We start from the raw sequence: 60,948 nt of genomic DNA, 5'->3' as shown, positions 1-60,948 counted from the left end.
TATCTTTTCAGGGGGATGAAATTGAAATTGTAGCCAGCTCTGCAAGGCTTGTTTGAAAAAGAGAGATATTTTGAAAAAAGTATCATTTTCAATTAATCGAAAATGAGACATGGCCATTTTTAAACAATGGATGAGCTTTTCTTAGTAATCTACTTGAGAACCATTTAGGGTTCAAATAAAACTTTTGAATGAGTGAAGCTTTTAGAGAGAGGTTTAGTGCTTTTATATTTAATAATCTCAACCCACCCAATTCATATTCATCATATAGATAGGCACGTTCTTTTTTGTCTGGTTTAGCGTCCCAGATAAAGCGAAATATTTTTTGCTCATATGATTTGATAAACGAATCATCAGGAGTAGGCCGCGCCGTGAGTAAACTGAGATATGACTAAGGAGTTAATCAGGGCAATTTTCCATAAATAGACAGGTATTTACCTCTCCATGGTTGCAGGATCTTGTCCATTTTTACAAGTTTTCTATTGAAATTCATTGTGGACAGCTTATTTATATATTTTGTGATATCCTTTGCTCGTGTTTCTTGGCCGAAGCAAGTCTCTTCTTCTTATTGGTGTCCTTTAGTAGTGGTTTCTTTGCAGCAATTCGACCATGAAGGCCTGATTCACACGGTCTCCTCTGAACAGTTGATGTTGAAATGTGCCTGTTACTTGAACTCTGTGAAGCATTTATTTAGGCCGCAATTTCTGAGGCTGGTAACTCTAATGAACTTATCCTCAGCAGCAGAGGTAACTCTGGTTCTTCCATTCCTGTGGCGGTCCTCATGAGAGCCAGTTTCATCATAGCGCTTGATGGTTTTTGTGACTGCACTTGAAGAAACTTTCAAAGTTCTTTAAATGTTCAATATTGACTGACCTCCATGTCTTAAAGTAATGATGGACTGTAATTTCTTAGCTTATTTGAGCTGTTCTTGCCATAATATGGACTTGGTATTTTACCAAATAGGGCTATCTACAACCATTGGCTTAAACACATTAAGAAGGTAAGAAATTCCACAAATTCACTTTTAACAAGGCACACCTGTTAATTGAAATGCATTCCAGGTGACTACCTCATGAAGCTGGTTGAGAGAATGCCAAGTGTGCAAAGCTGTCATCAATGCAAAGGGTGGCTACTTTGAAGAATCTCAATTATAAAATATATTTTGATTTGTTTAACACTTTTTTGGTTACTACATGATTCCATGTATTATTTCATAGTTTTGATGTCTTCACTATTATTCTACAATGTAACAACTAGTAAAAAATAAATATACAGCCTTGAATGAGTAGGTGCTCTAAACTTTTGACCGGTAGTGTACATTATCTTGAGTTGCAGTAAACCATCAAAGTTAGTCGTGAAAATATCTAGACCCTCATCCCCAGGCCCAATGAGAGCACTATTGGGCTGGTTGGGAATGGTTTACTGACTACACACAACTTACTTTCAGTTTCGTAAGTGAACCTTTGCTGCTCAGTTCCAACCGGATTCTATTGATGCTTGAGCTGGCTAAATTATCATTGGCTCAAAAAACGACATACACGCGCATTATAAATTGATGCGAAAAAAAAGTCACCACATTCGTTCCTTACTTCTGAAGTGGGTAACGCTGTTAGAGAGAATCTAATACATACTTCGGAATTTATGAACGTCAACATGAAGGGTTTTATCTTGCTGGTGCTGGGAAGCCTTCTTCATACAGCATCTGCTGGTCAGTATAAAGTTATTTTAGATTTTACAGAAATATATATATTTCCGTTTATGTAGGTAATTTATTTAAAGCCTATCGTTATGCTGACATTAATTATACGGCATTTTTGCAATGAAGTCTTGTATCTACTTCCTCAGAGCCAGATTAACTCGTAGATATCATTTTTATGTCTGCATGCAGTTTGAAGGAAGTTGCTACCTAGCGTTAGCGCAATGACTGGAAGTCTATGGCTACAGATAGTCATTGCGCTAACTAACGCTAGTTAGCGTTGGCTCGCAAAACTACCTATAACTTCATTCGTACTGGATGCAGAGACAAACTACAGCCTAGGTCTACGTTCTTTATTCCGATACAAAAAAAGATGATTGAGGGATTTATGCAATATGGTAATTATAAATAAAATAAAATCTAGATCTGTAGGAGTTTTGGAATATTCAAAATCACTGTTGGGTCTGCCACAAAAATTTATAGTTTTTTATTGAACCTTTTATTTAACTTGGCAAGTTAGTTAAGAACAAAATTATTATTTACAATGACGACATACCCCGGCCAAACCCTCTCCTAACGAAGCTGGGCTAATTGTGCGCCGGCCTGTGGGACTCCCACATAGTGTTGGATTTATGAAATGTACAAACCTGAAGATTTGCTGTCCATTAAGTTACGTGACTCCCCCTGTCCTGCCAAGTAATACCTTGATAGGACTGCTCCTTCACCTAACTGACCAGATGATAGTGGGTTGGTACTAGATAAAGTATTCACCTGAATGTAATAAGCATTTGAGGGGTGCAATCACGGCCTGGGAATGTGTACTGTAATTCTAATATTTTTAAGTTACAGTATGTTCAGTTTCAGTTCCAATCTTTTTGTGATGAAGGTGAATATGTAGGATATTATGAAAGTACGTCAATTTGGCCTGCAAGGAAAAGAGGTTTGACATGTTATTTTGCAGTAACATCCTCAAGGTGGCAGTATAATACCAGAAATAGAGTTACTCTGCTGTCTCTTATAGAAACAAGCATCCCATTGCCTATCAAATCAAATTTGTCACGTGCCAAATTCAAGTTGAAGAATTTACTGTGAAATGCTTACTTAAGAGCCCTTTCCCAACGATGCGGAGTTGGATTCAAATAATAATACAATGATACTGAAATGAAATATACAAGAATGAGTCTATATACAGGGAGTACCAGTACCATGTCGATGTACAGAGAGAGGTACGAGGTAGTTGAGGTAGATATGTACATATAGGCAGGGTAACGTGACTAGGCATCAGGATAGATAATAAGAGTAAGAAAATAGTAGCAGCAGCGTATATGTTGAACATTGTGGGCCATGAACTGAGGTTGGTGGATTGAATCCCTGAGCTGACAAGGTAAAAATGTGTCTTTCTACCCCTGAACAAGGCATTTAACCCAGTCTTCCTAGGATGTTATTGTAAATAAGAATTTGTTCTTAACTAACTTGCCTAGTAAAATAAAGTTTGTCAGACCTGGGCAGAACATTTTTTATTTTGTAGTTTATGTGAAACTTCAAATACTCAAGGTTGTCAACTATAATTTATATAGTTTCAACTGAAAGGCAACAATTTTCTTAGACATTCAAATACAGGTCTCAGGAAAAAAAACTAATATTTGATAGCATTTTTAATAGCTCTCAGAAAACCATTTGAATATATGCAAGTTATTTGAAAGAAATATATATATTTATTTGATGGCTACCAAATATTTGACGAAGAATCAAAAAACTACAACAGTTAGTTGAATTAGTCAAAATATGAATTAGTCAAAATATATGATCATAAGCACATGGTTTCGGGGGCTCTTGTATATGGATTTTAATATAGCCTAGAATTAAATACATGAAGGACATGGAATCACCTCAAGCATGGAATCACCTCAAGCATGGAATCACCTCAAGCAGACCACTTTTGCAGCTTCAAAATGACAAACAAACATATGTTCTTAATGAGTGACATCCTGAGTGGCGCAGTGGTCTAAGACACTGCATCTCAGTGCAAGAGGTGTCACTGCCGTCCCTGGTTTGGATCCAGGCTGCATCACATCCGGCCGTGATTGGGAGTCCCATAGGGTGGTGCACAATTGGCCCAGCGTTGGTTGGGGAAAGTTGTCATTGTAAATAAGAATTTGTTCGTAACTAACTTGCCTAGTTTAAATAAAGGTTAATATAATTTTAAAAAACAATGTTATACAGTTGACATCGAGATCTTATTCGTGTGTAGTAACTTTGATTAATAGCAACATTGTTTTTACTTCGGACTTTGGAGATTGCATAATAATGGAGTTATTATATAAGTGTAAGAAGGAACAGTCACTGTTCCTCTTGTGTTCAGTACTTAAAAACACTCCCAGGTCATTGCTATGCAATTGCAAAAGTATTATACTCCAAAAGTAATTAGTGTTATTACACAGGCATGAGAACAGTTTAATGTTCAGTGTTACTGAGAATGCTAACGGTAACAAAATGTTGCTATTAGGCTAAGTGTTGAAAGGAAACTAAATATCCACAAACGAATCAACTATAGCCAAGGTAGGTGGGAAATCATGTTAGTTTGTATTTTGAGTAACTATCCCTTTTTAAAGATGGTTCAGTGTATGTTTGAAACAAGAACTCTTACCCTAGATGGACAAAGAGGTTCGAAGTTGTTTTTGCTAAGCATCCAACTTGCTGTTTGCAAATGGCTTTGAATTTCCCAGCAGTTTTTCAGGTATCATAAAATTAATTAACATTTTCAGTGGCGTACAGTAGTTGAGCATCACACCATTTTTACTTAGTTGAAGAGAATCCATAAAAAAACATGCCACTTTGAGAACTTACACAGCAGGCTAGGATAATTAACGTAGCAGGTTTGGAAAATTAGGTTAAGGTTAGGAAAGGGGTTAGGGAAAATTCTCTCCTAACCTGTTACAAAAAGTTGTAATGTATTGATTACATGCTGATCATTCACAGTAGAGTGTTTTTAGGGAGTCATATCAGTTGAAAGCATCCAATCCAATAGTTTCAGGAAAGAAAGATCTGTATTCAAATCATTATAAATAGTAGTTGCTTTCTGAGATCTGTGTTCAGATAGTTTTCAAAAGTAAAACTATAGTGATCCCTTGTCTGGTATGTGTGCGTGTGTGTGTGTGTGTGTGTGTGTGTGTGTGTGTGTGTGTGTGTGTGTGTGTGTGTGTTATGTGTGTGTGTTATGTGTGTGCATAAGTAGTGTATGTGCGTGTGTGTTGGTTTGTGTGTGTTGGTTTGTGTGAGTGGGTGGGTAGAGACTTGTGAGTGTGCATAGAGTCAGTGCAAAATAGGGTCAATGCAGATAGTCCAGGTAAGCATTTGACTAACTATTTAGCAGTCTTATGGCTTGGGAATAGAAGCTCTCTCGGGGCCTGTTGGTCAGAGAACCGATGCTCCTGTACTGCTTGCTGGTCTGTAGAGAACATTCTATGGCTTAGGTGGCTGAAGTCTTTTCGGGCCTTAACACTGACATCGCCTGATATAGAGGTCCTGGATGGCAGGGAGTTTGGCCCCTATGATGTACTGAGACACGGGACGATAGTAATTTAAGGTTCCTTGGAGTTTCTGGTGAACAGGGATAATGGTGGTCAGCTTGAAACATGTTGGGATTACAGACTGGGGCAAGGAGAAGTTGAAAATGTCTGTGAAGACACTTGCCAGCTGGTCTGCGCATGCTCTGAGAATGTGCCCTGGTATTCCGTCTGGCCCAGCGGCCTTCAATCAATCAATCAATCAAATGTATTTATTAAGCCCTTCTTACATCAGCTAATATCTCGAAGTGCTGTACAGAAACCCAGCCTAAAACCCCAAACAGCAAGCAATGCAGGTGTAGAAGCACGGTGGCTAGGAAAAACTCCCTAGAAAGGCCAAAACCTAGGAAGAAACCTAGAGAGGAACCAGGCTATGAGGGGTGGCCAGTCCTCTTCTGGCTGTGCCGGGTGGAGATTATAACAGAACTATGCCAAGATGTTCAAAATGTTCATAAGTGACAAGCATGGTCAAATAATAATCATGAATAATTTTAAGTTGGCTTTTCATAGCCGATCATTAAGAGTTGAAAACAGCAGGTCTGGGACAGGTGGCGGTTCCATAACCGCAGGCAGAACAGTTGAAACAGATGAAACTGGAATAGCAGCAAGGCCAGGTGGACTGGGGACAGCAAGGAGTCATCATGCCCGGTAGTCCTGACGTATGGTCCTAGGGCTCAGGTCCTCCGAGAGAGAGAAAGAAAGAGAGAAGGAGAGAATTAGAGAGAGCCAAGATTTTCAAAATGTTCATAGATGACAAGCATGGTCAAATAATAATCAGGAATAAAAGCCAGTTGGCTTTTCATAGCCGATCATTAAGAGTTGAAAGCAGCAGGTCTGGGACAGGTAGGGGTTCCATAACCGCAGGCAGAGCAGTTGAAACTGGAACAGCAGCAAGGCCAGGTGGACTAGGGACAGCAAGGAGTCATCATGCCCGGTTTGCCGTGTCGTATGGTCCTAGGGCTCAGGTTCTCCGAGAGAGAGAAAGAAAGAGAGAACGAGAGAATTAGAGAGAGCATACTTAAATTCACACAGGACACTGGATAAGACAGGAGAAGTACTCCAGGTATAACCAACTGACTCAAGCCCCCCGACACATAAACTACTCCAGCATAAATACTGGAGGCTGAGACAGGAGGGGTCAGGAGACACTGTGGCCCCATCCTATGATACCCCCGGACAGGGCCAAACAGGAATCAATCAATCAAATGTATTTATTAAGCCCTTCTTACATCAGCTAATGTCACAAAGTGCTGTACAGAAACCCAGCCTAAACCCCCAAACAGCAAGCAATGCAGGTGTCGAAGCACGGTGGCTAGGAAAAGCTAGCTAGAAAGACCAGAACCTAGGAAGAAACCTAGAGAGGAACCAGGCTCTGAGAGGTGGCCAGTCCTTTTCTGGCTGTGCCGGGTGGAGATTATAACAGAACATGGCCAAGATGTTCAAACGTTCATAGATGACCAGCAGGGTCAGATAATAATAATCACAGTGGTTGTAGATAGTGCAACAGGTCAGCACCTCAGGAGTAAATGCCAGTTGGCTTTTCATAGCCGATCATTAAGAGTATCTCTACCGCTCCTGCTGTCTCTAGAGAGTTGAAAACAGCAGGTCTGGGACAGGTAGCACGTCCGGTGAACAGGTCAGGGTTCCATAGCCGCAGGCAGGACAGTTGAAACTGGAGCAGCAGCACGGCCAGGTGGACTGGGGACAGCAAGGAGTCATCAGGCCAGGTAGTCCTGAGGCATGGTCCTCCGAGAGAGAGAGAGAAAGAAAGAAAGAGAAAAAAAGAGAGCGAGAATTAGAGAGAGCATACTTAAATTCACACAGGACACCCTGCGAGTGTTAACCTGTTTAAAAGTCTTAATCACATCGGCCTATAGCTTGCTCAGTGACAACAGTGGGGTGCTACTGACATATTCAGAAAGAGGCTAAACAGTCAATTCTGCCAGCTTTGAGAAGCAGAATTGACCATTTACCTTCCTCTCTGAATATGATGTCAGTGTCACTCCACAGTACTGTGAACATTGATAGGTTTTTCCCCTGGAATACAAAAATCAAGAAAATGTTCATATGTGTTTTTGCCGTTATCTCCCTTTAATTAAATATAATCCCCTAATAGTCTGTCATAAAAGTCTATTTTGATGCCGTATTACATTTAGCTGAGTCTGCACTGAATCAAATAGTATAGATCACTTGGTAGTTCCTATCAGGGGACGAATACAGTAAAGGTGCTAAAAAGTAGTGCAATCTTATCTATTAGTCTTACAGTGATAGTGGTCTTGGGCCTGAGTTATCAGTGTATGTCTGACACATTCATTCCAAACATGAACACATACGGTACATTTGGAAGGGATACCGTGCTTTCACTTGTGTATATCACAGGTAATGAATCCACAGAAATATCTGCTATGAATGTCACATTGTTCCATTTCAGAATACTTTTCTTAATGTTCAGTGTCTCCATCTGTATATCAGACACTGATTCCAGATAATTGTCTTGATAAAACGTTATTGGTTCTCCATGTCTGATACACAACATGTGTAGTATCTTGGTGTTACATGGTGTCTGAGCAACTTTCCTTATAAATGTCATCCTGCAGTACAACAAAAACACCTATTTTGGTAAAAAGTAAAAGTGTTCAAAGTAATATTTAATAAACAACCAGTTTATTTAACAGTAGTGTGGAGGAAACTAAAACGTAAATATAGAGAAAATGTAAATCTCAGTTTACCACATGAGTTTGAAAAACGATTGTCTGTTCAGAATTCAACATTAACATTGTCTTTTTTCCCTCTAGTGACTCACTCCCTGAAGTATTTCTACACCGCATCTTCTGAAGTTCCCAACTTCCCAGAGTTCGTAGTTGTGGGGATGGTGGATGGTGTTCAGATGGTTCACTATGACAGCAACAGCCAGAGAGCGGTGCCCAAACAGGACTGGATGAACAAGGCAGCAGACCCACAGTATTGGGAGAGGGAGACAGGGAGTTTCAAGGGTGCCCAGCAGTCTTTCAAAGCCAACATCGATACTGCAAAGCAGCGTTTTAACCAAAGTGGAGGTAAATACTTCATCTTTACTTCATCTGATCAGTTGCACTTGTGTTTGTGCTTCTAAACTATCAAAACGGGCACTTCCTTATTCTAGGAGACAAGAATTACACAGGATTAGAGAAGTGATCGCTAAAGTTACAGATCTAGAATATCAGGGATGTACAGATCCACTCCTTCCGTCCTGTTTCTGTTTCCTCCACACACACATCACACAGCATCATTTGCTGATATCAGTATTTCAAAGCATCTAGCATGGTCTCCTTTGTTTCTCTGCTTATGTTTACTGTATGTATGGTCCCAATTCTTTCTCCTGGACACCAGCACAGCATTCATTTTATAACTACTGTGTACTGTTTTAAGTGTGGGAAGTAAAGACGACTATGACCATACCACTACTGTAAATGGCATCAAACTATAAGCATGCCATCTTTATGCATGTATGGCATTGGCAAGGTCACTCTCCAATCACCTGAATGGCAGGTTGGTGAATGTCAGATCTCTATGTGATTTCTCTTTGAGATACTTGTGTAAGTTTAATTTGTCAGTCATTACCTCAGCGAGTCCCTCTAGTCTGATCTGTGGGGCTTCATGCTGTGTATGTACTGTGTGTGTGTTATCCACACAGCCCAGCTGTGTGCTCCCCCCCACAGTAGAGCTGTAGTCTCCTCAGCCTCCCTGAGTGTCTCTCTGATCTGATGGGACTGTAGAGCTGTAGTCTCCTCAGCCTCCCTGAGTGTCTCTCTGATCTGATGGGACTGTAGAGCTGTAGTCTCCTCAGCCTCCCTGAGTGTCTCTGATCTGATGGGACTGTAGAGCTGTAGTCTCCTCAGCCTCCCTGAGTGTCTCTGATCTGATGGGACTGTAGAGCTGTAGTCTCCTCAGCCTCCCTGAGTGTCTCTCTGATCTGATGGGACTGTAGAGCTGTAGTCTCCTCAGCCTCCCTGAGTGTCTCTGATCTGATGGGACTGTAGAGCTGTAGTCTCCTCAGCCTCCCTGAGTGTCTCTCTGATCTGATGGGACTGTAGAGCTGTAGTCTCCTCAGCCTCCCTGAGTGTCTCTCTGGTCTGATGGGACACTAGAGAGAAGCAGAGGAGCAGAACATGATGATGATGATGATGATGATAGTGATGATGATGGTGATGTGTGTTTGGTCTTCTCTGCTCTAATGGACCAAAGCTCCCAGTGACTCCCTGTGGACTCTGCTGCTGGAGCTGATCAGACCTCTATGGGGAACTCTCTACTAGGGCTGACCCCATTTAGTCGACTGGTTGATTGTTTGGTCACTAGGCTGTTGGTCGACCGAGATTTCTTTAGTGGAGCAGTTGCAAATTGTTTGTTTTTTACACGGTGCACACGCCACCTGTCTGATTGGCTCCTGTCTCAGTAGACTAATCTATTAAGGTGATGATGGCACAGTCCTTCAAAGACATGCTACTGAAAATGGATATGTTTCTATTATATAAGAATAACGGTGCAACACTAATAAAAATAATATTATTTTATATCAAATGCGCTTTCACCCACGTTGGTAGTTGTCGCTGTCCGCGGTTCTGAAAGATAATCTACAATGCGCCATTGAATTGGCGCCTTTCCCTATATGTTGCTATGTGCATAATAGCGAAGTTAACCAGCATATTGGTGTTGAGAACAATGTGGCGGAGGCAGCATAGAAGTGAGGAGACGAGGAAACAGCCCTTGCCTTAATTGTGAAAGAAAGGTGAGGAGAGAGGAAACCCCAACTTAATTAGGTCTATAATCAACAGCCCAACTGTTAAACGTTCCTGGCTTTGTAAATCATCCATATATATCTACAGAAATAAGACCGATCCTGCTTGTGTTGCCTGGTTGAGTGTTTGTCTAATAGCCTCCTGATTCCAAGCCTCGTGCAACTGCAACATGTCGGATAAAACAGTTTCACAAAATCGGATGTTTTTAATATTTGCTATGCTGTAATAAAGGCTTGACTATATTTTTCGTTAGAAAAGACTGGTATTACTTATACTTGATTCAGTGTTGTTTACACTGCTCCAAACGGGCAGGAAAATGATATTGTGTTTTAACAGCACCTGTTTTAACAGCACCTGTTTTGTCACACAATATGCACGCAGCTCTCACGCCTTTACCCTCCTTTTTCTTGATCATCTCCTTCCTGTTATTATTAAAGTTATTATTATGATCATCATTATAATAATAAGTAATGTCGTTATCATTAGTAGGCTTCGTAGAGTAGTAGCCTTGTATAACCAGCATTGAGCTGGAGGCCTAAGAGCACGTCCTGTTTATTCTTAATACCGTAACTTACTTACTGGCCAGTGTTTTAATATATAGGCTACTGTATCAATCGATCAATCGTTCGTTCATGTCATCACGCAGACGAGTCATTCATGCGTTGAAATGCAATCAAGCGTTTTAGTTTTAAAACGAAATAACAAAGGGAGAATTTAATAATTAGCCTAAACTGTGCATGCAGCTGTTTTTAGTCTTTGCTATTGTAGTGTTGATTCCCTATGAACAGCCTCTGACACAGGAGAGAGATGTCCATAACACGTCCACAAGAATCAGCTTTCCAAACGTTACTCTTTTAGGGTGAAGTTCCCATTTATTGCGCATATCAAGTATAAGTAGCTCTAATACACATGTTCCTGTAGAAAAGGTGCAGAGAGATGCTTCTATCAGCTGTATCTGTGATACGGTATCAACTGTATGTCCTCTCCTCTCTCCTGTACTAACCCTTCCTGGTCACCTGTCCTAGCTATATACACACACACGTGACCAGCGACCCAAGACCCCAACATAGTCCCCTCTAGTGTACAAAACAGGTTAAAATAACCCTTGACAGACAACATACACACAACACATAAACAGGACAAAACGGCTCCTTCACACCGGCCCTAATTGTTCCCTGACTTAAGCAAGAAACAATTATACAAATGTAAAGAAAGGAGCCAACAGTGTTTGTGTCTTCATGGAGGGATGATCTGCAGGACCAGAGGGTGCTAGCACTTAGCCCCAGCTCAGCCTATAACAAGGTCAGCTCTGTAGGCACTTAGCCCCATCTCAGCCTATAACAAGTACAGCTCTGTAGGCACTTAGCCCCATCTCAGCCTATAACAAGGTCAGCTCTGTAGTCACTTAGCCCCAGCTCAGCCTATAACAAGTACAGCTCTGTAGGCACTTAGCCCCATCTCAGCCTATAACAAGTACAGCTCTGTAGTCACTTAGCCCCAGCTCAGCCTATAACAAGTACAGCTCTGTAGGCACTTAGCCCCATCTCAGCCTATAACAAGTACAGCTCTGTAGGCACTTAGCCCCAGCTCAGCCTATAACAAGTACAGCTCTGTAGGCACTTAGCCCCAGCTCAGCCTATAACAAGTACAGCTCTGTAGGCACTTAGCCCCATCTCAGCCTATAACAAGTACAGCTCTGTAGTCACTTAGCCCCAGCTCAGCCTATAACAAGTACAGCTCTGTAGGCACTTAGCCCCATCTCAGCCTATAACAAGTACAGCTCTGTAGTCACTTTGCCCCATCTCAGCCTATAACAAGGTCAGCTCTGTAGTCACTTAGCCCCATCTCAGCCTATAACAAGTACAGCTCTGTAGGCACTTAGCCCCATCTCAGCCTATAACAAGGTCAGCTCTGTAGTCACTTAGTCCCATCTCAGCCTATAACAAGTACAGCTCTGTAGTCACTTAGCCCCATCTCAGCCTATAACAAGTACAGCTCTGTAGTCACTTTGCCCCATCTCAGCCTATAACAAGGTCAGCTCTGTAGTCACTTAGCCCCATCTCAGCCTATAACAAGTACAGCTCTGTAGTCACTTTGCCCCATCTCAGCCTATAACAAGGTCAGCTCTGTAGTCACTTAGCCCCATCTCAGCCTATAACAAGTACAGCTCTGTAGTCGCTTAGCCCCATCTCAGCCTATAACAAGTACAGCTCTGTAGTCACTTAGTCCCATCTCAGCCTATAACAAGTACAGCTCTGTAGTCACTTTGCCCCATCTCAGCCTATAACAAGTACAGCTCTGTAGTCGCTTAACCCCATCTCAGCCTATAACAAGTACAGCTCTGTAGTCACTTAGCCCCATCTCAGCCTATAACAAGAACAGCTCTGTAGTCGCTTAGCCCCATCTCAGCCTATAACAAGTACAGCTCTGTAGTCGCTTAGCCCCATCTCAGCCTATAACAAGTACAGCTCTGTAGTCGCTCAGCCCCATCTCAGCCTATAACAAGGTCAGCTCTGTAGTCGCTTAGCCCCATCTCAGCCTATAACAAGGTCAGCTCTGTAGTCACTTAGCCCCATCTCAGCCTATAACAAGTACAGCTCTGTAGTCGCTTAGCCCCATCTCAGCCTATAACAAGTACAGCTCTGTAGTCGCTTAGCCCCATCTCAGCCTATAACAAGTACAGCTCTGTAGTCGCTTAGCCCCATCTCAGCCTATAACAAGTACAGCTCTGTAGTCACTTAGCCCCATCTCAGCCTATAACAAGTACAGCTCTGTAGTCGCTTAGCCCCATCTCAGCCTATAACAAGTACAGCTCTGTAGTCGCTTAACCCCATCTCAGCCTATAACAAGTACAGCTCTGTAGGCACTTAGACCCATCTCAGCCTATAACAAGTACAGCTCTGTAGTCACTTAGCCCCATCTCAGCCTATAACAAGTACAGCTCTGTAGTCGCTTAGCCCCATCTCAGCCTATAACAAGTACAGCTCTGTAGTCACTTAGACCCATCTCAGCCTATAACAAGTACAGCTCTGTAGTCACTTAGCCCCATCTCAGCCTATAACAAGTACAGCTCTGAAGTCGTCCAAGGCAGAATCCTGTAGCACGGAGCGTGTCGTTCCTGCTTGTCTCATGTAGATGGGGTGGGCAGTAACAGCAGGGCAGTCAATCTGTCCCGGGTTGTCACCACCTTCTCCTAAGGGACCGCCGGAGACCCACACCAATCGGGTCCCAGCGGTGTGAGGTCCATCTCCAACACTCGTCATCAGCGGGGGCGATGGCCTGTGGAGCATCGCTGCCAATCAGCAACTGTTTCACACAGTCCACAATTTGAGTCGTTTTCCATTCTACATCTGTCAATATCTTAAATGTTCTGCGGATATCTTCAGTAAACATTTTCTCAGAGCAGTTGTTCTCCACGCCCTTTACAGCCCGTCTTCATCTCACGCAGCCCATTCAGCAGAATGTTTATTCAATGACATGACGCCACTCTTTGCCTTTTCACCAGTGTTAAGATAATACAGAGCCCAACACTCTGTTCTAATGTTCAGAAATGAAGCGTCAACATGTTGGATAGCATTTCCCTATGAAACCCTGGCTCCACTTCCTATTCCACAACGCTACAATTGACAAAACAGTGTTCAACGTGCACCGCGCAGCACAAGAGTGAAGCACAAGTACCAATGTCCTTTGGTGAGCAACGGCGCGGGAGATTTGGCTCCTGGATTCTTCTCGTTTCTCCGGGAAATGTTTGCCACCACCCTTGTTCGTTGTCATAGGCACAGCAGGAGTGATTCCAATAATCCGACATGCTACATGCAAAGATCCATTAGTCCAATTTCCAACGAGAGTTAAGCTCTTACTTTTGGCGATTCCCTATGAACAGCCTCTGACACGGGAGAGAGATGTCCATAACACGTCCACTAAAATCAGCTTTCCCAAACGTTACTCTTTTAGGGTGAAGTTTCCATTTATTGCGCATATCAAGTATAAGTAGCTCTAATACACATGTTCCTGTAGAAAAGGTGCAGAGAGATGCTTCTATCAGCTGTATCTATGATACGGTACAACTGTATGTCCTCTCCTCTCTCCTGTACTAACCCTTCCTGGTCACCTGTGCTAGCTATATACACACACACACGTGACCAGCGACCCATGACCCCAACATATAGTCCCCTCTAGTGTACAAAACAGGTTAAAATAACCCTTGACAGACAACATACACACGACACATAAACAGGACAAAACGGCTCCTACAGCTGTAATAAAGGCTTTATATATATATTCTATTTTATTCATTAGAACAGACTCTCTGGTACACTTATCATGTATTTAGTGTTGTTTACACTGTTCCACATGGTCAGAAAACATGATATTGTAATGTAACAGCACCTGTTTGTCACCCATCATACTCACACAGGGCTTTCTCCTGTACACTCCTTTATCTGGATCTCCTGTACACTCCTTTATCTGGATCTCCTGTACACTCCTTTATCTGGATCTCCTGTACACTCCTTTATCTGGATCTCCTGTACACTCCTTTATCTGGATCTCCTGTACACTCCTTTATCTGGATCTCCTGTACACTCCTTTATCTGGATCTCCTGTACACTCCTTTATCTGGATCTCCTGTACACTCCTTTATCTGGATCTCCTGTACACTCCTTTATCTGGATCTCCTGTACACTCCTTTATCTGGATCTCCTGTACACTCCTTTATCTGGATCTCCTGTACACTCCTTTATCTGGATCTCCTGTACACTCCTTTATCTGGATCTCCTGTACACTCCTTTATCTGGATCTCCTGTAGTTTCCACAACTCAGTCAAATGTCTTCCACACGTCTGACTTCCTGTTTCCCTCCTGAGCAACCAGGAAACATTCCCCCGTTTCCAGTTTCTTTTTTACGTCCTCCGCATCCTTTTAGTTGTATTGCGGTGTTGGACGTTTGTTCTAACCAGTGTGTTGATGTGATAGGCTATACATCCGGCCCTGTTGGTCACGTTCGTGCGATGCTGACACGTGTCACGTAAAGGGAGCGAGGGTTGAGGGAACGGGGAATGTTTTTCCTAAACAAATGAGGGATTTCAGAAACAACTTCTCAGTCCGAGAAACAAGTTAGAAACTACACGGCTGTCATTGTGTGGCAGCATCAGCGCGGACAGCGGCGATAAACGCTTGCTGTGCTGTGGTGCCTGTTCGCTGCAGCGGGGAGGAGAGAGACGATGTGCGCCAGTCACAGGCACTCGCTGTCATTCTTTTTAACGCAGCGTCGCCCTCTTGAGTCATTTGTTTGTCTTCAGTATTTCATCAAACAGTCTATATGTAGAAAAATACACGTTTTGACAAAGAACAGACATCTCTCGGTCGACCCAAGATTTTGTTTTGTCAGGGGGCAGGCCTACTCTACACACACACCCACACACTCAGGATCTGGGGATCACACACACACACATTGTATTGCTCCAGTAGACTCACATTATTGAGAGATCATCTTCCTCATGTGAGTCTCTCCGTCTCTCTCCTGTTATTCCTGACTGAACAGAGGATCCTCTCTCACTTCCTCTATTTATCTCTGACATCATCACTAGAGGACAGTCTTCATTTATTAACAGGGTTTTATTTGTTGACCCACCTCACTGAAAACTACAGTCTTATACAACATCCATTAGTTAGAATAACACTACTGTACTGAACACAATGTGTATCTTCAACACAGCAGATAGAACCAAGCCAACATCAGCTGGTGTAGAATAGATCCACAGTCTCTGAGTTTCCTCATCAACTCTCTCTGTCTCTGTGGTGAAGGTGTGACGTCATCATCACACTGTAGTGGTCTGAGCTGATCTGTTTCCTTCCAGTCTGGTTGAACAACTAACACATGATGATAGAGATCCCACTGGCAGACTGAATCTGGAGGACAGATGGAGCTGTTGATTTACTGTCTGTGTGTGTGTGTGTGTGTGTGTGTGTGTGTGTGTGTGTGTGTGTGTGTGTGTGTGTGTGTGTGTGTGTGTGTGTGTGTGTGTGTGTGTGTTATCCACACGACCCAGCTGTGTGCGCCTCCCTACAGTGGTTCCTCATTTAAAAGTAGCATCATACTGCAGCACAGCTTGCAGGACGCTGGGGTACGGTACAGCATGTTACAGTGCTTGACGTCAGAGTAATTTACTGTCCGCCATTGATGCCGTTAATGCTCGTTGAAACCACCAGCTGGCATCTTTGAGGGCGTCTTCATAAAGCTTTGCTTACTTCCCCAAGTAATCGTACAGAGGTCCATTCAGGCCAGACGTTTTGATTGCTGTACCCTATCAGAGGTCCATGCAGGCCAGACGGTTTGATTGCTGTACCCTATCAGAGGTCCATGCAGGCCAGACGGTTTGATTGCTGTACCCTATCAGAGGTCCATGCAGGCCAGACGGTTTGATTGCTGTACCCTATCAGAGGTCCATGCAGGCCAGACGGTTTGATTGCTGTACCCTATCAGAGGTCCATGCAGGCCAGACGGTTTGATTGCTGTACCCTATCAGAGGTCCATGCAGGCCAGACGGTTTGATTGCTGTACCCTATCAGAGGTCCATGCAGGCCAGACGGTTTGATTGCTGTACCCTATCAGAGGTCCATGCAGGCCAGACGGTTTGATTGCTGTACCCTATCAGAGGTCCATGCAGGCCAGACGGTTTGATTGCTGTACCCTATCAGAGGTCCATGCAGGCCAGACGGTTTGATTGCTGTACCCTATCAGAGGTCCATGCAGGCCAGACGGTTTGATTGCTGTACCCTATCAGAGGTCCATGCAGGCCAGACGGTTTGATTGCTGTACCCTATCAGAGGTCCATGCAGGCCAGACGGTTTGATTGCTGTACCCTATCAGAGGTCCATGCAGGCCAGACGGTTTGATTGCTGTACCCTATCAGAGGTCCATGCAGGCCAGACGGTTTGATTGCTGTACCCTATCAGAGGTCCATGCAGGCCAGACGGTTTGATTGCTGTACCCTATCAGAGGTCCATGCAGGCCAGACGGTTTGATTGCTGTACCCTACCAGAGGTCCATGCAGACCAGACGGTTTGATTGCTGTACCCTATCAGAGGTCCATGCAGGCCAGACGGTTTGATTGCTGTACCCTATCAGAGGTCCATGCAGGCCAGACGGTTTGATTGCTGTACCCTATCAGAGGTCCATGCAGGCCAGACGGTTTGATTGCTGTACCCTATCAGAAAGCGCATAACAACGTAATGAATTTCCTTGACATGAAGCAACCCATAGCTTCAGCTACTACAGCACAGAGAAATACTTCTTAAAACACGCTATTCTGTTGTTTTGAAATAAACAGTCTTAGTATGATGTTTAGTCTGTTATGATCTTTATCTTAATGTAGGTCTACTGCTAGAGTGTAAAATACACATATTTGGGTAAATTCAGGGACAGGTGGGTTCAAGGTTTTGATTGTAATGACATGGAGCTGTAGGAGTGTTTACTGCAGCTGTCTGAACATAACTTACATACCGGCCTGAAGGACAACTTCAATATACTGGATATCAATCAATCATTCATGGATTTGTGCGTGTCATTACCCCAGGTAGCACACATACTGGTCCCGCGTGGGATTCATACCCACAACCCTGGTGTTGCAAGCACCATGCTCTACCAACTGAGCTACACAGGACTGGACCAGGCTGTTAGTGATTTTGTTTGTGGGTAAAATGAAGAGAGAAGAGTCATGTTAATGTCTAGTTTATGAGGATGTTGCTACACCATCAAGTTGTTTAACAACTCCAGCACAGAGAAGAGAAAAGAGCCTTGAATAATAAAACGATAAATAGGAATGAATTCAACTGTTATTAATCTTGGCTTTACTAAAGACTTTAAAACCTTTTTTGTTAGAATAGACTATATGGGATTGATTCTAATTTGTTAGTAAATTATTCTTGTGGTTGTTGCGTTTCCACTGTTAGAAATGCTCAGAGAAAAGATGAATCATGCGTACTGTAATGAGCAGGCAGAGCTGGCTCCTCCTACCCTCCTTGATCTCCGTCTTCACGTCATTATCATTAGTAGATAAACATCCATTTAACATCCATAAATACATTTCAAATCCCTAAAAATAGAAATCAACTTGGCAAGAGTCTGTTGTCCTGCTAATGGCCCATCGTGGGTGGATGGATTGCTGCCTCTGCCTGTCGGAGGTGGAGTTCCAGAGCTCACTGGTGTGCCTGACATTGTGACTCCCATCTCGTTCCTCGCCTTCTTCAGCGCGTCATTCTCCGCCTGACTCTCCGTCAATGCCGCCTGGCTCTGGACCAATGCATCAGCTGTCACCCGTATCTCTGCCCTCATAGAATGTTTCTCTCTCTGCTGATCTGCCTTCAATGACTCCATCTCCGTCTTCAAAGTTTGAATCTGATCCGTGTGCACCTTCATCAGACGAGCGGAATGGTACGGCCCTGAGCCCCCATCCACTCCTTTACACACAAATGCTGGGTACAGAAACACATTTTAAGAATCTAGCAAAACCCTCTTTCTTGGCAACCATGTGTTTTTGGGTGCGCCCCGTTGTCCAGCCCTTTGTCCACTGATCTCCACGGATGGTTGTCGGCATGGTTGTATGCGCTGCAAACACACGTTCACGTTTTTAGTGCACAATTATCGATTATATTACACAGTATGCCTACACATTGATAGGCTATTATTTTGTATCGAAAATGCACTGAAACCAAAATACCTTTAGTTTCAGTGATCCTCTCAGCTCCGGCTCATTTTCAAGTCCTCTGGTGGTTACAGTCCTAACCCTGGAGCGGGTAGCACCACAGAAAGAAGCTGGTGGTTACAGTCCTAACCCTGGAGCGGGTAGCACCACAGAAAGAAGCTGGTGGTTACAGTCCTAACCCTGGAGCGGGTAGCACCACAGAAAGAAGCTGGTGGTTACAGTCCTAACCCTGGAACAGGTAGCACCACAGAAAGAAGCTGGCTCGCTGAAAACTATGTCTGTTTGGTCTGTTCTCTTTGGCCGCAATGAAACAATTCTGAAATAAACAGATGATTTTTGAATGGTAGTTGTGTTCAGGGTGGAGTTTGTGGCGGGGTGAGGAGTACAGGAAAGGTGTGACTCTAGGTTACAATAGACCATCAGTCTACAGCAGACCTCCCACTGTCCTCACTGGGATGATGCTGTAACTCATAATGTAGCATCACAACCAGGATCTCTATTCAGTTAAGTCAGCCGATTTGGGTTTTCAGGTGGAATGGAAACGTTTCCAAAATACTATTAGACTTGGGGGGGGATTACGGTCACGGACAGTGCTATTCTCAAACACTATTGTCAGACTCCTGTGTTACATAGTACAGTTACAGCTTCTTCTGACAAAGTAGAAACAAACAAAGTGTATTTTTTTGAGTATGCGCGCGGGACAGAGGAAGAGTAATTCTTACACGGTTGTTTTTAAATTCAATCACTCTCTACTTCTTCGTCCTCATCATTCAGTTCATTCAAATTCAATTGTAATACATTTTGTCTCTCCCGTTCAACAACTCCAAATCGCTTTGCATGTGCCCCCAAGGGATGACTCTGACATAACATGATATATGTTCATGAAATAATCATCCCTCTACACACTCACCTGTCACCCTCAGGACCTGGGGGTCACACACGTATAGCTCCAGTAGGCTGACATTAGAGCCTATTGCCCTGAGAGAGAATGAAAGAAAGCGACCCGGCTCTACGCATTTTACTAGTTTGTGACTCACCGACTCCGCCCCCCGGTTCGAGGGGAATAGGGGACAGCCGAGGGTGACGGGGGAGTGTGTAGAGAGTTTCCCTGAGAGGCCTGATCAGCTCCAGCAGCAGACCCCACAGCGAGTCACTTGGAGCAGTCCAGGAGTTATTAACACACGGGAACTTCAGTCACACACGGGAGAACATGAACATGGGGGTGAAAAGTGGGAACGGTAGTGGTTCTGTAATGGACAGAAACAGAGGGAATGAATACAAACATTCCCAATGACTACAGCAGGGCACAAAGGCACAGATACAGAATGTTACAGAATATAGCAGTAATGGCTGTATAGATTGCGTACGCCACCTGTAGAGTATTACACCACACAGTAAACTCAAGAGGGGCAACATGCAATGGACAACAGTAGTAACTAACTATGAAGAACAATATACACACGTCACACAACTCACTATGTGCAGCACTCCAACCCATCCAGAGATATGAGGGAGTCCAGTTGTTGACGGGCAGAGACAGAGATGATGTTGCTCTCTGACACTGCTTGAGGGAGACTGACAGTATTGTAGAGACAGATGTTGCTCTCTGACACTGCTTGAGGGAGACTGACAGTATTGTAGAGACAGACTGCTTGAGGGAGACTGACAGTATTGTAGAGACAGAGATGTTACTCTCTGCTACTGCCTGAGGGAGACTGACGGTATTGTAGAGACAGAGATGTTACTCTCTACACTGCCTGAGGGAGACTGACGGTATTGTAGAGACAGAAATGTTGCTCTCTACACTGCCTGAGGGAGACTGATGGTATTGTAGAGACAGAGATGTTACTCTCTGCTACTGCCTGAGGGAGACTGACAGTATTGTAGAGACAGACTGCTTGAGGGAGACTGACAGTATTGTAGAGACAGAGATGTTGCTCTCTGACACTGCTTGAGGGACACTGACAGTATTGTAGAGACAGAGATGTTGCTCTCTGACACTGCTTGAGGGAGACTGACAGTATTGTAGAGACAGAGATGTTGCTCTCTGACACTGCTTGAGGGAGACTGACAGTATTGTAGAGACAGAGATGTTGCTGTCTGACACTGCTTGAGGGAGACTGACAGTATTGTAGAGACAGAGATGTTGCTCTCTGACACTGCTTGAGGGAGACTGACAGTATTGTAGAGACAGAGATGTTGCTCTCTGACACTGCTTGAGGGAGACTGACAGTATTGTAGAGACAGAGATGTTGCTCTCTACCACTGCTTGAGGGACACTGACAGTATTGTAGAGACAGAGATGTTGCTCTCTGACACTGCTTGAGGGAGACTGACAGTATTGTTAGAGACAGAGATGTTGCTCTCTGACTGCTTGAGGGAGACTGACAGTATTGTAGAGACAGAGATGTTGCTCTCTGACACTGCTTGAGGGAGACTGACAGTATTGTAGAGACAGAGATGTTGCTCTCTGACACTGCTTGAGGGAGACTGACAGTATTGTAGAGACAGAGATGTTGCTCTCTGACACTGCTTGAGGGAGACTGACAGTATTGTAGAGACAGAGATGTTGCTCTCTGACACTGCTTGAGGGAGACTGACAGTATTGTAGAGACAGAGATGTTGCTCTCTGACACTGCTTGAGGGAGACTGACAGTATTGTAGAGACAGACTGCTTGAGGGACACTGACAGTATTGTAGAGACAGAGATGTTGCTGTCTGACACTGCTTGAGGGAGACTGACAGTATTGTAGAGACAGAGATGTTGCTCTCTGACACTGCTTGAGGGAGACTGACAGTATTGTAGAGACAGAGATGTTGCTCTCTGACACTGCTTGAGGGAGACTGACAGTATTATAGAGACAGAGATGTTGCTGTCTGACACTGCTTGAGGGAGACTGACAGTATTGTAGAGACAGAGATGTTGCTCTCTGACACTGCTTGAGGGAGACTGACAGTATTGTAGAGACAGACTGCTTGAGGGAGACTGACAGTATTGTAGAGACAGAGATGTTGCTCTCTGACACTGCTTGAGGGAGACTGACAGTATTGTAGAGACAGAGATGTTGCTCTCTGACTGCTTGAGGGAGACTGACAGTATTGTAGAGACAGACTGCTTGAGGGAGACTGACAGTATTGTAGAGACAGAGATGTTGCTCTCTGACACTGCTTGAGGGAGACTGACAGTATTGTAGAGACAGAGATGTTGCTCTCTGACACTGCTTGAGGGAGACTGACAGTATTGTAGAGACAGAGATGTTGCTCTCTGACACTGCTTGAGGGAGACTGACAGTATTGTAGAGACAGAGATGTTGCTCTCTGACACTGCTTGAGGGAGACTGACAGTATTGTAGAGACAGAGATGTTGCTCTCTGACACTGCTTGAGGGAGACTGACAGTATTGTAGAGACAGAGATGTTGCTCTCTGACACTGCTTGAGGGAGACTGACAGTATTGTAGAGACAGAGATGTTGCTCTCTGACACTGCTTGAGGGAGACTGACAGTATTGTAGAGACAGAGATGTTGCTCTCTGACACTGCTTGAGGGAGACTGACAGTATTGTAGAGACAGAGATGTTACTCTCTGACACTGCTTGAGGGAGACTGACAGTATTGTGTGACCTGCAGAGTCAAGAGGACGGGGAGATGTCCAGCCCCCTAGTAACCTCCCTAGCAACCTATCAGGGCACAGGTCATTCAGGTCGGAGAGAGTTTGAGAGGCAGGTTTATGGTACCCTCTAGATCAGTGTTTCTCAGCTGGTTTTGCCCGGGGACCCAAAGTTGACCATGACAACTTGACCATGACCCAATATTATGGACTGACGATGATTACCTTTTGTAATGTTGTATTGCAGCTGCCTTCCTGGGCAGGGTTCACTTGCAAAATAGACTGTCTCAATTCTGGTGGTAAAGAAAGTCATTACACAGCCATATTAACTGAGAAAACATTTACTATCAGTTCAGGAGAATGAGCCATTTAATTAGGAGACCAGGTCAGGAGTGAAGTGTAATACATGATCAGACTCAGAACATCAAAACCAGTCCAATAATGTTAATGAACAGTAACACATACCAGTGTTTATAATAGAGAAAACAACAGTCGTTAGGAAGTCTTAATCATCAGTTACCATGGGAATAGTTTCACCACCTTGAAATGTTTTCTTAAAGGTGTACGTTTTTAACCAGTTCAATAAAATGTCATATGAATGTCAGAGCTAATTAACCATAATAATTAACATAGTGAGCAATAACTAATGAACCTGTTTATTTAGTGTGTGTGTGTGTGTGTGTGACCTATCGGTGGGAAAGCTGGGGGGGTTCTGTACTTTGATAAGTTCACTGAAGTGGAGATGGTTGACAGGGCATCTTGGAGGTCATGCTGGCTGCCCAGTTAGTTTCTGCTTTTAGTTTTCAGCACGGCCATAGCAGAGGAGCCACGTTCACACAGACAGGTAGTGCTGAACGGTAGCAGGATTCATGACAGGCGAGAGCAGGATACTCTCCCATTACGCCGCAGCAGAACTGTGGTGGTGTGATTTCCCAGGAAGCGCATGCTCAGTCCACCATCAAATGACAGCTCCACCAGCAGATCCTTCTCGTTGCTCGGCAACAGGACGCTTCCCATCTCCACTCGAACATGTCCAGTCATCTAGTCCTGTTCTCCTCCAGGAAGTAGTCACAACTGCAGCTTGACCAGATGGTGTTTAAGGGTTTTTCTTCAGTGTGTCTCGGTGCGCTACGTTGATCAGATTCTGAATCTCTACATCAGCGTTGGGAAACATTGTCAATCCTCCCATTAGAAACATGACTTCCCCAAACCGTAAGCTTCATCTTGGAAGGCATCCACTTTGTCCCTCTGTTCAAATCGATTGCGCCCCCTCCCTTGCATTGATACATTGAGAGAATTCAGATGGTCAGAAATATCCGCCAGGTAGGCAACCTGCGCGAGCCGTTCCTCACAATGGAAATGTCAGAAGCTCATTAAAGCGACAACAGTTTACCCCTGGAGAGCCAGCGGACCTCTGCATGATAAAGCACCTGCTGGTGCTCGCTCCCCATATCCCTGCAGACGGCCTGGAAACACCTGCTTAACGTGGAGCTCTTTTTGATATAGTTTGACACACTTGATCACATTGTGGAGAGTGGCGTGGAGCTCAGGCACCATGTCCTTCGCTGCCAAAGCCTCCCTGTGTAGGAAGCAGTGGTTCCCTGTCGCACTCGGTGAATATCCAGGATCTGATTTACTACTCCGGTGTGTTGCCCCGTCACGGCAGCTGCCCCATCTGTGGTCACACCGACGCACCCATCCCAGCCAGTCCCACGGAGCCCAGGTACATATCCACTGTGTTAAAGACAGCCTCTGCAGAGATGGTGGTGGGCAAATCAGCACTAAAAAGGAAGTGCTCCTCGAGGCTGTTATCCCAGACGTGTCTGACAGACCATTAGAATTGCATGGTTAGCTACATCTGTGGATTCATCAGGCTGCAGTGTGTAATGGCCATTTGCACTGATGCTCTCTGATGTCTGGCGCGTTATGTCCTCAGACACGTCCTGGATTCTCCTCCTCGCGGTGTCATTGGATAGGGGTGTGGTTTGAAGTGTGTTGGCGGCTGACTCTCCCACGGGTTCAGTGCACATATCAACCGCAGCAGGGAGAATGAGATCCTCTGCGCTGGTGTGGGCTTTTTTGCACTTAGCAATACGCTGGGCCACAAGGTATGATGCACAAAGTGCCTTTTCTTGTACCGTTCATACGTTGTTCAATGAATCTTGTGAGGCCTCCAGATACTGATATTTCCTTTAAAAAAAAGTCAGCTGTCTTATCTTTGTGGCTTGTATCCTGGTGCCCAGATGCCTTTTCATTTTGGAGGGTTTCATGCTCTCATTAGCTAACAGCTGGTTGCGTAGGACCCACTGCGGTCTACACTCACCCTGACTGTCTTCTTTATATGTAAAACCGTATTTGATGAAGTCGTGGCGGTGTTTTCTCTTCTGACGGGGACCGGTGTTGTCTGCCTTGTTGTTGACGTTGGACGCAGCAGTAGATGAAGAGGGAGCCGCACGTTTTCAAAATGTTACTCTGACAGCAAGCCTACATGAGTTGAATGACAGCTGACTATCCACATGTGCAATGCCTGCAGAACACATCTGTATAGTTATCTGTCAATCAGGAGATCTGTATTATCTGATTGGACGGGTCACATTTAAAACTAAACAATGTTGCAGAATGACATTTTTATTGGATCAGTGTGTCAAGTCAAATGTTTATTGGTCACATACACATATTTAGCGGATGTTATTGGGCGTGTAGAGAAATGCTTGTGTGTGTGTGTCGAGAAATCTGAAATTTCATTGGATCAGTGTGTGTGGGGCGAGAACGTTACTGTATTGGTCAGTGAGTGAGAGCGGCGCGAAAACCCTCCGAGTCTGAACGTAGCTGATCGTTTCACCACTGTGGACGCACTGCATCTGTTCAGTCAGCAACAATAAGTGGTGCAGCGGTATCCTGTCAAAATAAAAGTTTTGGTGCGGCGGTTAGCTTTCAAAATATATATATATTTTTTAATTAGTTATTTTTGTATTATATTCTTGCATAATAAGTCTCGCGGCCCCTTAAAATCCTCCCATGGGGGTCACGACCCCCCAGTTGAGAATCACTGCTCTAGACTGTCAGGCTCCGGTTCTGGGGGATGGGGAGTGGAGTGTGCAGCTCCACATTTTTACATTTACATTTAAGTCATTTAGCAGACGCTCTTATCCAGAGCGACTTACAAGTACATACATTCATACTTTTTTTGTACTGGCCCCCCGTGGGAATCGAACCCACGACCCTGGCGTTGCAAGCGCCATGCTCTACCAACTGAGCCACACGGGGCCACAGGTTGTGAGGTGCTGATAACAGTCACCAGCAGGGAATTAGTAACAGATCATCTTACTCATGTGAGTCTCTCCATCTCTCTCCTGTTGTTCCTGACTGAACAGAGGATCCTCTCTCACTTCCTCTATTTATCTCTGACATCATCACTAGAGGACAGTCTTCATTTATTAACAGGGTTTTATTTGTTGACCCACCTCACTGAAAACTACAGTCTTATACAACATCCATTAGTTAGAGTAACACTAGTGTACTGAACACAATGTGTATCTTCAACACAGCAGATAGAACCAAGCCAACATCAGCTGGTGTAGAATAGATCCACAGTCTCTGAGTTTCCTCATCAACTCTCTCTGTCTCTGTGGTGAAGGTGTGACGTCATCATCACACTGTAGTGGTCTGAGCTGATCTGTTTCCTTCCAGTCTGGTTGAACAACTAACACATGATGATAGAGATCCCACTGGCAGACTGAAACAGATGGAGTAGTGCATGGTGTTGATGACCCTCTGTCTCTCTCTCTTTCAGGAGTCCACATTTTCCAGTACATGTACGGCTGTACGTGGGAAGATGACAGTGGAGTCACTGAGGGGCATAGGCAGTATGGATATGATGGGGAGGACTTCCTTGTGTACGACATGAAGACCTTCACTTGGATCGCTCCTAAACAGCAAGCTGAGATCACTCTGCGCAAGTGGAACCATGACCAATCTGGACTGGCATTCCGGCAGAACTACCTCACCCAGGAGTGCATTGAGTGGCTGAAGAAGTATCTGGACTATGGGAAGAGCACTCTGATGAGGACAGGTACAGAGACACATGACATGACGTAACTCCATTGACACAGCAATGATGTTTCATTATCAGGATATCATTTCACAATTGTTTTTAAGTCACATGAAGTTGTTTTGAATGACAATACTATTATCTCTAAAAATGTTTCATTTAACTGTTTGTTTTTTCTCTTCTGCTACCCACTCTCATTTGCTCTTACATGTCTATGTGCGTCTGTCTATTCCCCCTCTCTACACTACACATTCCCCTTCCCCCCTTCTCTCTCTCCAGTCCCTCCCTCAGTGTCTCTGCTCCAGAAGACCCCCTCCTCTCCAGTGACCTGCCACGCTACAGGTTTCTACCCCAGTGGAGTCATGGTGTCCTGGCAGAAAGACGGACAAGATCACCATGAAGATGTGGAGTATGGAGAGATTCTCCCCAACGATGACGGAACCTTCCAGAAAAGCTCCCACCTGACAGTGACGCCTGAGGACAGGAAGAACAGCAAGTATCAGTGTCTGGTTCAAGTCAAGGGTATCGAGGAGGACTTCATCAAGGTTCTGCCTGGCCAGGGTAAGAGGGAGAGATTCAAATATACACGATAGTCAACCCTCCTACTGAATGTGCCCAATATTCTTCATTTCTAAGTTCACTCATCTGCTCAGTGACACTACCTTTCTGACTGCATGTTCTCCTTGACCTCCTGACCTTTTATTGACATTGTCAAGAATGCTGCTTAGAGTTCATTTTTTATTAAAATGTACCATCTAGTACTATTGTCTGAATGCTCTGTTCTGATGATTACAGATGGCCCCAACTTTGTCCCCATCATTGGAGGGTTGGTAGCTCTCCTGGTCATCGTTGCTGTTGTTGTTGGGGTCGTCATTTGGAAGAAGAAGAGCAAGAAAGGTGAGTGAGGAGAGAAAGACCCTTTTTATTTTCCTATGTAGTCTGCACTGTCACCTCAGGTATTATCAGCAGTGTTTTAGTTAGTTTAGAAGTAGTTTACAATCAAGTGTTGTAGTTAGTGATGGTAGAGGAATGTTTGATTTAATCTGATTTATGTAAATAAAGAGTCCTGTTGTATGTGATGTCTGCAGTAGGATATGCAGTAGAGATACAGGATTCAGAATACTCTCAAACTGATGTTCTCTTGTAATATTCCACCAAACCAAGCTATCAGTCAATAACAACATCACTTACATCTCTGTGTTTCAGGCTTTGTTCCGGCCAGCAGTAAGTGCCTGCCTTCATGTTGTTCTCTATTCTGAAAAGATCACTGATTTGTGTTGTGTTGGACTGTATGGCATCCATTTTAGACTCTGACTGAACACTCATTTCATCATCACGCAACAGTTTGATGCATGTTCACTTGCAGTCTGACTTGTCTTCAACCAAATTACACAGATCCCTTGTAGATTCTGATGCTGGTTCAAACTTAGATGTCAATTGATGTAGCTACCTAGTTAATATGGAAAGCTGCATTTACTGTGAACCATGCATTAGGAACGTGTGAATGAACCTGAACTCATGGATTATCTTTCTATCAGTCTTTTTTTCTAACATTGGGGTTTGAATTTCTGTTTTAGCTTCCGACACTGACTCTGAGAACTCTGGGAAAGGTGCCGAGAAGATTTGAGAGACCTCTGCTCTTCTGTAACATCAAAGTAAGCCACTTAAGGAGTCCTCATATTAATGAGCAAGCTGATACAACCACTACCACACTGGTACACAGTCTGACTGTCTGTACTGTGTTTATGTGTGTGTAACCTCTCTCTTCTTATGTGTTTTAGGAAGGAGCTGAAGAGGAACTTCTCAAGAACATAACACACGTATACTTGCACACACACACACAACACAGGAGGTTTGTGTCACCTTAATTGGGTAGAGTGGGCTTGCGGAGTGAGTGGAATGGTACCAAATACATCAAACACATGGTTTGATCTACTCCGTTCCAACCATTATTATGAGCTGTCCTCCCCTCAGAAGCCTCCTGTGACACACACACTGTAAACACAGATCCATACATCAACAAAAAAATCTGCTGTCAAAAATATTATTTGGTGATTTTCATTTGAACAGTTTTACTTTCATTTAATCTATGGTTTGGCTTTTTAAAGTGTTGTAATGTGTTTTAAATTGTTAAATGTTATATTGCCACTGTGTGAGGTTTATCTCATTCTTACAGGTATACTAGAATCAATGGAACATCATGAAAGTGTCTTTCTGGAAAGGATTAGATTGTTGTGAGATGTTAAATTAAGATTTTAACTTAGATTATTCTACAAATAAAAAAATGTATTAGCTTGATTTTCTCTTAACTGAAGCCATAAAAACAACCACATTTAAAAGATATTGCTGTAAACCAGAAAAACGTAATTATTTTGTGTAGTTTAGCTGCACATGTGTGTAGGTTTTAGTGGGATAACATACAGTAATTGTGTGTGACATGTTCGAACTTTGCTCACACTGTCTTGTTTAATTGTATGGCCATAAACCAGACAAGGCCTATCATCCACATGTTCCATTTGTAAATGTTTCTCTTTTAACGGAAGTGGCTTTATTGCTCTAGTTTTCATGATACGTTTGATTTCTGATATGTTTTGGGGGTAGTTGGTTGTGTAAAAATAAGTTGGTGATGGGGCAAGTTGAACAATTATTTTATTGCAACAGTTTGTGCTTTGTACATTATGGATGCTCTACACAGCAATGATTGACCAAATCTAATACAAGTCCAGAAAACAGGATAGCAAATGTGATCCATTTATGAGATACATAATGAAGCAGCGAAACAACAAATTAGAGACCAAATTCATGCGTTCTGTCATAATGTTCTTACGCCTTTCAATAAAGTCTACAAAATGTTAATCAAAGTGTCATACTGGGCCTTTTAATAATGTTTGCAGTAAGATATGTTTTAAACCGCAAAGGATTTGAAGTGAAACGATATCATTTTGTATATAGGCTAAAGAAGAAGTCATATATATATTTTGATGATCTGTATGAAATATGATGGGGTGGCAGGTAGGCTAGTGGTGTAGAGTGTTGGGCCACTAGCTGACTAGGTCAAAATCTGTCTGTTCCCTTGAGCATGACACTTAACCCTTATTGCTCCTGTAAATTGCTCTGGGTAACAGCGTCTGATGACTAAAATGTCAAATATAAATGTTTGAATAAAATACTTCTTAAAAAAGGGGGATAATCTACACTGTTTATTTTGTCCTGAACATTTTCATATGGTACAGATTAGGATAAATCACTGCTGGTTTTCATTCTGCGTTATCTTCTAATCAGGGACTGAGTCAGACCTGGAAAACCAAGTGAGTGACCTCTGGCCAATGAATCAGTGATATGTACTGATCAATAAACAGCCAGACAGAAAAGCTGAAGCAGTATATCTGCCTTCTAGGGCTGAAATGAATAGTGCTATAAAAACCTGTTGTACAGAATCCTGCCTGGCAACATGACATCAACGTTGGATTCATTTTAAAACAGGCTACTGTTGAACTATAAGACTTTTATGGATTGGTGTTGCTATATTGGCCGCAATTCTCTATAATAACACTGGGACATTTACATTTAAGTCATTTAGCAGACGCTCTTATCCGGGACCTATACTACACTCCATGTAGCAATTTATCTACAGTGACTCATTTAAGCTGAGAAAATGTACAGGTTTTATGGCAAATTCATTCCAATAATTTAAGCACCTTATTAGACCATGTCACAGTAAAACGTCCTCTGATAGCACAAACATTGTGTTTGTAGAATTTAATTTGTACAATTAATTACAAAACTAGGGTGTAACTTTATTGTATGGTGCCAATCAAAAGATACCTGGGTCCCGGGTAAACAATTATGCTGTAAACAGTGCTTGATTTGGGAAGGAGCTCACTGGAGCTGAGTACCGGCACCTCAAATGTTCTACTGCTTGAGCTCCTGTTCCTCTTATTGTAAACAAGCATTTTATTCAATCGTCTTTCATACAGGGCAAAAAAATATCTCAAATTTGATTTGTCACATACTGTCACGCCCTGACCATAGAGAGCTTTTATTCTCTATGTTGGTTAGGTCGGGGTGTGATTAGGGTGTGTCATCTAGGTGATTATATTTCTATGTTGGCCTGGTATGGTTCCCAATCAGAGGCAGCTGTTTATCGTTGTCTGATTGGGGATCATATTTAGGCAGCCATTTCCCCTTTGTGCTTTGTGGGATCTTGACTATGTATAGTTGCCTGTGAGCACTATTGTAGCGTCACGTTTCGTTTTGTTCGTTTAGTTTTGAGGTTCACATAGCAATGAAGACGTGGAACCCAGATCACGCTGCGCTTTGGTCCAGTTATTATGACGATCGTGACACATACGCCGAATACAACAGGTGTAGACCTTACAAACCCTTAACCAACAAGGCAGTTAAGAAAATACCTAAAAAAAGTAAGTGATAGGAATAACAAATAATTAAAGAGCAGCTGTAAAAAAAACAATAGCGGGGCTATACACAGGGGGTACCGGTACAGAGTCAATGTGCGGAGACACCGGTGTCGAGGTAATGGAGATAATATGTAGTACATGTAGGTAGATATTGTTACAATATAATAGGCTTTTATAAATAACATTTTAGATATTTTGTTGACCTGTATGAAAGATGTTTGAATAAAATGCTTATTAAAATGGGATAATCTCTGCACTGTCAATTTTGTCCTGAACATTATCATATGATAGAGAGATTAGAATAAATCATGTTCTGTCTCTTCACGTGTCTGGAGGTCCACAGCACTGCTCCTTACCGCCTTCTAATCAGGGACTGATTCAGACCTGAGTGAACTCTGGACAATGAATTAATGATATTTATTGATCAATAAACTGCCAGGGAGAACAGAGCAACTGTATCAGTACTTCTGCCCTCTAGGGCTGAAATTCAATAGCCTATCAAAGGTATTCACCAAGACCTGTTGCACAGAATCCTGCCTGGCAACAGATGATATTAATGTTGGTAGACTTATGGGAATGTAGGGTGCTATAGAGATGTAATTCTCTTTTTATAATAACATGCTGGGACCTACAGTATACTCCCCATGTAATGACTGCACACACTATTCCAATATTCATATCCACAGTGACTAATTTATCAAGCTGAGAAAATTAGCATAATATGGGAGAAATACCCTACTTCAGGTTTTATGGCAAATTCATTCCATTTAATCAAAACTTCCTTTGATAGCACAAACATTTTGTTTGTAACATTTAATTTGTCCAATGAACTCCTACACTAAGGTGGACATTTACAGAATAGTGCTAACCAAAAGATACCCGGGCGAACACATCTGACTGGTTTGGGACATGTACTGTATTTGTGTTTCAGGAAACAGTTCGAGGCAGATACGCTAGATAAAACGATAAGGACTTTACTTCCTCCAACTGCTGGTTATGATATTGTTATTTTACCCTTTTGTATGCAAACATCTTTGCCTAATCCTCTTCAAGTCACAAAGTTGTCATGTCATAATTGATTTAACGTATATTTCACACGTCTCAACCGACTACAGAGAAAATAAAAATCAAGGTTTGTAGTATTGTATTAAACAGTACAACAAACCTTTTCCATTTGGAGGGCACTGGGACATAACTGGTAGATTCTCATATACAGGGGTTCCCCAACTGGCAGCCCACGGGGGATTTTTTATTTTTGGACATAAACACCAAAAACACCAGCAAATCAGCTCCAAGTGATTTTAATTTGGGAAATATATTCCAAAGTATTTCCATGTATAATAGAGATAAACACAGTAGGAACACCTTTCTAATATTGAGTTACACCCCCTTTTGCCCTCAGAACAGCCTCAACTCTAGGTGTCGAAAGCGTTCCACAGGGATGCTGGCCAATTTTGACTAATGCTTCCCACAATTGTGTCATGTGGGCTGGATGTCTTTTGGGTGGTGGACCAATCTTGATACACACAGGAAACACATACACAATTTGTGTCTTAATAGTCTCAAGGCTTAAGAATCCTTCTGTAACCTGTCTCCTCTTGTTCAGGTACACTGATTGAAGAGTATTTAACAAGTGACATAAATAAGGGATCATAGCTTTCACCTGGATTCACCTGGTCAGTCTGTCATGGAAAGAGCAGGTGTCCTGATGTTTTCTAAACAGTGTATGTGATCGTATACAAATGTAAGCCAGGTTTTAGTCAAATATATGTTTGGGCTTCTTGTGGTCCATTTGCAGTCTAAAAATGATTTGTAATTATGTTCCGGCCCCCTGATCATCTGCTCAGGAAAAAATCTAGTTGATAATCCCTGTCATATACTGTACATTTGACTCGGACTGTGAACAGTTGCAGCAATTTATTGTGACAATTTATTTTGACATAAACATTGTTAGGCATGTAAGACAATAGAGGCCAGAGTATTCATTTTGAAAACGGTCTTTATTTGGAGCAGTGTTGGGATCAGTTGAGAGAGAACAGTGTGTCTGTGTGGGTGTGGAAACAGATCTGGGATCAGAACATGCCTTTCCTGTAGCGGTGGATCAGCTCTGAAACGTCCTCCTTACACACCTTTATCCAGCCATCCTCCTGCATGTGGTACACTGGACAAACACACAGTTACACATACATGCATTTGATTTAAAGGTATTGTTTACATTTTATTTTCCCATGGCTTCAGCATGTCTACATTCTAATATACACAAATCCTTATGAGATAAGATTATAGTAGAAAATTTAGCTATAACCTCTTACATGGAATTCACACCTGGAATTTACACAACAAACACCAACAAGTGCAGTCGGGAAGTATTCAGACCCCTTGACTTTTCCACATTTTGTTTTACGTCACAGCCTTATTCTAAAATATATATATTTTAAATCCTCATCAATCTACACACAATACTGTCACGTATACTCCCTCTCCGGCCTCTAGGTCACCAGGCTGCTCATTATTACGCACACCTGTCACCATCGTTACGCGCACCAGCGCCTCATCAGGCTCACCTGGACTTCATCACCTGCCTGATTACTTTCCTTATATATGTCACTCCCTTTGGTTCCTTCCCGAGGCGTTATTGTTTATGTTTCAATTTCATGTCTGTGCATTATTTACATAAGTATTCAGACCCTTTGCTATGAGACTCGAAATTGAGCTCAGTTGCATCCTGTTTTCATTGATCATACTTGTGATGTTTCTACAACTTGACTGGAGTCCACCTGTGGTAAATTCAATTGATTGGACATGATTTGGAAAGGCACACACCTGTCTCTATAAGGTCCCAGAGTTGACAGTGCATGTCAGAGCAAAAACCAAGTCATGAGGTCGAATGAATTGTCCGTAGAGCTCCAAGACAGAATTGTGTCGAGGCACAGATCTGGGAAGGATACCAAAACATTTCTGCAGTATTGAAAGTCCCCAAGAACACAGTGCCCTCCATCATTCTTAAATGGAAGAAGTTTGGAACCACCAAGACTTCCTAGAGTTGGCCGCCCGGCCAAACTGAGCAATTGAGGGAGAAGGGCCTTGGTCAGGGATGTGACCAAGAACTCGATGGTCACTCTAACAGAGCTCCAGAGTTTCTCTGTGGAGATGGGAGAACCTTCCAGAAGGACAACCATCTCTGCAGCACTCCACCAATCAGGCCTTTATGGTAGAGTGGCCAGACGGAAGCCCCTCCTCAGTAAAAGGCACATTACAGCCCGTTTGGAGTTTGCCAAAAGGCACCTAAATACTCTCAGACCATGAGAAACAAGATTCTCTGGTCTGATGAAACCAAGATTAAACTATTTGGCCTTAATGCCAAGCGTCACGTCTGGAGGAAACCTGGCACCATCCCTACGGTGAAGCATGGTTGTGGCAGCATCATGCTGTGGGGATGTTTTTCAGTGGCAGGGACTGGAAGACTAGTCAGGATCGAGGGAAAGATGAACAGAGCAAAGTACACAGAGATCCTTGATGAAAACCTGCTCCAAAGCGTTCAGGACCTAAGACTGGGGCGAATGTTCACCTTCCAACAGGACAACGACCCTAAGCACACAGCCAAGACAATGCAGGAGTGGCTTTGGGACGTGTCTCTGAATGTCCTTGAGTGGCCCAGCCAGAGCCCGGACTTGAACCCGATCGAACATCTCTGGAGAGACCTGAAAATAGCTGTGCAGCAACACTCCCCATCCAACCTGACAGAGCTTGCAAGGATCTGCAGAGAAGAATGGGAGAAACTCCCCAAATACAAGTGTGCCAAGCTTGTAGCTGTGATGATCGACGCTGGAGACAGGAAGCAGGTACAGGGAGAACATTTAATTAGCACGGACATGAAACAGGACAGGAACAGCGTCTGGACAGGGGACAAAATAACGACATCAATGCAGACATAGGGAACAACCGGAGGAACAGACAATTATAGAATCCAGGTGCGTCCAATGAGCACTTTTGTGCGTAATGATGGTAACAGGTGTGCGTAATGAAGGGCAGCCTGGTGCCCTCGAGCGCCAGAGAGGGAGAGCGGGAGCAGGCGTGACAGTAGCGTCATATCCAAGAAGACTTGAGGCTGTAATCGCTACCGAAGGTGATTCAATAAAGTACTGAGTAAAGGTCTGAATACTTATGTAAATGTAATACTTCAGTAGTTTTTTCTAAAAAAAATGTTGCTTTGTGATTATGGTGTATTGTGTGTAGCTTGATGAGGAAAATATATATTTAATCAATTTTAGAATAAGGCTGCAAAGTTACAAAATGTGGAAAAAGTCAAGGGGTCTGAATACTTTCCAAATGCACTGTATCTATGCTTCACATGGTCTCACATGAACTGCCTTAGTGAAATCAAAATTGTTACAGAGTGAGTATAGGTTTAGAACAAGGTCACTCACGGTTGACCACTCCTCCGGAGTAGGCGTCTCTGTGTGTGGCGTGGGTGATACCGCGGCGGCCCAGCTCGTACGCCTCCTCTACTGTCATGTCCTCACGGTAACCGCTGTCAATCACTCCGTACGCATAGCTGCTACCACAACCAGTAGAGAACATACGACCAGACAGACGTGTGGCGTTGTCATCCACGTAGTACAAACCAGGGCCCTGGACAGCAAGACACAAATAAATTAAAACTCATCAACAGACGTGACAATTGGAGGCACTTCAATGGCACTCAAACATGTTGGGTACCATAAGGATGAAAACGGAGGCCTTCAAATACACACACATACAACGCACATTCCACTCCTCACTCCCACCCACCCTGTACCTTATTGTCCCAGCCAACGATCATGCTGCCCATGGAGAGGCCCATGCCCCTGTAGCCCAGCATCATGTTACACAGCAGCTTAGAGGCTGCAGACACTGAGATCCTCTGCTTGTTCCTCAGTTTGTACAGCCTGAGACACAAAGAGATGGAGGGTCAGTCACTGTATGAGACAAGGCAGTCAGAGTGCTAACACACTGGTTTACCTCCTGATACATTTTAACACCCCAGATACCTAAAGGGTCAAGGCATTAATATGGCTTAGAAGCAGACCAAGAAGACTAAGGTAGGGAGAGAGCGAGTCTAGATCAGCATTATGGACAAAACGTTAATTAGATGGTAACCACAAAGTCACTGGTTGATACTGATATGGTTGTGAGGTAATTACTTTATGTCTCATGCGTTTGTTATGAGTGTAAGGGAATTGATTGGTAAATGTTCTCTTCATCCAACCCATGCCTATAAACCTGACTTACACAGACAGGCATTGATGACTGTGATATTAACACCGTGTAACAGTATAGCGGGACTCAATTCAACAGAGACAAGCTCCAACAGACCTGCACTCCTTAGCCAGCAGTCTCTCCCAGTACTGGCAGTCGGCAGCACTGCCGGACATGGTCCCCAGCAGGTAAGGGTTGATCTCTATCACCTTGTTAGCCTCTTTCGACGCTACAGGGAAAGATAAATACATGGCAACAGGGTAAGAGAATGGTTGCTTTATGTTTGGTTATAGATCTCTGGGGAACTGAGATACATTCTGCATCTGGCGGTGTCGGATGTGTCAACTACTGCTTCTGGAACAGAACTCTAATGGACCAACTCAAGGCTAATCACATCAACCTTTCAAGGTAAATCACATCAAAATGAATGATCTTACAAACACCACTTGTAGATTTGGTTTACTACCACAATACAGTGGGCAGTTATTGAAGTAACAGTAGTATGTAATATATCCTTTATAGCTTAGATGGTAGAGCATGGTGCTTGTAACGCCAGAGCAGTGGGTTCTATTCCCGGGACCACCCATTTGTAAAATGTATGTACGCATGACTGTAAATCTCTTTGGATAAAAGTGTCTGCTAAATGTCATATATGCAGTATACAGTATATGCTATTACTGGTGTATTACTGTGTACAGGTGTTGTTGGATGAACACAAGCATATGACTGAAATTAGAGATTAATAGCTAACTTTCTTACATTATAAATCTGAACCACATGCAACCAAGACTCCGCAAGGCTGTTGGGGTGAAGTGGTTTTGGTTATCAAGGAAAGCTAATCCTTATGGAATGTGATGTTTACCAATGTAGCTGCCAGCTGAGGCCCTCGAGTCCACAGCCACAATGACACCATGGCGGAATGTGAAAGCCAGTGTAGTAGTACCATGGTTCAGATCTATGGACACACCACCATCACGGCTACATGACTTGAGGAACCCTGAGGGCTAGAGACACAGAGAGCAATATAGAGGGGAACTGAGAAATAGATTGATCCAATCGTTTACAAATGAGTGAGACAGCAGCTTTAGTCAGCATCTCTTCTGGAGTGTGCGCGCACATGTATGGTTGTGCGTGGCGTGCGTAAAAATGTGCTTGAGGTGAGTTGCGCTTCTCCATTGAACCATGTGTAATTCTATAGTTCACTTCACATACAGTAATCATCACAGAAGAAACAGAAACTACGTGCAAATTGAAAGAAGCTTAAAATTGATTTTGGCACACAGCCAAGATCACGGTCTCCTTTAACAATATAATATGAAGACTAATTGATGCATTGCCATTTTTAAATTGAATATCATGAATACATTTTCCAATATTTCTTATTAAAAAATTCAATAGGATACTCACATCCACTCCAACGGGAACAGAAAATTGCTGATTCGGTCGGTCGATAAAATGCCCTACTCCTGTTCCAATCATCTCCCCACGAAGTTCCGAGTGGGACTTATAACCACTTACATCGAAAAGAGCCATACTGATTCAATCAAATATACGAATGTAGGCTCAAATAAAACAATATAGGCTATCTCTTGATTAAATTTGAAAGCAAAAATACAGCCTTACTTTGCTCGGTTGCATCAAGGAAATGTCTTTCCTTACAATGCATACGAAACCGAAAGGGTTTTTAAGGTAACTTCTCATTAGTGATCGTAAAAGTTACCAACACAGTATCTATAGGCTAATGTGTATTTGACAATAGCCTAGCCAAGCCTATAGTCATACTGATAAACAAGTGTTAATAGTCTTGGAAGCTTTGCCATAATATATCACAACAATATACAGTAAATTGAGTGTAAATGTATCACACATTTTGCCAATAGCAGAGCATTATTTGTGGTATAGTCATCAGTAAATATGGGGACTTTCATGTGGTAAACATTATGGTGTATTACGTTTTACAATTTGTTCAGTATTTGAAACATTTAAAATATCGAAATCCCCTGGAAGGTAGTAGCAAGTATATTCTTCATTGGTGAACCATGGCAAGATTATTAAAAACACACCAAAATGAAGATGATGTGAGAACTGTGCTAAAAGGAAAAGCTAAAAGTGAGGAGGGAAAACTCAAACACATTTTCATGAAAAATAATGTAGACTTTTTATTCAATCAATCACTTTCCAATATTTCACCCACTAGCCTAGGTCTGTTATACCTGTTAAAAATGTATCGCTGACTACAGTTCATTCAACTAAGATCTTTATGTCACAAGGTTTTTATGGCTTTGCATTGTAGTGTTACCTAGTAGTCAAGTCTTGTCATTATTAGGTGTCTTTTATTCATTTATTTTATGTCTGAATATTGTGATTAGCCTCTGTGTGACTGTCTCCAGCCTCTCTTTGTCGGTTCTGAGTGGTCAGGTTCAGGCGGTATCCATCCGCTGGACTGTTTCCTGCACTACCTCCAGCTCTAGAGGGATGATTTTCTCTGTCAAAATAGACGTTGTACCTGGGCCATACTTGTATCTCTTCTGCCTGAATATGAGAGAGCGAGAGAGAGAGAGAGAGAGAGAGAGAGAGAGAGAGAGAGTGGGAAGGAGAGAGAAGAGAGAGAAATTAATCACTGTTTTGACAAACAACAATAGTTTTCGCAAATATGCTGTCTAGACTAATACTTGAAGGAGAATCTGAGGATGGTGACATCATTTACCTCTTGTCTTTGTACTCTGACTCCTGGTACGGCCTGATGTAGTCCACCCCCTGTTTAGTGATGACACAGATATCTATGTTGTTGCCTGAGCCCAGGTCACTCATGATGCCAGAGTGGATGGCATCCCGGACCAGCTCCTTAGCCTCCTCCATCTAGTAGGTCACAGGAATGGGGAGTGAATGAAGGGACTGGGATGGGGGAGGTAAGACTACAATACATACAGCTTAATGTAAACAAATCTAATGCCTTCTTTATGGCGAGTCCAATGACTTAACTCTTGAGACTTGAACTCTATCGACGCGATAGCATATGAACTAAATGTATGACAACTTCTAGCCTGCCTAAGAAAAAGTCACAAACCTCCATATTAGGTTTGAACCTGTCCTCCAGAATCCCCAAAGCAGCCAAGTCACCAGACCCTACACAAAACACAATTCAAAGTAAAACACAAATATGAATCAACTAAATGTAATTATTTATAGATTATTCATGACTAGTCGATTAATCAACTAATAATGGCCCAAACTATAACAGTATATGGGTGTATGCTTATGTATGCTTGACACAGTAGCAGTCCCTCACCCATTGCAAGGTATGGCACATTGTCTATGCTCCCATAGGGCCCCACTGTGTAGAGGTGATTGCCATTGCAGTCCACCCCTCCTAGGATTAGACTGGCCCCTATCTGGCCCCGGTACCTATGAGAGAATTATGAGATAGATTATTAACAAACAAGAATTACTATTTTTAATCAAACTTATCTGACATGAAAGGCTGTTACGTTGGAGCGCCTATAGTGGTGGATGAGGTGAGTTACTTCAACAGAAAGTAATGTTTAAATGGGCAATCTGCGATTGCTACATCCATTTTTTGGACTTTTAAATGAATGATGTATACCCATTGATTCTTGAAGAATGTAACTTATAAATGCCTCATGAGCTTATTAGTTCAACTGTCGTAAAATAGAAGCATTTTTGTACTCCAATGTTTATAAACAATGTAATTGTAAACTAACACTGAATAGCCTCAAAACATGGGCCTAGATTCAGTCAGTTCGGCTTTAACCAGCGATAACCGACAACAGCAAAGCATAGCATAGCTTTTGTTTAGGCAATGTCGGAGGTGTAACTGCGTTGGAGCGGTCAAATCCAGAAGTGGTTCGCCGACGTTATACCTATCGCGGACATTGCCATAGGATGCACAGAGTCGCATTAGTAGAAATCCCATGCAGCCGTGTTACAAGTTCGAACACCGGAATGTGTGACGTAATCTACACCTCGATTAGGCTGATAGAAATCCTTATTATTTTGTTTAATGATTTTCAATTTGAGCGTCATTATTTCTATAGAGCCTACACTTTCTCGTCCTGAACTTGTAGCGCAAATGGTGTGGCTCTGTGACAATAGCCACACGAGCAGCCGCTCACCGAATCGTCAGCTCCAACGCAATTAAACCTCTGACATCGCCTGAATAAAAACAGTGAAATGTGATTGTTGGTTATCGCAGGTTAACACTGATCTGATTGAATCTAGGCCGTGGTAAAAAATGATAATAATTGACCTCACATATAGTCAGTCCTTGCATCCATAGCTTTGTCGATAAATTTGAGAGTGGTTACATTTCTCCAGCCACATCCCTCAGCTGTTGACCAAATCAGTGGCTGGGTAACCGCTTTGTTATTTTTTAAACTGCAGATTGCCCCTTAAATGCTCTAACGAAGTGTAATGTTTAATACTCCAATGCAACGATTCCCAAATCTGTTCCCTGAGTACCCCCAACAGTACATATTTCTGTTGTGGCCCCGGACAAGCACACCTGATTCTACTTGTCAACTAATCAGCAACCCCTTGACAAGTTAAATGAGGTGTGCTTGTCTGGGGCTTCGACAAAAATGTGTGCAGTTGGGGTTACTCGAGGACCGGAATTGGGAACCACTGCTTTAATGGAGAGTGGTAAAGATACACACACACCTGAATAGCATGTCCTGCAGTATGTTTACTGCCATCACGACACGTGGGTTCCTGCCGCTGTCCATAGAAAAGATGGTGAGGTTGGATGAGAGCAGGTCGGTGGTCTTCTCTGTATCCGCTGCAGTTCCTGCACCACAGCAGCTGAGAGAGGGAGTAGACAGGAGAGAGGGGACAGGAGAACAATGGATATCTCAAATAAAAGGGACAGCCTCCATTTTTTTCACTACTCTTCCACTTCTCTCTTCCACACGACAATCAATTCCATTCTAACCCTAAGTCACACATTGACTATCCCTTAAAACAGGTGTAGGCCTACTCACTATATATTGGGGGAGATGTAGTGGATCTTGGCGCACATCTTATCAGCCACCACTTCACCGGAGGTAGCCCGTGTGTCTGCTCCCAGTACCACTCCCTCCTGCACAAACAAGGCCCCAAAGAACACTCCATTTAATACACAATTAATTTCAATACATTTTGTCCATCATTATTGTATTTTTTAAGTCACATATAGACAGGCAAGGATCATGATAAGGTACAGGATAACTAAAATGTAAACACAACATGCAACAATTTCAAAGATTGTACTGAGTTACAGTTCATATAAGGAAACCAGTCCATTTAAATAAATTCATTAGGCCCTAATCTATGGATTGCACATGACTGGGAATATAGATATGCGTCTGTTGGTCACAGATACCTTAAAGAAGAAGTAGGGGCATGGATCAGAAAACCAGTCAGTATCTGTTGTGACAATAATTTGCCTCATGCAAATTTGCCTCATGCAGCGTCTCCTTCACATAGAGTTGATTGTGGCCTGTGGAAGGTTGTCCCACTCTTCTTCAATGGCTGTGCGAAGTTGCTGGATATTGGCGGGAACTGGAACATGCTGTGGTACACGTCGATCCAGAGCATCCCAAACATGCTCAATGGGGACATTTTCAGCTTCCAGGAATTGTGTACAGATCCTTGCGACATGGGGCCATGCATTATCATGGTGAAACATGAGGTGATGGCAGTGGATGAATGGCACGCCAATGGGCCTCAGGATCTCATCACGGTATCTCTGTGCATTCAAATTGCCATAGATAAAATGCAGTTGTGTTTGTTGTCCACAGCTTATGCCTGCCCATATCATAACCCTACCGCTACCCTGGGGAACTCTGTTCACAACGTTGACATCAGCAAATCGCTCCCCCACACAACGCCATACACGTTGTTTGCCATCTGCCCAGTACAGTTGAAACCGGGATTCATCCGTGAAGAGCACACTTCTCCAGTGTGCCAGTGGCCATCAAAGGTGAGCATTTGCACACTGAAGTCGGTTACGACGCCAAACTGCAGTCAGGTCAAGACCCTGGTGAGGACGACGAGCATGCAGATGAGCTTCCCTGAGATGGCTTCTGACAGTTTGTGCAGAAATTCTTTGGTTGTACAAACCCACAGTTTCATCAGCTGTCAGGGTTGGCTGGTATTAGACGATCCCGCTGGTGAAGAAGCCGGATGTGGAGGTTCTGGGCTGACATCGTTACAAGTGCTCTGCGGTTGTGAGGCCGTTTGGACGTACTGAAAAATTCTCTAAAACGATATTGGAGGCGGCTTATGGTAGAGAAATTAATATTAAATTCTCTGGCAACAGCTCTGGTGGACATTCCTGCAGTCAGCATGCCAATTGCACGCTCCCTCAAAACTTGAGACCTCTGTGGCATTGTGTTGTGTGACAAAACTACACATTTTAGAGTGGCCTTTTCTTGTCCCCAGCATAAAGTGCACCTGTGTAATGATCATGCTGTTTAATCAGCTTCTTGATATGCCACCTCTGTCAGGTGGATGAAAATGTTCACTAACCGGGATGAAAAAACATTTGTGCAGGAAATTTGAGAGAAATAGTTGTTTTGTGAATACGGAACATTTCTGGGATCTTTTATTTCAGCTTATGAAACATGGGACCAACACTTCACATGTTATATTTTTGTTCAGTACAGTGCTTGACTTGGGCTTGTGCTCACCGGAGCTGAGTACCGGCACCTCAAATGTTCTACTGCTTGAGCTCCTGTTCCTCTTATAGAATATTATCTCAAAGTATTGTGGAGCTCCTGCACCTAAATATAAAGAGTACCAGCACCCAAAATAAGTACTTGCACCTACAGTATGTCAGTCCAAATCAAGCACTGGTTCATTATATGATGTTAAATTTACTTAAAATACATGAAATGGGACCACTGAAAATTGTCCCGCTATATGGATCTTCCACTTATTAGAGATGCCTTCCCATTTCAGTGGACATCACTCTCACCTTGCACACTAGTCCAGCTATGGTGGTCCCAGTCTTCATAGGCTTTGGGGTCTTGGTATGTCCTCCCTCAAGCAGGCCCTCCAGAGCAACATTTCTGTTTGATGAAGATATAGACCAATCAAATACACAATACCAATACAGTGTACCACAAAATCATACAAAGAGAAGCCCTATCTAATCATGACCAGATCAATAACATTGCAATCAGCTGATTAACACATAGAAGTATGACTTTCATTAAAAGAAAATGCAGAAAGAATCAAATGCAGCCTTTAAAATGATTTAGTCTTGCGGGTCTTTCTACAAAACATATTTTCATAGATTATACGAGTTATTACTTTCACTTTTGATATAGCCTTGGTATGAGAATAGATCAATAATTACGATTTACATAACAAACTCAATATTATTATCCTTAAAAATAAAAGGGAAATCATACCTGGCAACGTTCTCGAAATTAAATCCCGATGTAGGTATTTCGAGAACATTTGATAGCGCCATACCTGAAAAGGGTTATTTTGCACTCACTTGTAAGATTTTGACTTCCCTACAACCCTTTGCACGTCGCACGAGGTCGCAATATTCTCGATCTGATGTGACCCTAGTATGTGACTAAGGAACGCAGTTTTATCCCTCTTTTTCATCGGTGTTAATAATGGAAAGACACTTCATGGACTCTCAAACCAAAGGCGTTAGCACAGGCGTAAGTACATTGTTTTTTAAATATTTTGTATCTGATAACGTTATACATTTTCCTAAATTGAAACAGCTATATACAGTAGCCTACATTTTGGGACCCCTCAGGATTTTAGTTCTAGGTTGCCTTGTTGATTTTGTCATTAATTCATCTCGGTACACTAAAGCTGAAATTCATGTAAAACGTTTATACATTTAACTTAATAATAATAATAACATCATATTTTCTGAAGAACAAAGGGCTGAATTTACTTTCGTTTTCGAGTCATTCATCTGCAACTCAAACTCAGGGTAGAAATTAACCTACGTGCGTACATGCTCCCAAAATCCCAACCACAGCCCATCCATTGACTGTATAGACCAAGGGTGTCAAACTCATTTTGCTCTGGGGGCCGCGTTCAGTTTTTAACAAGGTCGGGAGGGCTGCACTGGAAATTGGTTATATTTCTATTGGTTATAAAAAAGAGTCCTCTAGCCATCGAATTTCCCATGCTCCCTGTATGAAACTGTATGAATGTAAGTCATTCCTACACAGTTTCGATTTGGTTTTAGTCATTTTAAAGTATATTGACTTTTTTAACGCAAAACACCCGGATTGGACCCCCTCACCTGCTGGATGTTTAACACCCAAGGTATAGACCATATTCATAAGGAGGAAAATTACTTTAGATCAGATATAATAAATGTCATAAATATATGATCATACAAATATATAATTTTTATTATATCTTATATTGTAATTGTATGCTCCCTCTATACCCATCTAACTGATTAAAGATGTATTAGTTATTTTTGATGCTCTGCATGTTATCTCCTACAGACCACCATCTTGGCAGTGACGTTCAATGGAGGGGTTATCATCGGCTCAGATTCCAGGGCGTCCATTGGAGGGTAACATGCTGACCACACCGCTCGTGTTACATGCGCGAGCGTTGCTAAATAAATGTACACATACATGTTATTCAATCATCCAAACTGCTCACGCGCATCAACAAACGTCTGCGTAGCCAGGCGCTAAAATAGAACTTGGTTCCATTTGTGATGCTTGATCCGCTGCAAGTCCCGCCTCTCCCATCTCCTCATTGGTTTTTAGGAGCATATACCCACGTGGGTGATTGAAAGATGAACCGAGGTCCACACTCCAGTCCAGTTGGTGGTGGTAATGCACCAAGTTGGTTGCCAACTGCCACAAAAAGTCTAAAGAAAAAGAAGAAGACCGAAGGAGGAAAGATTACTAGAAACTAACTCGGTGTACCCTTTATCTGTGGATTAATTGTCGGAGTAGAGGACCTTGTGCATTTCAGGTAAAATAACAACCCAATGTTTATATCCCAGGACAAATTAGCTAACAACAGCAAGGTAGCCATGAATGTTTAATGCTTTTCAATCTGGCCCCAAATGAATATAGTTGGTTCAGAATTAGTTTTGATATTTCAACCTGCGTGTCCTGATCACGTCTGGTGTGGATGAACAAAATCAACATGCGCGCAATGGCTCACGCAGATGCCGGTCTAGTCAGCATGTGAGGAGGATCTTCAACACCTATTAACACCTAGAACCAAGTTAATCATATTGCCCCTCCTTTCCTCTAGACATGTCTTTATGATCAAATACGTCTGTGACACGCAACATATTAAATAAATCAGCCATCACTTATAGCAATATATACATTGGAATGTGTCACCAGGAGTCTATCTAATGTGTCTCTATCTCCACTTCCCCCACAGGTACTACGTGTCCTCTAAGACCATCAACAAGCTGATCCAGGTCCATGACAGGATATTCTGCTGCATCGCCGGCTCCCTGGCAGACGCTCAGGCCGTCACCAAGGCTGCCAAGTTCCAGATCTCCTTCCACAGGTATAGACCACCCTGTCCCTTTCCCTGTCTCTGTCCCTGGCCTTGTCTGGATCTACATACATAGCTCATGGTGATTGATGTCAAACTAATGAAGCTTGACTGGTGTGTGATTGATTTGTATTATTATCAGCAATAGGGAGACCTCCATTTTAGAGGTGGTCTTAGTAGTAATGTCAGCCTACGTTGACATTTTAGTCATTTAGCAGACACTCTTATCCTGAGCAACTTACAGTAACAATTAGGGTTAAGTGCCATGCTCAAGGGCACATTGACAGATTTTTTTTAACCTAGTCGGCTCGGGGATCAAGCGACCTTTCGGTTACTGGCCCGAAGCTCTTAACCGCTAGTCTACTGCCTCCTGAACTACAATAGACATAGAAACAAACTGTGGAATAATCCTGAAGCTAAATGATGACAACCATGTCTTTTATGTGTTTGCCCTGTGTGGTAAGTATCCAGATGGAGTCCCCTCCTCTGGTGAAGGCAGCAGCGTCCGTGTTGAAGGAGCTGTGCTACAACAACAAGGAGGAGCTGCAGGCCGGCTTCATCACTGCAGGCTGGGACAGGAAGAAAGGGCCACAGGTGAAGCCCTGGGGCATAACAACAGTCAAACAGACAAATAGAATGGAACACAATAGAATAGAACACACATGATTTCTGACTGTTATCTCACCTGTAGGTTTACACAGTGGCCCTGGGCGGTATGTTACTCAGTCAGCCGTTCACCATCGGAGGATCAGGCAGCACGTACATCTACGGTTACGCCGACGCCAAATACAAACCTGACATGAGCAAAGAGGAGTGCCTGCAGTTTGCTACAAATGGTAAAAGTTGATTTTCCCTTTAGGCTTCCTTGTTTTATCCGAATGGCACTGTTTTTATACAGGATAAAAGATGTCAGATATTGAATAATTGCTTTTATTTTTTATTGAAAACATCTTCCAGTGGGACAGGAGTGTGATTGTAGGATGGGTTTGCGATGGGATTATTGGCACTGGAACACAACAGACCTGTTTCCCGAAAATGTGGAAGGATATGGTCCCATACCCATCTCTCCCTGCCATCTGACCTATTTTCCTCTCTTTCCTCCCTCCCCCTACTTTTTCTCCTGCTCACCCCACCTAGCTCTTGCCCTGGCTATGGGCAGAGACAATGTCAGCGGGGGTGTGGCACACCTGGTAGTGATCACGGAGGAGGGGGTGGAGCATATTGTCATCCCTGGAGACAAGCTGCCCAAGTTCCACGACGAGTAGTGACACTTCAATCAGCCAATCAGCTGTAACACTGTGTGAGAGGAATTTTGAACCTTCACCCAACCAATCACTGTTGTTCATACTGTACATGCAGCATTTGGTGTTCATAGGCCTAACTATTCACATCAGTTTTGGGACTGTGGTTAGAAATAAACACTAATGATATCCAAGAGTCCAATGTGAGAATCTTCTCTGCTCCTGCCTATGTGTTTTCTAATCCACACTGTGTTCACTCTGTTTCTGTGCTTTATATATTTTTTTATCTAATGACCTTTGTATGGAATTAATAAAATCAAAGTAAAAAATATCTTTACACTGCGTGTAAGTGTGTTTGATTAGAAATTTGTCAATCTGACAGTCCCCACTATAATTGATTAGGCTATTTCTGAGGGAATACGCCCCATTTGCTTTGAGGCATCATTAGCAATAGATTAGGAAACATCAAATCAAATTTTATTTGTCACACGTGCCGACCTACAACCGGTGTAGTAGAGCTTACAGTGAAATGCTTACTTACAAGCCCTTAACCAACAATGCACTTAAGAAAAATAAGAGTTAAGAAAATATTTACTAAATAAACAAAAGTAAAAAATAAAAGAGCAACAATACAATAATAAAGTGAAGCTATATACAGGGGGTGCCAGTACCGAGGCAATGTACAGGGCTACAGGTTAGTTGAGGTATTATGTGCATGTACACTACCGTTCAAAGGTTTGGGGTCACTTTGACATTTCCTGGTTTTTGATAGAAAAGCAATTTTTTTGTCCATTAAAATAACATCAAATTGATCAGAAATACAGTGTAGACGTTGTTAATGTTGTAAATGACTATTGTAGCTGGAAACGGCACATTTTTAATGGAATGTCTACATAGGCATACAGAGGCCCATTATCAGCAACCATCATTCCTGTGTTCCAATGGCACGTTGTGTTAGCTAATCCAAGTTTATAATTTTAAATGGCTAATTGATCATTAGAAAACCTGTTTGCAATTATGTTAGCACTGCTGAAAACTATTGTCCTGATTAAAGAAGCAATAAAACTGACCTTCTTTAGACTAGTTGAGTATCTGGAGCATCGGCATTTGTGGGTTCGATTACAGGCTCAAAATGGCCAGAAACAAAGACTTTCTTCTGAAACTCGTCAGTCTATTCTTGTTTTGAGAAATGAAGGCTATTTCATGCGAGAAATTGCCAAGACACTGAAGATCTAGTACAATGCTGTGTACTACTCCCTTCACAGAACAGCTTAAACGGGCTCTAACCAGAATAGAGTGGGAGGCACCGGTGCACAACTGAGCAAGAGGACAAGTACATTAGAGTGTCTAGTTTGAGAAACAGACACCTCACAAGTCCTCAGACACCACACAAGTCCTCAACTGGCAGCTTCATTAAATAGTACCCGCAAAACACAAGTCTCAACGTCAACAGTGAAGAGGCGACTCCGGGATCCTGGCCTTCTAGGCAGAGTTGCAAAGAAAAAGCCATATCTCAGACTGGCCAATATAAAGAAAATATTAAGATGGGAAAAAGAACACAGGCACTGGACAGAGGAACTCTGCCTAGAATGCCAGCATCCCTGAGTCGCCTCTTCACCGTTGCCGTTGAGACTGGTGTTTTGCGGGTACTATTTAATGAAGCTGCCAGTTGAGGACTTGTGAGGCGTCTGTTTGTCAAACTAGACACTCTACGTACTTGTCCTCTTGCTCAGTTGTGCACCGGGGCCTCCCACTCCTCTTTCTATTCTAGTTAGAGCCAGTTTGAGCTGTTCTGTGAAGGGAGTAGTACACAGCGTTGTATGAGATTTTCAGTTTCTTGGCAATTTCTCACATGGAATAACCTTCATTTCTCAGAACAAGAATAGACTGACGAGTTTCAGAAGAAAGTTATTTGTTTCTGGCCATTTTGAGCCTGTAATCGAACCCACAAATGTTGATACTCAACTAGTCTAAAGAAGGCCAGTTTTATTGCTTCTTTAATTAGAACAACAGTTTTCAGCTGTGTTAACATAATTGCAAAAGGGTTTTCTAATGATCAATTAGCCATTTAAAATTATAAACTTGGATTAGCTAACACAAAGTGCCAATAGAACACAGGAGTGATGGTTGCTGATAATGGGCCTCTACGCCTATGTAGATATTCCATAAAAAATCTGCAATTTCCAGCTACAATATTAATTTACAACATTAACAATGTCTACTCTGCATTTCTGATCAATTTAATGTTTTTTTAATGGACAATTTTTTTTGCTTTTCTTTAAAAAATAAGGACATTTCTAAGTGACCCCAAACTTTCAAACGGTATTGTAGATAGGGGTCAAGTGAGCCTGCTATAACTAAAGCGTATTTAAAACGGTGTTTACATGACAGCAACATACAAATCATAAAAATGTGGAAATATTGGTACAACTTAAAACTGTTATATAATGAGTGAGAAAGTTACAGGAGCACAAATACGATACCCCCAAGACATGCTAACCTCTCACCATTACAATAACGGGAGGTTATTTTTAAAATATATTTATGCCTCTGTAACTTTCTCACTCATCATTATTTACGATTCATTAAGGATTACCCCTAATCATGGTAGCATCCACATTAATGTAGAAGTGTTTAGAAACATATTATATTCTTATTTACAATAAAAGTGACTCCAAAATGACACAATACATTATTTACCATTCCTTTCTATTGGGCACAAAATAATCTGAAACACATCCAAAACAAACAGCAAATGCATCCAACAAGTTTGTTGAGTCACAAGCTTGATGTAGTCATTGCGTGCTAGGAATATGGGATCACACTACTTAATTTTAGACTACTCTACTACGCATATAACTTAATCTGCCCCAATAATTCTGTTCCCCTAAAATGGGGGGACTACGTACAAAAAGTGCCGTAATTTCTAAACGGTTCACCCGATATGGATGAAAATACCTTTACATTTAAACGGACAGTCTACACTTTAACCTCATAGTCATAGTACCATTTCAAATCCAAAGTGTTGGAGTACAGAGCCAAAACAACAACAAAATATTGTCTCTGACCCCATGCTTTTGGAGCTCTGTATGTTTCTTGGGAAATCATTTCAGCCGCTCACTGACAATCTAACTTTCATTTTCATTTTCTTCTGGAAAATGGTGGACCAGACAGAAAGGTATGGCGGCTTCTTTCTCAAATATCTTTAATAGTTGATTCTAAATACAAAATTGTAGTTTAATAGCAATCGTTCGCGTATGTCCTAAATGAGGCGTCGTTTGGTTTTAAATTGCATGTTTTCTTTCTCTTTCCATTTCGCGTTGAGTCAATAGGCTTCTCACACACCGTGCTCACTGAACAGGTATCAACGCGACCAGCCACTTACTATCTATCGTGCGCAAAAATAAGGTGCTTCAAGATGTTAGAAGAATCATCAGAGCCAGGGTGGCTATCTGAAGAAGTCAAAACTGGGGTGAGTATAATTTGATGACATGTATGGAGGTGGAATTGATATCAGCCTATAATGTTGGGGTGTTCATTCAGTTTTTGTTTATTTATTTGTATGAATGTATAAATAAAATATATTGCCTTTTCCAAATGGTCAGTCTCAAAGTGAACTTAGCAGTGTTGAGTCATTCAATTGAGTCATTTAATAATGCCCTCAAGACAGGTTGGAAAGCGCTTAATCAAAATTGTGTCTGTTTTCCTTTCAGACCACCATCATTGCTATTGAGTTTGATGGAGGGGTGGTGCTGGGCTCTGACTCTCGAGTGTCTGCTGGGTAAGTAGCTGTTCCAAGTCTTTGAAAGCCAATCATTTACTATGAACATTCAAAAAGTGATGGTCCTCCCTCAACCCTCTGTTTTTCCTCCATCCATCCTCCCTCTTCTCTCCATCCCTCACAGGGAGACTGTGGTGAACCGGGTGATGAACAAGCTCTCTCTCCTCCATGACAAGATCTACTGCGCCCTGTCAGGCTCGGCTGCAGACGCCCAGACCATCGCTGAGATGGTTAACTACCAGCTGGATGTGCACAGGTATTACCCGTGTTACCCGCAGCATGGCTATTTATTGTGGTCGACAATAGCTCTAGTGCTATGTATAACACATTTGGTTGAGTTAAATGTATGGAAAAGGTTAATAGGCCTTCACTGCGCATTTTCTCATGTTCTCATGGGGGTTTGCCTTTATACAGTAGATGCAGTTAAACAATTCTGCTATTGAGCTGTGGCTTATGTGACTTGTGACCTCTTTAACTCAGCATTGAGGTTGGAGAGGATCCTCAAGTTCGTTCAGCTGCCACTCTGGTGAAAAACATCTCATACAAGTACAAAGAAGAGCTGTCAGCGCATCTCATTGTTGCCGGGTGGGACAAGAGAGGAGGGGGACAGGTCAGTCGTTACATAGAAATGCCACATCTATAAACACTAGTCCCATCTGTATTCATTTCTTTATTGTGTACATTTCGGAACATTGTCTTGCATCTTGAACATTTAAACGGATGCCTGTAGCTCAGAAGAGGTCATTTTTAATTGAATTGAACAATTTTGTAATAGTTTTGAGTGTATGCTTAAATGAACTTTTAGTACAATTAGTAGGGGAGAGCCGGGACAAAAGTAAAACGGGGTGAAAGTAACACACCCATTTTCTCAGATGAGACAGGAGCTAGAATCAGATAGTGAAGTCAGCATGTTCCTAATGCAGAGGATGAGCTCCCTGCCAAAAAAAAAACTGCCCAGTCCGACCAAGTTATCAACAAAAAGTGGTTTTGAGCAATGTAAGTACCCGGACGTGTTTTTCAGTTATAGAGTTGTGTTGAATTTTTTAAGGTTCCAAACATATGTTGTTTTCTTAACCCATTTAGTGTCTAAATGGCAACACAGGTTTCAAGTAAAATGCTATCTAGTCTTGGTTGTTAGCCTGGGAGAAGTTACAGGAGAGATGGGTTGGACGATTGTAACACAATGTTACATGATGACCTGGATTAAAATAAAATAACTTTAAGCACAGGCCATTGTCTCTTCTAGTTCATAATGCTTTTATAATGTTATCAAAATATCAACAAGTGACAATGTTTAAAAATTTGATATGACATCATTAGTATTATGCCTTAATCAATTGACTTGATGGATCAGCTTCTCAAAAAGCTTTTATCGACAGGTTAGTGGTTAAAAAGATATATCTTTATGATTCTGGGGGTCAATTACCTTGTGTTAAGCCATGGAAATGTGATAAGCATGATGAGTTTTCTGTTTGTGAAGAGAATAAAAATGTTTATTCTATCAAGACTCGAGGAGTGCGTCTGATAAGGACAGCTGGAGATAACCTGATTGGTAGGGCTACGTTTAAAAAATATAGATAATTTAAAAATATATATTTTACCTTTATTTAACCAGGTAATCCAGATTGTGATAAACATCTCCTACTACATTCCCATTGAAGTGAGATGAGAAAATGATGGTTAATATCGCTATTATGTGATCCATTTTAGTCCGATTAATATTGTAAGGCAAAATATTGTGGTTGCGCAACATTGTGATGTTGATGCACGGTTGATTTTCATACATTTAGAACTTATAGCATTAATTATTCAAATCAACACGAAAATGTATTTATGGCTGATAGTACATTTGTTGAAAGTAACGAGCATTACAAATCAGAAACATGGAGATAAGACAGCTATTGTACACTTCTCGCCAGCTGTTACTTCCGTCCCAAGGCTGTGTTACTCCCGCCCCGCCAGCAGGTACAAAAGTAACGTTGCGGTAGTTCTGTTGCCGGTCTATTTCATTTAAATTAATTTACCCTAGAAATTAAATTACAGTTGCTAATGGTAGAAGACATATATAAGTTGAATTGTCATGAAATATGGACTCTCTAGCTCTATCGATCTGAGTAATTAGGAAAAGTCCTAAAAGTGTTACTTTAGTCCTGGTTCTCCCCTACATAATCAAACTCACAGTTGTTCACTAGTCTGCATAATATTTTACTTACTTCAGAGTTTGCTAGGTTGCTGTGCTCAAGCATCCCCCTCTAATTGATCCCTCCCAGGTGTACGTGACCCTGAATGGCTTGTTGTCCAGACAACCCTTTGCGGTCGGCGGCTCCGGAAGCGCTTATGTCTATGGGTTTGTTGATGCAGAGTACCGGAAGGCCATGAGCAAAGAGGACTGCCAACAGTTTGTTGTCAACAGTGAGTGACATTGCACTTTTAAAATACTTATATGTGTTGATAAATTACCTAAACAGCATGAATTAGAAGCTATTAAGATGTTGTATAATTTTTTATAACATATTCTCCCTCTCTCTACCTTCACCTCTTCTCTCTCAGCACTTTCGTTGGCCATGAGTCGAGATGGTTCGAGTGGAGGTGTGGCCTACCTTGTCACCATTGATGAAAAGGGTGCAGAGGAGAAATGCATCTTGGGCAACGAGTTGCCCACTTTTTATGATCAGTGAAAACTGAGTTGTGAAAACTGAAACACTCAAGTTGTCTTAGTTATTGAACAGTGAGTGGACATATGGCCGACTTATGAACAAACAGTATTAAATCTACACAGGATATATAATGTTTGGATTAGGTTATAAATCATGCTGGCACAATGTTAAATATTCTCATCCCCACATCACTACACATACTATGTTTAAATGATTTATAATAGTTAAGCCCTCTGTTGAAGACACTGATTATATTTTGGGTACCCGAGGACCCGAGGACTGCTGGACTGTGTCTTTGTGTGATTCACAAGTCAATAAACCATCTCTCAATTAAACTTTCTCCGTATGTTTATTTTTTTATTCAACACCAAAACAACTATTCAAGAAGTATTCTGCCACCATCAAATGTTTTGGTAATTTTTGTTATTATGATTGTGTTTACCGGGATATACACCATGCATTGTGAGGCCATGGGAATGTTCGTAGCAAATTGTATTCATTTTAGGTGATGAGTCATCAGTTACCAAGTGGATATGAAGCCAGCAGGTTTAATTTTTTAACTCATTGTTGACTTGTGTTCATTAAAGCTAGCCTATGACAGACCTACATTAGCCTACTTAGGTTATCTTAGTGAGTGGTTAAGGTCAAATAATAGACAATATATCAGCTATATCAATGGGGTTAATGAGGTCACAGACATGGTCACGTATATTTGTGGACTGTGGGAACTGTTACCTCACATGAACTCCAAAAAGCGCCAAAGCGGGGAACGCGAACGAGACCACATACATATATACACGCATACACAAAATGGGTTATTCGGTTGTCCCCATAGGATAACCCCTTTTGGTTCCAGGTAGAACTATTTTGGGTTCCATGTAGAACCATCTGTGGAAAGGGATCTACCTGGAACCAAAAAGGGTTCTCCTATGGGGAGAGCCCTTTTAGGTTATAGATAGCACCTTTTTTTCCCGAAGAATGTAGGATAAACCTGTCACCATTAACCACTCGGTTAAGTACACTAGCAATATTGTCTGTTATTTATTATGTCACAGTATACAAGCTAAATGGAAAGGTGCACAATATTGTGTAGAATATTTCCCTCTGATTCTGATTAGGGCTTATGGGAAATTGAAACTGAAACTAAAACGCTGTCTCTGAAAATATCTGAAAACAGTCCATTCAGTGGACAGGATCTTCATGAATTCGGGGGCTTGCCATCTCTCACCTTTTAATCAATAGGTTATAGATGAACAAAACATTTAGATGACAAAAATGATGCTTAGAACGTGCGCGTTCGCTATGGCTGTAGGTCTATGCATTGACATAACCACATTGGCTTTCGGCGCATCTATTTCCAAAACTGGACCAAGAACTTTTGATACTTTCGGAAATGTGGTGCGTCTCTGGGTTGTAGCGGGGATTCGGTTAGTTCTACTACTCGGTTTATCACTACTCACACTAGGATCTATAAAACCCGTATTCAAGCGCTGGTTAGCGGTGCACTGTTTCCTTGCCCCGGTCTATGAGACAGGGCGACTTATGCTGTATGGAAGTTCACCGGAGCGCGCGTATGGATCTTTGGGTCTGGGGAGTCCAAGTTTGTGGCTATTGTGTACCGTGGCAGCAGCTGCAGCAGCCTTATTTTGGGAGACAACCTTCCCTGACAGCAATGGAGAAAGTAACGGGAAACAGAAGACGCAGAAGGCACGAGTGCTGTTCATGAGAGTCCTCATCTTCTACAGACCTGACACCCTCCTTTTGGTTGGGGCGTTTATATTCCTGTCACTGGCTGTCCTCTGTAAGTATTTCATTGTTGTTTTGAAAAAAATAGTATTATATGATGATGATGAAGTTGATGATGATAGTGGTGGTGTGTGTTTTCAGGTGAGATGTTCATCCCATTCTACACTGGAAAAGTGATTGACATCTTGGGTACCCAGTACAAGTGGAATAACTTTCTCACAGCTATCATCCTCATGGGGCTTTACTCTCTGGGAAGGTAAGTTGATACAACAGTATATACAGTCTCCTGTCAATATCGCACATTCCACATTGTAGGTTGTATTGTTTAAAAATGTTGGTGATTGAAGACACCGACCTCTCTGCTGCAATGTGAACATCAGATTGATTATTCCAACACACCTGCAGCTTATGGTGTCTGTTTGTTGCAGCTCTTTCAGTGCAGGCTGTCGTGGAGGCCTCTTCATGTGTGCTATCAACAGCTTCACCTGCAGAATGAAAGTGAAGCTGTTTGGGGCCCTGGTGAAGCAGGAGATCGGCTTCTTTGAGACCATCAAGACAGGTAGAGACACGTTAATAATTACAAACATCCTATGGTGGTGACCCGAAAGTATGATCAGCGTGCAATCTGTTGTCTTACTGGATCAAGTGGCAACCTTGTTTGTTTATGACGTTACTACTGTAACTAAATTGCACATTCTATGGAACTTTCTTTGTCATTCAATGGACTGTCCTCTGATGCGTGGCAGAATATCTCTTGAAAACACTGCCAGTTTGTACTTCTATGCTCCTTGGTTATTCGACGACGTTACAACAATTTACTTTCACCTCTGAACTGTCGTAGGTGACATCACGTCCCGGCTGTCCACAGACACCACCCTGATGGGCCGGGCGGTGGCCCTAAATGTCAACGTCCTACTGAGGACCCTCATTAAGACCCTGGGTATGCTGTCGCTCATGATGAGCCTGTCCTGGAAGCTCACTCTGCTCATGCTGATGGAGACGCCCATCACCGGCCTGTTGCAAAGTGTCCATGACAACTATTACCAGGTATAGTACAGTCGTTTGTATCCAGAACAGAAGGTCCGGAAATTATCTATTGGTGCCTGCAGACCCTGAAATTATTAGCTGAAATTGTTATTAAAAAAATGTTTTGGTGTGAAAATACAGTACATTAGATGGTGACTGCTAAATGTACTGGGTAACCTTACAAAATAGAGTCTAGTAAATGTTATTGAGGATTGACTGTTCCTCAGAGTCTCTCTAAGGAGGTGCAGGACTCTATAGCCAGGGCGAACGAGGCAGCGGGGGAAACAGTCGGCGGAATCCGGACCGTACGAAGCTTCAAAACTGAGCAGCATGAGGCTGGTCGCTATAACAACAGGTTGATGGACACCCACAATCTCAAGACCAGGCGGGACACCGTCAGGGCAGTCTACCTGCTCCTGAGAAGAGTGAGTATGCAGGGATCACTCCCTGTCCTCCTTATACTCAGAATACTTCAATTATTTTTATTTGATTAGGAATAAGGCAAACTGCCTGTCACCATTTCTTATGATCTTCTGTGCACATACTCATCACATTCTGTGTGTTTGTGTGTTACAGCTAACAGCAGTGGTAATGCAGGTGGCCATGCTATACTATGGCAGATTGTTTATCCAGCAAGGTCAGATGAGCACTGGGAACCTGGTCTCTTTCATCCTCTACCAGTCTGACCTGGCAGACAATATCAGGGTACGCTAATGCTACTTTATCTTTGTATCTCAGCCCCATCCTTCACAGTGAGACAAATGTCTTATCAACAACAGTTAACGTTCCATCGACCATTAAGAGTGGAATACATTTTACAAGTTTAATCGCAATGTATTCATTAAGAAAGTACATAATGTAAAAGTTGCTATAGAGACGAGAAAGATCATACAACATAAATACTTAGTAACTGTTGAAAATGTTGATTCCAAACACTAACGTTTTTTGAGTTACGATGACACAATTCTGTATAATAAATCTGCCCTCTGCCCTCTCAGACTTTGATTTACATTTTTGGCGACATGCTGAATTCAGTGGGGGCAGCTGGTAAGGTGTTTGAGTACCTGGACAGAGAGCCCCAGGTCAGCACCAAGGGGAAACTCCAACCAGAGACCTTGACTGGACACGTCCAGTTCCACAACCTGTCCTTCTCCTACCCCACCCGCCAGGAACGCAAAGTACTGCAGGTAAAGCTTGCCTGGGAGGAAGTTAAACACGAGGGAGTTTCGTCATCACCACATTTTTGCATTTCCTTGTGCCATTGCTGAGGTAGTGTGTCATTGGCTCTCTGCTTGTGTTAGGGCTTCTCTCTGGAGCTGAGGCCGGGTCAGCTGACTGCTCTGGTGGGGCCGTCAGGAGGGGGGAAGAGCACCTGTGTCAGTCTGCTGGAGAGGTTCTACCAGCCTCAGCAGGGAGAGATCCTATTGGATGGACTGCCACTGCAGAGTTACCAGCACCACTACCTACACAGGAAGGTAATGTCGACAGCTACCAGAACCACTACCAACACACCTGCACAGCAAAGTAACACAGCTACTCTTACACAGATATTGGCATTTTTACATGTCTAGAGAGCACAGGAAGATAACTGTAGTATGCCACATTGTCTACCAACATCATTCCCTATTAGAAATCTTTGCAGAAGAAGAAACATTGTATAAACTTTGATGGGCTGATTGGTGATACGTTTTTCCCTGCTTGGGATTTCCCTTTACCAGATAGCCATGGTAGGCCAGGAGCCTGTTCTGTTCTCTGGGTCCGTCAAGGACAACATTGCCTACGGCCTGGCAGACTGCTCTCTGGCGAGAGTACAGGAAGCTGCTCGGAGAGCCAATGCCCACAGCTTCATCAGCCAACTGGAGAAGGGTTACGATACAGGTACACTGGCCCATGATCAATGACAAATAGGAATATTATATATATCGCTGCTGGATGATCACAAGGACGGACTTGATAAATTTACTGTCTGTCTGTCCATCTATTAGATGTAGGAGAGCGGGGTGGTCAGCTGTCCGGCGGTGAGAAGCAGCGTATCGCCATCGCCAGAGCTCTGATCAGAGAGCCACAGGTCCTCATCCTGGACGAGGTCACCAGCGCACTGGACACGGAGAGCGAACACATGGTACGGCATCCCTCCTCACATGAACCATATAGCTTTAGCCTTCCATCGTTCATACTCTCTATATGGTTAGTGCTAGTAGTTTCACATACGTACTACCTATGACATTCTCAATAGGGTTAGCGCTAGTTAGCGGTTTCACATATCTGTTATCGCTGTCTCAGGTCCAGGAGGCCCTGGCTAGCTGCCCCTCCCAGACCCTGCTGGTGATTGCTCACAGGCTGAAGACCATCGAGATGGCAGATCAGATCATTCTGATTGACCGGGGGACCGTCCAGGAGCAGGGCACTCACCAGGAGTTGATGGACAGGAAGGGGAGCTACTACAAACTAAGAGAGAGACTGTTCACGGAAGACGACATGTCCCATTGACAAAACAATGCTACTGTTTGAACTGTAAATAGTGATGTCATTTTCTCACTCTCTCTCTGACCAATACTCACTACCTCCTAATATACTGTAAACCACATGTACATCACAAATTCATGTAAATATTGAATATAGTTAGATTTGGGGGGGTTTCGTAAGAGATGGACACTTCTGTTGGTGACATTTTGTTATCTCGTATGGGTGGTTTTGATTTTATTTTATTGTATTGTATTCTTCCTATTCTATTTCTTAATGTTTGAATAATACATAGAGGGGCAGTGAGTGACCCATGTTCTAAAAACATTTATGATCTTCTGGAGCAAAAGTCTATTACGTTGCCTACCCAAGAGAATAAATCATCTATTAAAAATTTAAATCTTTTGCTAAACCACAGCATTTTATCTGACGCTTGTTTTACATTTCCTGTACAGATCCATACCCATTGTTGTGAATGCTGTTGTCTAAGTGTTTTATCGGTGTGACAGACTTGTCTGCAGCCATTTTTGTGGTGAAGTGTAGCCTAAGCAATGTTTGCCGGTATTTGTATTGTGCATGAGCTTTTGTCTTACTTTTTAGTGTTGTCTGGTCCACTTGAGTGTGTACATGAGCACATTTGATTCTGGTACGGAATAATTGTTATTTTATCACACAGAGCACTAAGTCTTGGAAAGTCCCTGGAGGACCGTCCCTTGTTCTTTGCCAATGTTTTTGGCAGTTTGCCTGTCTGCACTACGGCTAAGCCACAACAAAATGTCAGTGCTCCAACACCCCCTACCGGAGAACAATAACACATAGACACAGACCTCAGGAGAGATACTGGCACCCATTTTAATGACCAGATCTGACTAGTGCACATCACCATGAAAAGGCGGCAGTCGACTGTCATACAAATATTGAGCGTTTCTTTTTGAGAATCCTTAACACTGATCAGGGGAAAAAAAACTGCTACAATGTGTCTTGCAGGTGTTATGAAGTATTCACTTGGTCAGTGTCTTGTGAGTTTTCTGCTCACCTTTACTGTTTGTGCATCTGCAGCACTGGTGTAGACATACATCATCTAGTCATCAAAATCATCAACTTAATCAAAGTAGTGATAAGAAGTACCAGAGTTTGTTTATTTTGGGGCTCTTGCAATTTGAGCTCAGGACATTTGTGAGATAAGTGTCATGTGGCAACATTCATCAACTCAATTATTTTCTCAGTAGAAGTTTGCATTGTCAGTTCGACATATACAGTATATTTTCCTGTCCCTTTAGGTTGGTGACATATCAACAACAATCCACCTACCCACTGCCAACGGATACCAACAAGAAGGAAGGGAGGGAGAGCACAAAGGGGGATATACCAGCGGCCATCTCATCTCAAGACCTGGCATCACAAAATGGCTGACAATAACTTGATCTGTCTGGGTGAAGCGCCAATTGTGTAACCACTCCATGCCGAATAAGTTGGCTTGCAATCACACCACGTTGCAAGTCCTTTCTGCCTTTGCTTTCACTTTCATTTCAGTATACTTCACCAAGCAAAACAAGCCAACGCCAAACCCTGGGTCTTGTGACTGCTATTGAGTCTTTGATACTCAATGCTGCTGTTAAACAAGGACGCTGGCTGACATATTCTATTTTACTCAAATCTGTGCCACTCCATTTAGTACAGTATATCTTACTTTACGTTAGGTAACATTACATTGGCCTACCAATGTAGTAGCGTTCATACAATATATAACAATTTTAGGACGTATAGTATCCTACGTCTGGCTTGCATTTGACCTGTTTAGTATGATATATTACGTTCAACAGCTTTAGTATTGTATGCTACGTTATGTTAGTGGTTAAGTTTAGGGTTAGGAGTTATGTTAAAGGGTTAGGGGAAGGGTTAGCAAACATGCTAAGTAGTTGCAAAGTAGCTAAAAAGTAGTAAGTAGTTGCAAAAGTTGACCGTGAGGAGATTTGAACAAGCAATCTTTGGGTTGCTCGACGTTCGCATGTCACCAACTTCCTTTAGTTTTTGCCTTAAGTAACATACTGTCCATACCAAACGTAGCATATCATACTAATTTGAGTGTCCCAAATTTACATTTGCTATGTTATGTCTCGTCAATGTTATGTAACCTAACGTAAAGTAACATATCATACAAAATGGAATGTTTTGCTCTGAGACCAAGTTGGGACACCTAATCTTGGTTGTAATAAACAATAGGTTGCATTAGATTACATGTCCAAAATTATTGTATGCCCCTCAAAAATGGGAAAATTATATTATTTTATACTAACACAATTGCTCAGAGAAATAGATTTTGTTTAACAACAAATATTATTTCCTTCTTAAATAGTGGTCAAAATTATTGCCGCCCCTATTTTCACTACCTTTCAATGCCTCACCTTGCAAGGATAACAGCACTGAGCCTTTTTCAAAAATGTCTTATGGGAATGGAGAACACAT

At 42.6% G+C, this 60,948-nt stretch overlaps 6 protein-coding genes and 1 non-coding gene across 10 annotated transcripts; 4 read left to right on the top strand and 3 right to left on the bottom strand.

Annotated features, from left to right (window-relative positions):
- Positions 1 to 1,563: 1,563 nt before the first annotated feature.
- LOC120022588 (H-2 class I histocompatibility antigen, Q9 alpha chain-like) lies at positions 1,564 to 29,581 on the top strand. Its single transcript, XM_038966552.1, has 9 exons — positions 1,564 to 1,705; positions 8,055 to 8,315; positions 17,454 to 17,459; positions 26,139 to 26,417; positions 26,676 to 26,957; positions 27,192 to 27,293; positions 27,603 to 27,620; positions 27,974 to 28,051; positions 28,178 to 29,581. The coding sequence occupies exons 1-8, from the start codon at positions 1,639 to 1,641 to the stop codon at positions 28,021 to 28,023; spliced, it is 1,065 nt and encodes a 354-aa protein (XP_038822480.1). The 5' UTR covers positions 1,564 to 1,638; the 3' UTR covers positions 28,024 to 28,051; positions 28,178 to 29,581.
- Positions 25,539 to 25,614, bottom strand: trnaa-ugc. Its single transcript has one exon. It is a non-coding gene; the product is annotated as a tRNA-Ala (tRNA).
- Positions 29,582 to 32,818: 3,237 nt separating the features above from the next.
- On the bottom strand, positions 32,819 to 37,748 carry LOC120022587 (proteasome subunit beta type-8-like). Its single transcript, XM_038966551.1, has 6 exons — positions 37,460 to 37,748; positions 36,915 to 37,056; positions 36,170 to 36,281; positions 35,613 to 35,742; positions 35,242 to 35,446; positions 32,819 to 32,975 (listed from the first exon to the last, which is right to left on the bottom strand). The coding sequence occupies exons 1-6, from the start codon at positions 37,583 to 37,585 to the stop codon at positions 32,887 to 32,889; spliced, it is 804 nt and encodes a 267-aa protein (XP_038822479.1). The 5' UTR covers positions 37,586 to 37,748; the 3' UTR covers positions 32,819 to 32,886.
- Positions 37,749 to 38,193: 445 nt separating this feature from the next.
- On the bottom strand, positions 38,194 to 43,567 carry LOC120022546 (proteasome subunit beta type-7-like). Its single transcript, XM_038966494.1, has 8 exons — positions 43,465 to 43,567; positions 43,026 to 43,119; positions 41,050 to 41,147; positions 40,730 to 40,870; positions 39,342 to 39,457; positions 39,120 to 39,178; positions 38,760 to 38,911; positions 38,194 to 38,584 (listed from the first exon to the last, which is right to left on the bottom strand). The coding sequence occupies exons 1-8, from the start codon at positions 43,524 to 43,526 to the stop codon at positions 38,473 to 38,475; spliced, it is 834 nt and encodes a 277-aa protein (XP_038822422.1). The 5' UTR covers positions 43,527 to 43,567; the 3' UTR covers positions 38,194 to 38,472.
- Positions 43,568 to 43,616: 49 nt separating this feature from the next.
- Positions 43,617 to 47,134, top strand: LOC120022473 (proteasome subunit beta type-6-B like protein-like). The gene is made up of 6 exons (XM_038966391.1): positions 43,617 to 43,728; positions 44,542 to 44,612; positions 45,449 to 45,580; positions 46,033 to 46,162; positions 46,260 to 46,404; positions 46,706 to 47,134. The coding sequence occupies exons 1-6, from the start codon at positions 43,681 to 43,683 to the stop codon at positions 46,831 to 46,833; spliced, it is 654 nt and encodes a 217-aa protein (XP_038822319.1). The 5' UTR covers positions 43,617 to 43,680; the 3' UTR covers positions 46,834 to 47,134.
- A 2,746-nt stretch (positions 47,135 to 49,880) lies between these two features.
- On the top strand, positions 49,881 to 53,723 carry LOC120022262 (proteasome subunit beta type-9). Of its 4 annotated transcripts, none has more exons than XM_038966152.1 (7): positions 49,881 to 49,987; positions 50,142 to 50,281; positions 50,523 to 50,590; positions 50,715 to 50,846; positions 51,071 to 51,200; positions 52,861 to 53,002; positions 53,141 to 53,723. In XM_038966152.1, exons 2-7 carry the CDS (start codon positions 50,228 to 50,230, stop codon positions 53,266 to 53,268), a joined length of 654 nt encoding a protein of 217 aa, XP_038822080.1. In that variant the 5' UTR covers positions 49,881 to 49,987; positions 50,142 to 50,227; the 3' UTR covers positions 53,269 to 53,723. The 4 variants fall into 4 exon arrangements, with proteins under 4 accessions (XP_038822080.1, XP_038822081.1, XP_038822082.1 ...); XM_038966153.1 differs by having other exon boundaries at positions 49,940 to 49,987; positions 50,135 to 50,281; XM_038966154.1 differs by having other exon boundaries at positions 49,948 to 49,987; positions 50,171 to 50,281; positions 53,141 to 53,576.
- A 684-nt stretch (positions 53,724 to 54,407) lies between these two features.
- LOC120022500 (antigen peptide transporter 2-like) lies at positions 54,408 to 58,885 on the top strand. Its single transcript, XM_038966442.1, has 11 exons — positions 54,408 to 55,048; positions 55,135 to 55,249; positions 55,422 to 55,552; positions 55,835 to 56,040; positions 56,247 to 56,444; positions 56,596 to 56,724; positions 57,018 to 57,206; positions 57,321 to 57,494; positions 57,738 to 57,897; positions 58,005 to 58,141; positions 58,303 to 58,885. The coding sequence occupies exons 1-11, from the start codon at positions 54,514 to 54,516 to the stop codon at positions 58,507 to 58,509; spliced, it is 2,181 nt and encodes a 726-aa protein (XP_038822370.1). The 5' UTR covers positions 54,408 to 54,513; the 3' UTR covers positions 58,510 to 58,885.
- Positions 58,886 to 60,948: the final 2,063 nt, after the last annotated feature.

This window comes from Salvelinus namaycush, chromosome 27 (genome assembly GCF_016432855.1).
Source record: "Salvelinus namaycush isolate Seneca chromosome 27, SaNama_1.0, whole genome shotgun sequence".
In the NCBI taxonomy this organism is placed as follows: Eukaryota; Metazoa; Chordata; class Actinopteri; order Salmoniformes; family Salmonidae; genus Salvelinus; species Salvelinus namaycush.
The sequence above is the reverse complement of the archived record's forward strand: the minus strand, read 5'-3'. Positions and strand labels throughout refer to the sequence as shown.

What these genes read in the sequence shown, in the direction of transcription:
- LOC120022262 (XM_038966152.1), top strand. Translation starts at nt 50,228, where the DNA reads ATGTTAGAAGAATCATCAGAGCCAGGGTGGCTATCTGAAGAAGTCAAA. An exon ending in GACTCTCGAGTGTCTGCTGG is followed by an intron (nt 50,591 to 50,714) that starts GTAAGTAGCTGT and finishes CATCCCTCACAG; the next exon opens with GGAGACTGTGGTGAACCGGG. An exon ending in ACAAGAGAGGAGGGGGACAG is followed by an intron (nt 51,201 to 52,860) that starts GTCAGTCGTTAC and finishes GATCCCTCCCAG; the next exon opens with GTGTACGTGACCCTGAATGG.
- LOC120022473 (XM_038966391.1), top strand. Translation starts at nt 43,681, where the DNA reads ATGGAAAGACACTTCATGGACTCTCAAACCAAAGGCGTTAGCACAGGC. An exon ending in TCCAGGGCGTCCATTGGAGG is followed by an intron (nt 44,613 to 45,448) that starts GTAACATGCTGA and finishes CTTCCCCCACAG; the next exon opens with GTACTACGTGTCCTCTAAGA. An exon ending in ACAGGAAGAAAGGGCCACAG is followed by an intron (nt 46,163 to 46,259) that starts GTGAAGCCCTGG and finishes TCTCACCTGTAG; the next exon opens with GTTTACACAGTGGCCCTGGG.
- LOC120022587 (XM_038966551.1), bottom strand. Translation starts at nt 37,585, where the DNA reads ATGGCTCTTTTCGATGTAAGTGGTTATAAGTCCCACTCGGAACTTCGT. An exon ending in CTGTTCCCGTTGGAGTGGAT is followed by an intron (nt 37,057 to 37,459) that starts GTGAGTATCCTA and finishes CTGTGTCTCTAG; the next exon opens with CCCTCAGGGTTCCTCAAGTC. An exon ending in CTGCTGGCTAAGGAGTGCAG is followed by an intron (nt 35,743 to 36,169) that starts GTCTGTTGGAGC and finishes TTTGTGTCTCAG; the next exon opens with GCTGTACAAACTGAGGAACA.
- LOC120022588 (XM_038966552.1), top strand. Translation starts at nt 1,639, where the DNA reads ATGAACGTCAACATGAAGGGTTTTATCTTGCTGGTGCTGGGAAGCCTT. An exon ending in TCTTCATACAGCATCTGCTG is followed by an intron (nt 1,706 to 8,054) that starts GTCAGTATAAAG and finishes TTTTCCCTCTAG; the next exon opens with TGACTCACTCCCTGAAGTAT. An exon ending in GAGCACTCTGATGAGGACAG is followed by an intron (nt 26,418 to 26,675) that starts GTACAGAGACAC and finishes CTCTCTCTCCAG; the next exon opens with TCCCTCCCTCAGTGTCTCTG.
- LOC120022546 (XM_038966494.1), bottom strand. Translation starts at nt 43,526, where the DNA reads ATGGCGCTATCAAATGTTCTCGAAATACCTACATCGGGATTTAATTTC. An exon ending in TACATCTCCCCCAATATATA is followed by an intron (nt 40,871 to 41,049) that starts GTGAGTAGGCCT and finishes TCCCTCTCTCAG; the next exon opens with CTGCTGTGGTGCAGGAACTG. An exon ending in GGTTCAAACCTAATATGGAG is followed by an intron (nt 38,912 to 39,119) that starts GTTTGTGACTTT and finishes GTGACCTACTAG; the next exon opens with ATGGAGGAGGCTAAGGAGCT.
- LOC120022500 (XM_038966442.1), top strand. Translation starts at nt 54,514, where the DNA reads ATGACAAAAATGATGCTTAGAACGTGCGCGTTCGCTATGGCTGTAGGT. An exon ending in GGGCTTTACTCTCTGGGAAG is followed by an intron (nt 55,250 to 55,421) that starts GTAAGTTGATAC and finishes TGTTTGTTGCAG; the next exon opens with CTCTTTCAGTGCAGGCTGTC. An exon ending in TCTACCTGCTCCTGAGAAGA is followed by an intron (nt 56,445 to 56,595) that starts GTGAGTATGCAG and finishes TGTGTGTTACAG; the next exon opens with CTAACAGCAGTGGTAATGCA.